Below are 72089 nucleotides of genomic sequence, written 5' to 3' on the forward strand. Positions count from 1 at the left end.
CTAGTTTTGTCTTTCACAGTACTGCGACTGTGTTCTTTAACGTCACTACCACGTGACAATATCACTAAGTTAGTGAAGGTTACCTTTATCTTTTCCATATGTTCGCGGGCCCACGTACATGTAAAAGCACGAACACTCATTGGCTATCAATGCCTTTCTTAAACTGCAGGACATTCAGTTCGTTACTACGAAAGTGACTTAATCCGTGCACTATTATTATGGTAAATCTGAAACAGTAGAAATATACTTCTCTGCAGTTTGTCGATGCCTCTGTCACTGTGTTGGTTGCGAGATCCATCGTCGGCACCACCTCCTTGTCGCATCGTAGCTATATCGGCAGTCTTCCTTTTGCACACACTATGCAATATTCGTGACGCTCGCAGTCACGCAGAGTGGAGGAACTCATCGCACTCACAGAAGCAGCACCGGATAAGTTGTTTGTTCAGGATTGTGCCGTGAACAGTAAGTACGCGTTGCGATCTGTAAAATCGCCTAAGCTATTCGCAGTCTTTCGGGGTGCACGGAAAGATTGCTCACGGAGGAACAGAACTATCCAAGAAATAGTGGTCATCATCGAGCCTGATCACTACGTCGCGCACTGCAAGCTCGTTGTACGGGCTTGTTTACACTGGGCCTCTTCGATGTTTAGCCGCCATGCTCGCCCGATGAATGTATGTGATAACGCCACCACAGCGTTCCCTCGTGGTATAATGCGAAGCGTACTAAATTACAAATTAGTTGAATACACATTCACTGTACATCTTGTAAGCTTTAAAATGCTTTTAAACCACGTTAAACTAACTAATAATATTGTATTAAATGCATTTGTTTTATAACTCGCTTGTGCTTGTAATGCACTCGGTGGAACGACAAACAAGTGAAAGATGGCGCGACCATGCACCGACGGTATGATCACGTGAGCCCCAGTTTGTCGACCACCCAGAAGGCAACGCCCAAGGAATGATAGCCACCCAGAGTGAATCTAGATAAACCAATGAAACTGGAGGCTTCTCGAAAGATAAACTGTGTTTCGGTACCATTTGTGCTTTCATCTTGGGGTGTCGCCAGAGCTCGTGAAGATCCCGAGTTTCGCCAAACTCGGCGCATCCTGCATAGCACCCCAGCTGAGCGTATTGCTTCAGAGACCGTTTTTAGCCTCCGTAAGTGTTCTTCGAACGTGACGGAGAAAGCAATCACTTCGTCGAGATACACCAGACATGTTTGCCATTTGAGGCCTGAGAGTACCATATCCATTAGTCGCTGAAACGTCGCTGGTGCAGAACATAAACCGAAGTGGAGCATCTGAAATTCATAAAGTCCGTCGGGCGTCACAAAAGCGGTCTTCTCACGGTCTCTTTCATCAACTTCTATTTGCCAGTAGCCGCTTTTCAAGTCCATCGACGAAAAGTAACGTGCGTTTCGTAGCATGTCCAGTGAATGGTCGATACGCGGTAGCGAATAAACGTCGTTCTTTGCGATCTGGCTGAGTTTTCGATAGTCGACGAGGAAGCGCAGGCTACCGTCATTCTTTTTCACCAATACGACAGGCGATGCCCAAGGACTCCTAGATGGCCGAATAACCCCGTCCTCAAGCATCGTCTTCACTTGTGTTTGTATGGCCTCGCGCTCTTTCGGTGCTACACGATAAGGATTCTGCCGAATTGGTCTGGTGTCGGCTTCGGTGACAATGCGGTGCTTAGTGAGTGGCCTCTGGCTAACTCGTGACGTGTATGAGAAGCAGCTCCTAAACTCATAGATGAGCTCAAGAAGGCTGTTGCGTTCGACGGGCGATAAGGTGGGACTGATATCAACCATAGGGGCAGATAGCCATGGTAGACGTCGCGTGCTTCAATGAGAGGCAGTCCTGCATTGAGGTAAGTTCGTCGAAGTAAGCCACAGCCGTGCCTTTAACAATGTGTCGACGTTTCCTGGTAAAACTTGTCAGCAGGAGTTCAGCACGTCCGTCGTGTACGTTAAGTACAGCCCTGGCGATGGAAATGCCTTGACTCAGTATCATTGCGTCGATGTGTTCAGCGACGCCAGTCCCGGTGTTCAAGTTGTCGAAGATAACAGGTACGAGGGAACAGCATCGCGGCGGAAGCGTGATGTCGTCGCCGGCGATACGTAAGCGGGGTCACTGGTGTTCGGCAGGGTCAAGGTCGTCTGAGCTCGTAGAAAACGTGACCACGAGGTCACGGACATTAATCACTGCACCGTACTCTCTCAAGAAATCCATCCCCAATATAAGTTCCTTACAACACTCAAAGAGAATGACGAATGTGCTGACGTAGGTTGCACCGGCGGTTATTACACTGGCTGTGCATTTTCCAATCGGCGTCATCAACTGGCCGCCGGCAGTTCTGATGTTGGACCCGGTCCACGGCGTCTTCACTTTTCTCAGCGTGTCGGCCAGCTTTTGACTCATGATCCAAAAATGGGAACCAGCATCGACGAGAGCGGCCACTCGGTGGCCGTCAATGCAAACGACAAGATCGGCGCTCACGGCTTTGGTTACAGGAGGTGTGGTTGAAGTCGTCGGTCTTTTAGAGTCGTCAGCCGTCGGTCAAGGGGGCTCTTGGAAAGCTAGACGGTTTCCAACCTCACCCCCGGAGGTCGCTGCCTCTAGTTTCCCCGGCGCGGGCTATAGGAGACCTGCCCCTAGAGGCGTCAGAAAAATCACGATGGGTCGGTGGATGTAACGAGCCGGAGAAGGGGAACGCGATCGAGACGTCGCTAAACCTTCCGGCCGAAAGGTTGTGGAATTTTCGTCGCAGCTACGTGCAGCATCAGACACAGGGTAATTGTAGTTGGGAAATCTTGAATACCCAGCCGCGCGGTAGTGGCACGCGCGGTAAACATGTCCTGCTTCGCCGCAATGAAAGCATAGCGGCCGGCGGTCAGCGGTGCGCCACAAATCGATCTTTCGAAGCGGGTAGCCGGCAGGGGATTCACCGTAGAAACGAGGCGCAGCAATCGACTGGCGGCGATACGGCATAGTTGGTGGCGGCTGTGACTGTCGAAAATAGGGCGTCGGGGGTGGTGGTGATGGCTGCGTTGTAGTGGTCGACGGTGTCAGCAGCATCGAAGTGGCGGGAGGTGGACGACAGACAGCTTCCGCGTAGGTTAATCGCCACGGCCCCGCCTGCCAGTCGGGCGACGAAAAGCCCTCTCGAACTTCCTCCCGAACGATATCAGCGACAGAAGCCACCGCTGGTGCCATAAGTGAAATCCCGAGCTACCGGATCTCCTCTCGCACAATCTCTCGGATAACTTCACGCTTAGATGTACCGCAGCTTTCAGGTAGAATTGAAGCATTCACCGGTGAGTTCTTGCGATTATATTGGCGGTACCGTTGCTGTAGTGCCCGTTCTATAGCGGTAGCCTCCTTGGTGAATTCGGCCACTGTCGTCGGTGGGCTCCTCACGAGTCCGGCAAACAGTTCCTCCTTCACTTCGCGCAAGAGATAGCATAACTTCTTTTCTTTGGCCATCCCGGGGTCTGCTCTGCGGAAAAGGTTGGCCATATTTTCTGCACACATGGCAACGCTCTCATTTGGTTTTTGAATACGTGATTCGCGCAGGCTCTGCACGTTGTCTCTTCTGTCGCTACTAGTGAATGTGTCTAGCAGCTGGGTGGGGAAGGCATCCCATGTGGTCAAACTTCGCTCCCGGTTGACAAACCACGTCAGCGCACTGTCTTGAAGCACAAAATAGACATTAGCCAGCTTTTGCTGGGAGCCCCAGTCATTATAACTGGCAACACGCTCAAATTGGTCCAGCCAATCTTGGACATCTTCAAATCATCACTATGGAAACTTTCTGGGATCTTAGGATTCTGCAGCGTCACCTGCGGTGGAGTTGCAGTAGCCATGGTGGAAGCCGGTAGACGCATTCCTGCAGGGTCCTGCAAAGGGTTGAACTCGGGCGTGAGGCCTAGCAGGCGGCGACTGTACCGGTGAACAGGAGTATCGACGAATGAAGGTGATTCCGCGTAAGACGTATGGCTCCGCGAAGGGGTGCCGAGAATGATGCAATCCTACCCAGCACCCCCACCAGTGTCACAGCCAAGTAGTAGAGGGGAAAGCCGGTGTAGTGGACGTATAAAAGCACTTGATCCGACTAGTCAACGCGACGTCGTTGTCGTCTCTGTTTTTCTACTCGCGCGCTATTTCAGCGTCGTTTTCATCGCCTGGCACATACCCACGGTGAGCATATAGGATGTGGCAATATGAAAGAAGAACTGTTAGTCCCTTCAGGTACATCCGTTAGCCCCTTCGGGGGTAACCGAAAAGAGAAACTATCAGTTCTTCAGGTGCATCCGTTAGTCTCTTTGGGAGTAATTGAAAGCATTAACTGTTGGTCTCTTCGGGAGTACCTGAAAGGTTAAACTTAGTCCCATGAGGGCTAATAATAGGCGACGAACAGCCCATTCCATGTCACTTAGTCCCCAAAAGGACTAATGGGTGTGGCAAATCAGTTTGTCCCCAAAAGGACTCATCTCCCTACCCCCCTTAGTCCTTTTTTCCCAAGAGTGTATCGTTACGAGGATGTTGGGAGTATAGGCAGACTGTATTTAGAAGCAGAGTCAATGTGGCTAAGATGGCTAACCAGCAACAAGCAGCAGCCAGCGTCTCGCGATCTTCTTCCTTTCTCTTCTTTTATCCTTCCGTACCAGAACCTCCGGGTGTTGAAGTGCCGTCTCGGCGCATGTCACGCGAAGAACTACGAGCGAGGTATGGCTTCAGCCACGAAATGCCCAAGATGCCAACAGGTTTCGGACTTAAGGATGGATCAAACTGCGACGGCGAGATCTCGTAAATGAAGTCGTTAACTTGACTTAGGACTTCATAAGGCCCTGTGTAGCGAGAGAGAAGCTTCTGGGAGATGCGGACCCGACGACACGGTGACCAAAGGAGCACCAAAGCACCTGGGGTGAACTTAACATCGCGATATAACCGGTCGCAGCGCTCATTTTGAATATGCTGCGGGTTTAATAAACGAGATTGGGCGACTTGACGCGCCATGTGAACGCGATCGACGACTGCACGAGCGCACTCAGTTGCAACGTGGCACAGAAGGTAGGATGGTCTCAAACGGCAATGTGAGGTCACCATCATACAAAACATAAAAGGATGAACACCCGGCAGTGTCATTTCGGGACCAGTTATACGCGTAGACGCGTGTCACGTAGACCAGCATGGCGTCGCAGTGGTGGTGATCGTTGGAGACGTATATCGACATCATCTCTGTGAGTGTTTGGTTGAGACGTTCCGCTAGACTGTTCGTTTGCGGGTGGTAGGTGGTGGACAGCTTGTCCGCAGGGGCACAAGAGTGGAGGAGGTCTTTGATAACTCGAGACAAGAACGAGCGGCCGCCATCTGTAAGTAACTGTCGAGGTGCACCATGGTAGAGAATGACGTCGTGGAGGAGAAAACGGCGACGTCAGTTGCGCAACTAGTCGGCCTTTGTTATCGCGTAGCGTGTTGAAGCAGAACGTGGCACAGGGAAACTGCGAACGGCGAGAACGTTTTCTGGATCTGGTTGTACGCCGGATGCGTCAACGAAGTGTCCCAACACTGTAATCTGATGGCACCCGAATTGATATTTCGTGGAGGTCATTTGGAGGCTGGCTTTTGGGAAGACGGCAACAATGGCAGCGAGTCGGGTAAAGTGACCGCCGAACGTGGAGAAAAAACAATAACGTCGTCAAGGTAACAAAGACAGGTGCTCCATTTGTAGCCTCACAGAACAGAGCCCATCATATGTTCAAATGTCGCAGGAGCATTGTATAGGCCAAAGGGCATGACTTCAAACTTATATGAAACATCCGGCGTGATGAAGGCCGTGTTCTCGCGGTCCATTTCATCAACTGAAATCTGCCAGTAGCCGGACCGAAGATCGATGGACGAGAAGTATTTTGCTTCGTGCAGGCAGTCAAAGGTGTCATCGATGCGGGGTAGTTGGTAGACGTCTTTTCGGGTGACCTTGTTTAAATGATGATAATCGACACAAGAACGCCCGGTACCACCTTTTTTTTTCACAAGGACGACAGGCGAAGCCCATGGGCTGGCTGATGGTTCGATGACCTCTTTGCGTAGCATTTTGTCAATTTCTGATTGGATGACTCGACGTCTAGCACGCGATACACGATAGGGACACCGACGAATCGGATTCGTGTCTCCAGTGCTGATCCGGTCGTGAACAACATATGTTTGTCCTAAAGACTTGTCGCCGAAATCAAAGATGCCAAGGTGCGATTCGAGGAGGAGATGTATGTCCGTGGCCTGTGCAGATGTGAGATCAGGTGCAATCATCTTCGGGAAGTCATCCGTTAAGGAACCTGAGCTGTGAGCTGCAATTGGTGCTCAGAAGCCCCTCTCGGCATTCAGACTTTCAATGTCAAATTCGGAAGTATTTGAAACGCTGGCCAAGAACATGTCGACCGGAAGCACTTGAGGGCATAGGCTGGAATTCAGAAGCGGAAGACCGACGTTGTTAGTAATGAAATGCTCCTTCAACATGTCTGGCTTTCACACAGCTTTGATCGAGTGGCGCAACCCTCCCCGTGACGATGTGCCCAATTAAGTCACCTGTCCATAAGCTGATGGGACGCCAGACCCGGGCCCTGCTGCCGGTAGCAAAAACCCACTTGGAACTCTAGGCAGTACCCAGCCGCATAGTGTATGAACGGCTTCATAACATACGTCAGATAGCGCGCTACTACGTGCCGCAGCGATTCCAAGACAGAAGATGACGACGACATGCTCGGCACGCTGACAGTGCGCAAGCAGTGGAAATGGCGGAATCCGGCTCCAGCTGAATCGAGCTCGAGGGTCGCACTTCTAGCGAGAAAGCCGTGAGCGGGATGAATGGCGAAGTGTGGATAGTGGTGGTACGAACGCACGCGGCGAGTAGGTTTAGCCTGGTCGGGAGGGAACGTGACAGTGGAAGCGGCTAAAGCGTCGTAGTCCGAGTAGACAGGCTTCAGATGGTTGAAGGAGACCGTATCCTCCCAATCGTTGACGAGCAATAAAAAGTGTTTAGAGGCACATACCCCTCAGATGTTTAGATACCCTTCAGCATGTACAAGAGAGTGCCAATCCTGCAATACACAAAACACGCTTTGCCACAAAGTCTGGGAACGCTCAAAGAACCCGTGGACAACGCCTATTCAAGCACCAACTGAAGGCCAGTGGGAGGCCACTCTGGCAAGCCTATACCTGAGGACCAGCTACGGCTGGTGAACAGGCCTAGTCTGTCAGGACAGGGCCACGGCTACGTGGAATATGGCGGCCGCCCACCTTCTGGCATTAGCAGCTTGGACTTCACAATAAAGTTCATTCACTCAGTCATTAAATAATTTAGGGTGCTTTCAAGCTTTGCAACATATTTTCTACGATTAAGAGGCGAAAGGCCTGCATTTCATTTAAAAAATACAAATTGTAATAGCTTCGGTTATTTTAGTTCTCCTGTCTGCCCGCTGATTACGCTCAGTAGGTCGGGAAAAAAATGAGATTCCTTGAATTTGCGGTCGACTCGAAACCAATGTTCCTTCATTTTCGCGGCATGATTTGTCCATAGATCAATAGGCTCTGTAAATGTGGAGTCTCTAATTTGAATACTGCCTCAATTTTACTTACACAGGGCTTTTAGTTTTGTGATGACGAAAGCACTCATTATATTGTACTTCATTGCCGACGATATGGTCAGCCATTTTACATCAGCTGCCTATTTAAGGGGACCCTGAAGCGATTTTGGCGGTTATGTACAAATGCAGTAAATCGGTAAAGCAGGTTTCCCTAATCATCATGAGACATATTCAAATGCTCTGAGTATAGCGTGTTATTAGTCATTGAATATCGTTGCCCACCATTTCGTGCGGTCAATCCTACAAAACCCGAAGACAAAATAAAGGACGCATTGATTGGCCAACTGGTAGAGCATTATGTACACTATAGCGATAGCGAAACACGCGAATTGAAAGAAAGACGTGCCATGTCCCCGTCGCTCGGTATTCCCGTGGGTTTCGCTTCCTCTAAACAGTACATAATAAAATAATCCTTTCTTTGCATAAGAATAGAAGAATATCATTCTCTTCCAAGGGCGCAGCTGCTGGTAGCTCGACTTTTGTTGCGTCGAAACGTTTATAACGGTTACGAAAAGTTGGCTGTTATGCTTCTTCAACTGCACAAAGGGTTAGAGTGATAGAGAGTCCACATGGCATTATGTGTCATATTATAGCTTTTACAAAGGAAGCAAGACGATAAGAAACTCGTGGCCTCGTCTTTTACGTAAGTCGTTTTGCACAATCAGCACTGCGCTGCAGAAAATAACTTACATCACTCGATTTCGTCGACTGATCACATGCTGGACACTTGATGTGCTCCCAAAATGACAGTTCAATATATATATAGCTTAAGCGTTTTCAACTGCACATAGGATTCGCATATCTACTGCCGCTTCTGAACCTTACTTTTTTTCGTTCACAATGTTTCTAATGATTGCCTTCTAAGCAGCCAGAGCACGAACGCATTTTCTATATTCCCTATTTCTTGTAGCACAAAACGATTTCTTGATGAGTGTGAAACACTAACATTCAGCCAGTAGAACCGAAACTTCTTTTATTTTATAAATACTGCTTGCTATATTTAGCTTGAGGCAAAGCAAGAATGAGTATGCAGACGCGTACGCACACGAAGGGACACTAGCAAAAAAAGAAACAGTCGCGCAAGCAACGCGTCATGGGAAGCGGATGTTTCTTCGCACAGCGTTCAAGCTAAGCCGTTGGTACTGTGTATAAATCTAGAGCCTCCAACACAAAACCAGAAAAGAAGCTTTCGTTCTACTCAAATTTGTGAAAGGGTTCCTTCCAGCAACGAATGTGATCCGCTCGTGTGGCTATGCCGTTGAATTCACTCATCTCATGTTATTTAGTTATTGTGTTCGAACTAAAGTATAAAGAGAACTGCGTAAAACAACTTGTGCAGCTCCTACACCATGATGAGCGCAGGACGAGTAGGAACACGAGAGCACTATGAACTTTTAATGTTTTGCTACACTACGGTGTTTCTCCAACATCTCAAGTCAGAGAATTAGCTTACTGTGGACTAAAGCAACTTGTGATCCTTTTACTAGCTCCAACACACGCCTATGCACCTCACTTCTGTCAGCAAGCAGACGCCAAGCGCCAGGTATTGCGGTATTTCACGAACACGTCTCAACCTTTTGCAGTTCCTAGGCTATATTTCCATAAGATATTGCAACGCACAGTTTCCAAAGAAGGGCAGGCGTTTTCACGAAACGGGATCGTCTGGCGGTTCCGTCAACGCTTTAAGCTCCACGAAGAGAAGTGTGAAACGCAACCTTGCTAGCAGCTCTGCTGGAGTGTATCCTTCCTAAGCGCCACAAAAGTGCCGCCTTAAAAAATAAGCACCGTATGTTTGAGCAGATGTGAACAAGCTTTCGCTTAAAGGAAAATCAGCATTTTTCTTAGCCGACATTCCACCGACGGCCTATTCAAATCTGGTTTCCGCCTCGAAAAATCATCCGTAGGCAGTCGCATCAGCTCCAGATGTGCGAGTTAACCTATGCGAAAAAGAACCGAAGGAAAAGACTCCGCGTACATTATGCCACGGGCGACGCGAAAGTTCGAGCAGCGAAAGCGAGGGAGTCGAGGAACAGAGCGCCGGTCGACGAACGATCGAGCAGACGACCGCAGATGCTCCACGGTCGAAGAAAATTGATGGCTTTTCTCGCGTTGCTAAGTGTCGATGCAGAGAACAAATGTTTAACTTACACATTTACGCGCAAACCAACATAAACGCAAGCACTTGGTTGACGAGCAGAAGCGCAACACCAACGAAGAAGAGATCGCACAGAGTGTATCTTTACGCGCAGTAATGCACGGAACTGTAGCAATATAAGAACGCGCAGGCTTGCTAAAACACTTTTCGTGCACGTAAAAAAATATTCGCTTTGGCAGTTACCTCCTTTTTTTTACTTTCTTTGTGCACTGCAACTAGCACCAGACACAGCAGTCTACGCCTGGATAGTGCATCTCAAAGCAAAAGGAATTGACCAGCTCAAGCACACATCGGCTTTTTCACAGCGAATCTGCTAATGCACAGCCCTGTTGTAACTGCAGCATCCCCATCACCTCAGCTGAAGTAGTGCTATTTTGTGATCGCCCGCTCTAGTGATCTTGAATTCTCATGGAGCTGACAAATTACAGGAATAGCATCGGCGCTGGCCATTACTCGGAGAAAGGTGAAAGCACTATTTTGCGGCGATTATTTCCCTTCAGCCAGGTTATTTTATGATTCACTGCTTTAGGTGTCCTTTGATAAAATGTCTCACGTACGGGGGACCAAAAAACAAACAAATATATGCAAGGGCTTGCCCGGAATCGCTGCCCGAAATGAAAAACGAAGTAGAACTGCAAGATGTTTTGCTACAGGTTGCGGCTCCGTTTATCAGGAAAAAATTTGTTGTGTGGCAGCATACTCGCCAATGGGGCAAGCTTAGCCGCTGTCAACATATTGCGATATTTAGCTCCTACGTGTCCACTTTTTGAATCATGCTGTTATGACAGAAACACGTGCTGGAGAACAAAAGCGAAACCGGCCGAAGAATTTTGTTAAAGAAAATCACGGAGCTGGGCTCCGAATCCTTCCAGTGCATTTTTGGGGGGTTTCAAGGTATAAACTTTTATTGAAGGCAAAAGAAAAAAATTTGGCAGGTGTTAGACTTTTGTACCCAAAAAAAGCGAAAACCTGCGGCACATTTGGTAATACATGTAGTTATACAATCGGGGCTAGACTTGCAAGGTATAACGAGCCACAATGGACGGTTTGCAAGAATACGGCTTCGAATGCGTGAACACGGCTGTCACTGGCGACCTCTGCACGGTTAGATGCGAAAAGTAGACGAACATTCAACGCAGGGGAGGCGCGAATGTGATCGTGCTCTTTTTGTGATAACGCCGGCTAGTTGTGTCGCATATGGGGGCTCAAATTACTTCAGTGGCAAACGGAGCATCAGTTTATTTCGCTTTTCGTCAGAGAAGACGTATCCGGCGAAGAGAGCAGCATGGATACCAGCCGTGAGGCGAGCGAACCCTAATGGCTCGGCACGCCAACCGAGGGACTACTCCAGAATTTGCTGAGCTCGTTTTATCACAGGTAGGTTAAGCGTTGTTCGCACAACATATTTTGACAAGATAACTAACTTCATCTCACCAGAGGCCACCCGTCGAACTTCAGTAAGCACCCCGACTGTGCTAGGCACGCAGTAGGGGTGCTTACTGTGCCCCGACTGCGCTAAATTGCCTAGCGTGTTCACCTACACACGGTGTCTGGCTCACTGGCAGTGCGGAGGCACAGCCGTTGGATCAACAGATAGGACACATAATGTGCGCCACGGAATATACTCCGACGCTAGTACACTGAAGCGACTGTCGATGCGTAAAAAATAATATCGCCCTCAGGCACTGTGCGTACTGATTGATAAATGGGCCGCTGTAGAGAGCCCGCAACCTTCAGTCGTTCTCACGCATAGTATGTAACCGATGAGCATATCGTTTCTCGTCTTGATTGTCGTTTGTTGCTCGAAGCAGCACTTTCGTCCCACGAAAAGCAATGCGTGAATATTTGTTAGCCGCTTTGCTTCTTTTTCTCATAACTGTGCATCATTTCACTGGTATAGGGCAGTTTGCGCGCCCCTGTGAACTTTCTGCCAACATTTCACAGTATGGACCTGCTGCGTTCGGTGACTGGGATTACATGGTGCGTAAGGTTCCTGAGACACAAGGAGCTCCATATTTCTGCAGTGTGTGCAAAAGGTCATGCTTCTGCGGCGTTTAAATTGCAATGTATATCAACTCCAGAGATGGCGGTCAGAGAAATAATGCACTTTTCTTTTTAGCGAAGAATGCATGATATTTATGTAGTGTGGGGCCGTGAGCTAAATGTTTTTATGCTTGTGGCCTCGCATGTGATATTTTGTGTGACGTCCGTACTGCCTTATTTAATACTTATGAGAGGTGCTACCAGCTGCACATTGTCCAGGAAACACAGCTTCAAGACTCATTCTGCAGGTGCACATTGCCCTAAAACAACTACTTTCAGCTCAAATGAGAATGGTATGTGCGTACCAACATTACGTGTTTCAACAAATGTTAACAAACCTGCTCTGCTATGTATTTGTACCTGATTCCACAGAACGGTATAATTTCAAAATAACGTTTTAGCAGCGAATGTAGATCTCTTGAACAGAAAAGTAATACTACTGGTCTGATGGTGGATTAATATTTTGTTTTTTGCTTGTCGATTGGCAGTGATCCTGCGCTACATCACAGCACTGCAATACTTTCCTGTGTCTTTAGTGACTGAATACACTGGATTTTGGGAAAGTAAATAATTACATGGTGCCCTCCAGTCATGTCTTCAATGAATTATGTTGCCAGCAGTAATAGTTAAGCCATATCAGCAAAAACAATTGCTCAAGCACCACACAAAATGTTGTAGGGCTAGAAACTAAAAAGCAGAGGGAAATGTTGTTCACCTAGTCTCTAAAGGGTCTCTCACCATTTTTTGGCCTTTACAAACAGACAAGCATAGCACAAAGGTCACGCCGTAGCAATCCTGTCAGCCAAGTACCAAGCACCTGCGCAGAGTTACAACATTTGAAATTTCAAATGGAAGCCCACGCGCCCTGCTTCTCGAGGGAGCAATAGTGATAGAGCGAAGATCCTATCCCCAAATGCCGGCACACCGACATCATTGATTATGGCACGTGACCTAGGTCAATCATTCAATGCAAAATGATCAGTGCCAATGGGAGGGCGCCGTACAGCAAAGAGAGGAACAGAAAGAAAAAGGAAGTGGGACTCGCCACGTAAAACTGGCACGGTCCCTTGAAGCGGACCCTAGTATAGGTAGCAGGAGAGAGCGTCTGCGCTGGCAGTGAAGCATGCCTTTTGCAAGCATGGCTGCATGCTCCTCTAAAAATGAAGCGGTTCCAAAAATGTTTGTTGTAAGACACACCCACGAGGTGTCCCAAGTACAAACCTAATTTGCAATGACGTCTATGGGTCTGTTAACAAGATTCCATTTTTAAGATATTGTGCAGGCACTCGCTCTTAGGAGACTACTTGTGATACTTTTCACTCATAATATGCTCGTGTGATTTTCCTGCACCCTTATGAACCAGTTCACAGGAGGGGGGGGGGGCGCATCAGGATTTTAGAAACTTTGCAGCTCAATATTAGTGGTGCAGCCGTGACGTGTTGCTTGAAACGAACGCCGAGGTGCAATACGGTGCTGGCGTTTCGTTTTGTCAGCCTAGACTGCATCGACCCTCTTGCTTAGAGGTCCCGAACCACAGGTATGGTCAGCTTCTGTGGTGTGAACACACTCTGTGTTGCATAGGCGCAGCGCACATCCATAAGGGTTTCAGTGACTGAACTGCTGCTTCGCACCTGCATGTCAGTACCAAGTTGCCAGTCACTAGGCATGATTATAGCAATATCATGGGCCAGTCCTTCACCTTTTGATATGAATGGCATGGCTTATAGGGCTCCTGATATATGAAACTGATGCTCATTAACCTGGAGCCATCTGTTTATTTTAACTGAAGTATATTGTGCTTGCAGAGGACAGCGTCACATCCGCAAACATCGAGGATGCACCACAGTTGGAGGCTCTGTCAACTGGTAAATATTACCACGAATGTATGTGTGCACTTGTGACAAGTTTCTATCAACGAAATTACAATACGCGCATGCTCACATTCTTAAGGCCATCATGTATAAGCACTGCTCTTTCATAAGTTTGGAATGGATGGTTTAACGATTGAGCTACCTTTTTTAAAGGTATTGTATATGTATTAATGACAGCGTATTGCCTCTACATTTGTTTGTAGCTGTAGTAAAGTTGTGGAATATGTGGCAGCTATGATTAACGAATAACGTATTTACTGCTGTTTAGGAGATTATTGCTCAAACATTTTCCCTGGATAATCACATAGATTATCCAGGGTTTATCCAGGGATTATCCAGGGATTATCCAGATTATGCCAGCAGCCAGGATGTCCTACAAGTACACTGCCACGTGCCTCATGCCCCTGAAAAGGTTGTCAATCTCCCTCTCAAAATATGGCTGGGGCTTAGGCCACACCAAACAGTAAGCGCGTGTACTGGAAGAGCCCCAAAGTTGTCGATATTGTCACGTGGTGGTGACGTTGAATAACACAGTAGCAATACTGTGAACGACAAAACAAACTTTTATTGGGCGAACCTGTGCCCACAAAACAGGCTACACTTATAGCACAACGACAGCGGCGAACACGCTCGGCGATCGTCCAAAATCTGATCAGCGGGTCAAGCGCGTCGGCTTTTATAGAGCAGTCGTCGAATGTTCCAGACTAATCGTTTGGACCCGCGTGCCTTCCACAAAGTTCTACACCATTCGCGTTACGCGATGAAATCAGATAAGAAGGTTCGGCGACAACAGACAGCCGGGTAGAAGCATCGATAACTTTCCAGAAACGTCGGATACATGCAGGCGCGTCCCTCACTGTGCGATTACAGTTGTTAAGCGGCGAAACGTGGTCGCCCGATAAAGATAACTACACGTGTCATTACCCCCCTCTTAAAAAGCATGGACCCGATGCTGCTAACAAACGAAAGTAACAAAGAAAAGCACTCGTAGCAAAGAAAACAACAAACTAAGGAAGTTCATCAGCGTCCGTAAAATGGTTTAAGGCGCACCACGTGGACCACTTCAGATCGTGCGCGGCGCCGCTGTGAATGCGAAATGCCGTCTGGCACGACCTCATAGTCCAGAGCGCCAATACGTAGGATGACCTTGTAGGGTCCGAAATAGCGTCGGAGTAGTTTCTCACTGAGTCCTCGTCGGCGTATCGGGGTCCAGACCCAAACACGGTCGCCAGGCTGGTACTCGACGAAGCGTCGTCGGAGGTTGTAGTGTCGGCTGTCGGTCATCTGCTGGCTCTTGATTCGCAGGCGGGCGAGCTGTCGGGCTTCTTCGGCGCGCTGGAGATAGCTAGCGAAGTCAACATTCTCTTCGTCAGTTACGTGCGGCAGCATGGCGTCAAGCGTCGTCGTCGGGTTCCTGCCGTAAACCAGCTTAAACGGCGTGATCTGTGTTGTTTCTTGCACCGCCGTGTTGTACGCAAAGGTTACGTACGGCAGGATCGCGTCCCACGTCTTGTGTTCGACGTCGACGTACATTGCTAGCATGTCGGCGAGGGTCTTTTTCAGGCGCTCCGTGAGACCATTCGTCTGCGGATGGTAGGCAGTTGTCCTCCTGTGGCTTTTCTGGCTGTACTGCATAATGGCTTGGGTGAGCTCTGCTGTAAAAGCCGTTCCTCTGTCGGTGATGAGAACTTCTGGGGCACCATGTCGCAGCAGGATGTTCTCGACGAAAAATTTCGCCACTTCGGCTGCGCTGCCTTTTGGTAGAGCTTTAGTTTCAGCAAAGCGGGTGAGATAGTCCGTCGCCACGACGATCCACTTATTCCCGGATGTTGATATCGGAAACGGCCCCAACAAATCCATCCCAATCTGCTGGAATGGTCGGCGAGGAGGTTCGATCGGCTGTAGTAATCCTGCTGGCCTTGTCGGTGGTGTCTTGCGTCGTTGACAGTCTCGGCATGTCTTGACGTAACGGGCGACGTCGGCGGTCAGACGCGGCCAGTAATACCTTTCCTGTATTCTCGACAGCGTCCGGGAGAATCCGAGGTGCCCAGCGATTGGATCGTCGTGTAGGGCGTGCAGTATTTCTGGACGCAGCACAGACGGTACAACAAGAAGGTAGCTGGCGCGGACTGGTGAGAAGTTCTTCTTCACGAGCAGGTTGTTTTGTAGCGTGAACGACGACAACCCGCGCTTAAATGCCCTAGGGACAACGTCGGTGTTTCCTTCCAAATACTCGACGAGGCCTTTTAGCTCCGGGTCTGCTCGTTGCTGTTTAGTGAAGTCTTCCGCGCTTATTATCCCAAGGAAGGCGTCGTCGTCCTCGTCGTCTTGCGGCGGGGGATCGATGGGGGCGCGCGATAAGCAGTCGGCGTCGGAGTGTTTTCTTCCGGACTTGTATATTACCGTGACGTCATATTCTTGTAGTCTGAGGCTCCACCGCGCCAGCCGTCCTCAAGGGTCCTTTAAGTTAGCTAGCCAACACAATGCATGATGGTCACTGACGACTTTGAATGGCCTGCCATAGAGTGAAGGTCGGAATTTAGCTATAGCCCAAATGATGGCGAGGCATTCCTTTTCAGTCGTAGAATAGTTGCTTTCCGCTTTTGACAGCGACCGGCTGGCATACGATATCACCCTTTCAAGTCCTTCTTTTCTCTGGACTAGGACGGCACCGAGGCCTAGGCTACTGGCGTCAGTGTGGATTTCGGTATCGCCGTCCTCGTCGAAGTGTGCAAGTACCGGCGGCGACTGCATGCGTCGTTTGAGTTCTTGAAATGCCTTGGCCTGCGGCGTTTCCCACTTGAACGCGACATCACATTTGGTTAGATGTGTTAGCGGCTCCGCGATGCGTGAGAAGTCCTTGACAAAGCGCCTATAGTAGGCACACATGCCAAGGAATCTGCGCACTGCCTTCTTGTCGGTTGGCTGCGGGAACTTTGCGATGGCAGCTGTCTTCTGTGGGTCGGGGCGTACTCCTGATTTGCTGATCACGTGGCCTAGGAAAAAAAGCTCATCGTAAGCGAAGCGGCACTTTTCCGGCTTCAGAGTGAGCCCTGATGACTTGATGGCTTCTAACACTGTCGCAAGCCGCCTAAGGTGATCGTCGAAATTTCCGGCGAAGACAACGACGTCATCCAGGTAAACAAGGCACGTCTGCCACTTCAGTCGGGCTAACACCGTGTCCATGACGCACTGAAACGTTGCAGGCGCCGAGCACAGTCCGAATGGCATGACCTTGAACTCGTAGAGGCCGTCTGGCGTGATGAAGGCAGTCTTTTTGCGATCTCTCACGTCGACTTCTATTTGCCAGTAGCCAGACTTGAGGTCCATCGACGAGAAGTATTTAGCGTTGCAGAGCCGATCCAATGCGTCGTCTATCCGTGGAAGGGGGTACACATCCTTCTTCGTGATCTTGTTCAGTCGATGATAATCGACACAGAAGCGTAGGGTTCCGTCCTTTTTCTTTACCAGGACTACAGGTGAGGCCCACGGGCTTTTCGACGGCTGGATGATGTCGTCGCGCAGCATTTCGTCGACTTGTTGCCTAATAGCTTCACGTTCTCGCGTCGAAACTCGGTAAGGGCTCTGGCGGAGTGGTCGAGCGCTCTCTTCGGTTATTATGCGATGCTTTGCAACTGGTGTTTGTCGAATCCTCGATGACGTCGAAAAGCAGTCTTTGTATCGTCGGAGAAGACTTCTGATCTGTTGCCGCTTACTCATAGGAAGACTTGGATTCACGTCGAAGTCTGGTTCGGGGACAATGCTCATCGGGGTAGATGCGGCTGAATCCGAGAGGACAAAGGCATTGCTGGTTTCCACAATTTCCTCGATGTATGCGATTGTCGTGCCCTTGTTGATGTGCTTGAACTCTTGGCTGAAGTTGGTTAGCATAACTTCCACTTGCCCTCCGTGGAGTCGAGCGATCCCTCTTGCGACGCAAATTTCACGGTCGAGTAGTAGATGTTCGTCGCCCTCGATGACGCCTTCTACGTCAGCTGGTGTTGCAGTGCCGACGGAAATAATAATGCTGGCGCGCGGCGGGATGCTCACTTGATCTTCGAGCACACTCAAGGCGTGGTGACTACGACAGCTCTCCGGCGGTATCGCTTGATCTTGTGACAGCGTTATCGATTTCGACTTCAGGTCGATGACTGCGCCATGTTGATTCAGGAAGTACATGCCGAGAATGACGTCTCGTGAACACTGTTGGAGGACAACGAAGGTGGCAGGGTAAGTCCGGTCATGAACGGTAATTCTTGCCGTGCAGATCCCAGTCGGCGTAATCAGGTGTCCTCCAGCGGTGCGAATTTGAGGGCCTTCCCATGCAGTCTTAACTTTCCTCAACTAGGCGGCGATGGGTCCACTCATGACGGAGTAATCGGCTCCTGTGTCTACTAAGGCGGTGACTGCGTGGCCGTCGAGAAGCACGTCGAGGTCGGTGGTTCTTTGTCTTGCGTTACAGTTAGGTCTCGGCGTCGGATCACGGCTGCGTAGTGTTGAACTGAAGCTGGAACGTCGCGTCGTCAAGTCGTCTTTCGTCGGTGTAGTCTTGGCTTCCTGACTTCGTCGAGACGGCGGCGTGTCGTCATTAGGTCGTCGAGATGGTTTCTTCGTCGTCTTCGTCGGCGGCGGAGGATCTTCGTCAGTTCGACGAACAGCAACCGCACCTCCATCGGTTGCTGCTTTTAGTTTTCCGGATACGGGCTCGCTGACCGGCCCCGGGCTGGGCCAGTGTATGGTCGGCGCTGCGGCGACAGGTAGCGGCCTGGTGATGGCGAACGCGACGGTCGTCGAGAGCTCCACTGAGTAGCGGCGAGGTAGTCGGCGATATCGCGAGGGCGTTCACCTCGCTGCGGGCGCAGAGCATTGACGGCGAAACCTCGCAGTCCCATCTCCCGGTATGGGCATCGGCGATACACATGGCCGGCTTCTCCACAGTGATAGCAGAGCGGACGGTGGTCGGGGTCTCGCCAAATGTCCGTCTTCCTCGCGTAGGTGCGCTGGGCGACGGGTGGGCGTGGTGGCGGCAGCGGACGACGGAATTGCGTCGTTGCAGGGCCCTGGCGTGGTCGCGGAGGGGGACCTTGACGGCGTGCGACGGCGGCGTAGGTCATCGCTTCTGGCTGGGGCTGCGGTAATTGAGGTTGCACCTCAGGAACCCCAAGTGATCGCTGAGCCTCATCTTTCATGATGTCAGCGATCGAAGCTACTTGAGGCTGCGACGAAGGCAGGACCTTGCGCAGTTCTTCGCGCACAATGGCCCTGATGGTCTCTTGAAGGTCGTCCGAACCCAGTCCTTGGATGGCATACTGCGGCGTGTGCCCCTGGCGGTTATATTGCCGGGTGCGCATCTCCAGAGTTTTCTCGATCGTCGATGCCTCTGCAGAAAACTCAGCCACAGTCTTCGGTGGGTTACGAATAAGTCCGGCGAAAAGGTCTTGCTTGACGCCGCGCATCAGGAAGCGAACTTTTTTCTCCTCCGACATTTCCGGGTCGGCGTGCCGGAAACGACGGGCCATCTCCTCCGTGAAGATCGCGATCGTCTCGTTTGGCAGCTGCACTCTGGTTTCTAGTAGAGCTTGGGCTCGCTCTTTTCGCACGACGCTTGTAAACGTGTGCAAGAAGCCGCTTCGGAAAAGGTCCCACGTCGTTAAGGTGGCTTCCCGATTCTGGAACCACGTCCTGGTGGCGTCTTCCAATGCGAAATAGACATGCCGCAGCTTGTCGTCGCTGTCCCAACTGTTAAACTTAGCGACCCTCTCATACGTTTCGAGCCAGGTTTCCGGGTCCTCGAATGCTGATCCGCGGAACGTCGGAGGTTCCCTGGGCTGCTGCAGCACGATGGGGGACGCTGGGGCTGCCATTGGGGTTGCCTTGTCCACAATCTTCTTGGTCTTCTCAGGTAGAAGTCCGTGCTCCGGGGGCAGCTGTTGAAGACGGCGGCTTGCTCGATGCTCTGGGACTACGTTGGTGTTCTCTTTGAGGTCCGGGCTTGGATCACGGCTTGTCGGGGGCGTCCGGTACATGAACGAAAAGCACCTCCACCAGATGTCACGTGGTGGTGACGTTGAATAACACAGTAGCAATACTGTGAACGACAAAACAAACTTTTATTGGGCGAACCTGTGCCCACAAAACAGGCTACACTTATAGCACAACGATAGCAGCGAACACGCTCGGCGATCGTCGAAAATCTGATCAGCGGGTCAAGCGCGTCGGCTTTTTAGAGCAGTCGTCGAATGTTCCAGACTAATCGTTTGGACCCGCGTGCCTTCCACAAAGTTCTACACCATTCGCGTTACGCGATGAAATCAGATAACAAGGTTCGGCGACAACAGACAGCCGCGCAGAAGCATCGATAACTTTCCAGAAACGTCGGATACATGCAGGCGCGTCCCTCGCTTTGCGATTACAGTTGTTAAGCGGCGAAACGTGGTCGCCCGATAAAGATAAGTACACGTGTCAATATTGTGACATACTTCTGGGAGGCATCCTGGAGCCCCACCTCCTGGTAAGCATCTCTCAGGTCAAGCTTGGTAAACTTCGGTCCACCAGACAACGCTGACCAGAGATGTTCAATCCGGGGCAGCTGCTACGTCTCGACGGTAGCGACGGTGTTGATGGTAACCTGGAAATCCCCGCAGATCCTGACAGCGCAGTCTCGCTTGAGGATTGGTACGATGGGAGCGGCCCATTCAGACGTCTTGACGGGCACCAGGATGCCTTCTCGCTGTAACCGTTGCAGCTCCTGGGTGACCCCGTCCTTCAGGGCAAACGGCAGTGGGCGAGGTTTGAAAAAACGAGGCCACGCTCCCTCAGGTACATAGAAGCCAGCCGTCGCACCGGCAAATGTACCCACTTCTGGCTGGAACAGGTACTTGAACTCGGTCAGGAGGCTGGGGACGTCCTTCGCCACATGCAGGCTGGCTTCCTGGTGCTCTGGCTGACAAACGTCCAGTGCATGAATCCAGTTTCGGCCCAGCAGCGTTGGCTACGACCTCTTGGTTAAGCAAAGGGGAAGGGTTGCCTCCCTGTCGCCAAAGCAAATGGTGACCTCTGCCTCACCCTGGACCTGGGAGAGCTGACCGGAGTAGCTCCACAGCATCACGCCCGAAGCACGATGGACATGATGGGGAAAGTACGCTTGAAGAGTTTCCCGGCCATTACTGACGCGCTGGCCCCTGTGTCCATCTGCATGGAAATGGGTTGCCCGCAGATTTCGAAGGTCAGCAAGTACGGTGACACAGACGACGGAACAAAGCCTGGGTGCCACATATCGAAAATCGGCGGATCCTGGGCAGCGACGTGAAGCCTCGCCGCGGGAGAGCTCGAGCATATTGCCGCACGCCCCCACCGAGTACCCTTGCCACGGCTACCCTGGCCGCGGGCTTGTGTGGTACCTGGGCATGGACCAGGCTGCTGCTGCTGTTTGGTGTTCATCCTCCCCCTTCGGCATAGCCGTGCCAGGTGCCCAGTTTTCCCGCATGGGAAGCATTGTGCTTGAGAGAACTGGCACTGTGAGGGGGGGGGGGGGTGCGCACCACCACAGCGACCGCAGGTACTGCCCTTTGTCACCAACTTGTTGACCACCGCTTCCGCCGACGGTGAGCCAGTCGCACGGGCAATTTCGCCGGCGTCCTTGGCAGTAGCTTCCATTGCCAGCACTGCCTTCATGGCTTTGTCCAGCGAGGGGTCGGGAAGCTCCAGGAGTCGCGTCTGCATTGCGGGGTTGTTGAGGCCGCAGGCGAAACTGTCCCGGAGCAGCGAGTCCAGCTGGTCCGCGAAAACGCAGGCACTCGAACCGTTGTAGCGCAGCAACAAACTGCCCAAGGGTCTCTTCTTCCTGGCGGCTCCGGTTGTTGAAGCGGAAACACTCCATAAGTGGGGACGGTGCAGGGTTGAAATGCGAGCGCAGTATGGCAAGCAGCTCACCCGGCGTCTTAACATGCCGCGTGGCTGGCTTGAGAAGGTCAAGCAAGGGCCTGAAGACGCGCGTCCCGCAGCTGGCCAGAAAAATGTCCCGCTGTTTGGCCTCGGATGTGTCGTTTGCCCGGAAGAACACGTGGACTTGTTCCTCGTAAACTGGCCAGGCGAACCCATCTCCCTCGAACTGCGCGAGCCTTCCGTATATCGGCATGGCAGCAGCAACGGGGGTGGTGTTTCACCACTCGCTGCGGCGTGGGACGATCCGTGGGTATTCTTCGCCAGCGTCACGATCCGCCCGGGTTCGTGAACGAGGGAGGGCTCGAGGCACCCTTCGTTAGACAGACTCTCCGCAGCGTGGTGGTGACGAACGATGACTGACCGCCGAGCAGCTGTGCTCGCCGGTGTTTATTGGGTGCGGTGACCAATGTTGCCTACCGAGCCTGGCGGACCAATGCCCGAGGGGGCGTCACATGCTTGTTACACAACCACTTTTAAACTGTACCAGCTGTATTCATATGAAGCTTTAGGCAGTTCATTCAGTTTAGCTAAGCCTGCAAAATATTAACCACATTTTTATTACACATCTGAGGGAAAGGCAGGGAGGTTAACCAGACTTAAAACGTCCGGTTCGCTACCCTGCACTAAGGGAAGGGAAAAGTGGAAGACGGAAAGAAGAGCGGGACAAAAATAAAAGCGTGAGAAAAAAAATATGCGAAGGGGCGAAATTGGGCCATTAGAGTCTTTCTAATAGGCCACTGTTACGTAGAAAAGTCAACAAAGCCTTGACCGACTTTTTATGCGACGACAGTTCACGTCGGCATTCCAAAACTGACTGTTCTGAAAGTGGCCTGTCATCAAGGCGTGCCAACGCGGTCGCTAGTGAGAGCCGGTGCGCGCTGTATCTAGGACAGTGGCAAAGCACGTGTTCGATAGTCTCCTCGCCGCCGCAGTGTCTGCAAGCCGCGCTGTCGTCCATACCGACTCGGAAGGCGAAGGATCTTGTTTAGGCGACACCAAGCCACAGTCGGCAAAGTACTGCTGTTTCGAGTCGAAAGAGTCCAGATGGGGGTCGAAGTCGAAGGGATGGGTCCAGTCGGTGTAGACGTGTATGCTTTAAGCTTGGTGTGTTCCATAAAGTTTTGATGGCTTCATTGCAAGCATACGAATTTTGGTTCCAGCGTCTGTTCTTGAAAATTGAATGGAGTCTTGCAAGCCCTCCTCGTGTGCAGATCGTGCTGCTGCGTCGGCATGTTCATTGCCCATTATGCCACAGTGACTTGGAATCCACTGTAACGGGATGTCGTGTCCTTGCTCGACATGGTGATGAAGCAGCAGTATGATTTCTAGAACTAGTTGTTCGTGGGGTCCTCGGCGTAAGGCAGAAACGAAACAATGAAGAGCAGCCTTGGAGTCAGTGAACACGCTCCATTTCTTGGGTAGTTCTGCAGAAATTACACGAAGAGCACAACGAATAGCAGCAAGCTCCGCGACAGTCGATGTAGTCTGGTGAGATAGTCGAATCTTTATGGTGGAAGGTTTTGCAGGAAAGATCACTGATCCTGCAGACCCATTCACCGTGGTTGAAGCGTCAGTATAGAGATGATGATGCTCGTTGTACGTCTCGTACAGCAAGAGCAGTGAAAGCTGCTTGAGGGCTGGAGACGAGAGTTGGGCTTTTGTTCGTATTCCTGGTACGATTAGTCGAACCTTTGCTTGAGCCAAGCACCATGGTGGAAACGAAACTTTCGCTGGAGCTGTATAACCTGATGGAAGGTATGCACGATAAGGCAGGACTGTTTCGCAAAAGGAAGCACGTGGTCGATCTTCTCGCAGTGAGGCTATATGATGGGCAGGGGCTCGAGCAACGTGTCTTATGTGTGCTCTGAGCGCTTCCATGACTATATGGGTATTGGCTGGGAAATCGTGTGCAATGGCAATTGTTTCAGCCGTTGACGAACACCGCGGCAATCCAAGACACACTCTAAGTGCCTGGGCCTGGACGCTTTCGAGTGTACTTCTGCAGGTGTTGGTCAGCACAGGCAAGCTGTATCGCAAATACCCAAGAAAGAGCGTCCTGTACAGTTGCATCACTACATGTACTGAAGTACCCCAGACATTTCCTCCAAGAAACTTAAACACATTAGAGATATCCGTCAGGCGCTTCTTTAGGTAGGCCACACGAAGACTCCAGCAGAGGTCACGATCAATGATTACGCCTAAGAATCGGTGCGTCCTGACATAAGGTATGCTTTGACCGTCGATAGAGACAGCGTATGATCTCATTGGCTTTCGGCTAAATGCGACCAATGCGCATTTTTCTGGCGAGATCTTGAGGCCTTGTTCATTTAAGTACGCCGATGTTGACGTGGCAGCTTTTTGAAGCCTGGCGCGGACTTGCAGCCGTGTCACACCAGATGCCCAGACGCAAATGTCATCGGCATACATTGATATTTTAACTGTGTTCCGAAGTCGTTCCACGAGACCAATGAGTACAAGGTTGAAAAGCGTGGGACTCAGCACACCGCCTTGTGGAACTCCATGGTGCGTATAATATTGCGAGGTTGGGCCAGCTTCAGTGTTAAGAAATAGAGACCGCCTATGTAAATAACTGCGAGTCCAACGATATAATTGACCGCCTAGGCCCACCGATTCCAATGCTTCGAGTATGGCGCCATGAAGAACGTTGTGCTAGGCTCCCTTTATATCAAAGAACATTGCGAGAGATAACCTCTTACACGTCTTTTGGTGTTGAACATAGGTTACCAGATCGATAACGTTGTCGACAGAACATCGGTGACGTCGAAAACCAGCCATGGCGTCCGGGTAGATTTCGTAATGTTCAAGGTACCACTCAAGTCTGGCGAGGATCATTCGTTCCATGACCTTCCCAACTCAAGTTGCCAGCGCAATTGGTCGGTATGAAGTAATCTCTAAGGGAGACTTGCCAGGCTTAAGAAGCGGTAGCAGGCGGCTGATCTTCCAATCTTGGGGAACTTTGCCCTCCTGCCAGGACTCGTTATAGATATTAAGGAGTGCACTTCGTGCCCGTTCACCAAGGTGACATAACATGCGGTAAGATTTGTCATCCGGACCAGGCGACGACGACCGATTACATAAGGTGAGCGCCGCGTCAAGCTCTTGCGTCGTGAAAGGCAGATCCATGCGTGAATCTCGTCAATCTGGAATACGGTTCATTGTATGCGAACCTGTGCGAGTTGGCTGGCCCGCAATCATAGCACAGAAGTCTTCCGCTACATCAATGTCTTGTCGGCGCTGGGATAGTGCTAGGGCCTTAAACGGGAAACACTGTTCCGGAGCAGAACGTAGACCTCGCACAGTTCTCCATATTTGAGATAGCGGTTTGCGGGGATCAGCGACTCACAAAATTTCGACCACCGCTGAGCCTCTAGTTTATCCATACGGCATTGTATCTTCTTTTGCATTCGCCTGGCTGTTCTTAGATCCTGAATTGACTTAGTTCGTCGATATCTTCTTTCGGCACGACGGCGAATCGCACGAAGCCGCTCCAATTCCAGGTCGAATTCTGTGAGGTCTGTGAGGTGTTGTAAGGCTCATGCATTCGAATATCCTTCATAGGCAGCTACATGTAGCAAACTGTAATGTTTATTGCACCAAACCTTGCGGCTCTCTTGTGTAGACTCCAACGTGTCTTCAATGCATTTCTCCAGCTACAAACATTTGCTGCTAAGGATATGTTGCTTTGAAACCTTTAAAGAGTGTCCGTTGACCACAAGTTCACATGTAGGTGGGATGACTACCGCAGCAATTAATTATTGAAGCATCTGTGTACTTCGCATCCAAGATAAAATATTATAAAGGAGGTTTATTGGGGTTCGTAGCGACCGCCGGTTCTACGATGCACCGAGCACAGTCCCCGAGCTCGAGCCTCTGCTGCGCGCTTGATGCTGCCGATGCTTCTGACTGCGCGCACGTTGGTTATATTCCTTACTATGACCTCGCGGAAATAAAGGAGCCATCCTGGCGACTTAGTTTTCTGGAAGGACGGTAGAATGGTGATACGGCTTGAGACGCTGAACGTGAACGACTTTGCGGTTACGACGTCGCATGTCGGAAGGCGGCGTTAGCGGCTCAACCAGGTAATTAACGGGTGATGTTCTCTCGAGAACGCGGTATGAACCGTCGTACTTCGGAAGGAGTTTTGAAGCGAGCCCAGGCGTGCGGTGTGGCACTAACAACCAGACGATAGCGCCCGGGAGAAAAGTGGGAGTCGAGTTCTGGGCATCGTGAACGGCTTTTTGGCGGTTCTGGTCATCCGAGGCGAATCGGCGGGCAAGCTGGCGACATTCCTCTGCTTGTCTGGCGGCTTCCGAGATCGGCAGGCATTCGGATGGGTCCGGCCGGTAGGGCAGAATGGTTTCGATGGTGTGCGAAGGATGACGGCTGTAAAGAAGGTAAAAGGGTGAGAATCCGGTAGTGGCCTGAGTCGCGGTGTTGTAGGCGTAGGTGACAAACGGAAGAACTAAGCCCCAATTAGGGTTATCAGGTGAGACATACATGGCGAGCATGTCACCAAGAGTTCGATTAAAGCGTTCCGTGGTACCGTTAGTCTGTGGGTGATAAGCAGTGCATTTACGATGAACAATAGCGCATTCAGCAAGCAGTTCGACGACTTCAGATAAGAAGGCGCGGCCTCTCTCGCTTAAAAGTTCACGTGGGCCTCCATGACGAAGGAGAAAACGGTGAAGTAGGAAATTGGCGACCTCCTGCGCTGTAGCATTTGGTAGAGCAGCAGTCTCCGAATAACGGGTTAAGTGGACTACCGTAACGATTATCCACCTGTTGGCGGCAGGAGTCAACGGAAGTGGCCCGTAGAGATCTATGCCCACGCGATCAAAGGGTCGGGGTGGGCATTGTAAAGGCTGCAGTTCACCGGCGGAAATGTGCGGTGCTTTCCGGCGTTGGCACTCATGACAAGAGCGGACGAACTTTCGAACGAAATTATACATTCCCCGCCAGTAATAGCGGTGTCGAAGTCTTTCGTAGGTTTTGAAGACTCCCGCATGGCCACACTGAGGGTTGACGTGGAACGAAGACTAGAGCTCTGATCGCAAGAATCTCGGAATGACGAGTGACCAGGTGCGTCCCTCTGGGGCATAGTTGCGTCGATATAGTAGCTGGTCTCGAATCGCAAAATGAGGAACTTGGCGCCGAAGCGTACGTGACGCTGGAACTTTCGACGTATCCGAAAGAAGGTCGAGCAGAGATGCAGTCCAGGGATCATTACGCTGTGCAGCAGCAATAGTGTCAACGTCCAGAGAGGATAATGTGCACTCGCAGGGGGAGTCGTGACTGGCCTTTGGGGGAAGCGGTGATCGGGATAGCGCGTCAGCGTGGGAGTGCTTTCGCCCGGAACGGTACACCACGCGGATGTCGTATTCTTGGATTCGCAATGCCCAGTGGGCAAGGCGGCCCGATGGATCTTTGAGCGTCGACAGCCAACATAGTGCGTGGTGGTCGGTCACTACGTCAAAAAATCTGCCGTATAAATATGGGCGAAACTTGCCAAGCGCCCACACATTGGCTAAACACCCCTTTCCGGAAACGCTGTAGTTGGTCTCCGCCTTGGTTAACGTGCGACTCGCGTATGCGACGACGTATTCTGGGTGGCCAGGTTGACGCTGTGCCAACACAGCGCCAAGGCCTACACCGATTGCATCGGTATGGATTTCGGTTGGCGCTTGTGGGTCAAAACGGCGAAGAATGGGTGGCGTCGTGAGAAGACGGCGCAAGGTTGTAAAGGCGTTGTCACACTCTGGAGACCATGATGAGAGATCTCTAGCGCCACCAAGGAGCTGCGTGAGAGGCGATATAATTGACGTAAAGTTTCGAACGAATCGCCGGAAGTAAGAGCAGAGGCCGATAAAACTGCGTAGCTCTTTCATAGTAGTAGGTTTTGGGAACGCAGTAACAGCACGTAGCTTCTCGGGATCCGGGCGAATGCCCTCTTTTGACACGACATGGCCTAAAATTGTTAGCTGACGAACAGCAAATCGACACTTCAAGTTAAGTTGCAACCTGGCGTTGGTCAAGCAACTGAGCACGTGCTGGAGGCGGAGCAGGTGTGTTGGGAAATCAGGGGTGAACACCACAATGTCGTCAAGATAGCAAAGACATATTTTCCATTCGAGGCCACGCAGAACATTATCCATCATTCTTTCGAACGTAGCAGGTGCGTTGCAAAGTCCGAAAGGCATGACGGTGAATTCATACAAGCCCTCTGGTGTAACAAAGGCAGTTTTCGGGTGATCGGCCTCTGCGATCGGAACCTGCCAGTAGCCTGATCACAAATCCAGCGAAAAAAAGAACTCGGCTCCCTGTAAACAGTCCAGAGCATCATCGATGCGTGGTAATGGGTAGACGTCCTTCGGCGTGATCTTGTTCAACCGTCGAAAGTCAACACCGAAGCGGATGGAACCGTCTTTCTTTGTAACGAGGACTACGGGAGAGGCCCATGGGCTTTGGGAAGGTTGAATGACGCCTCGACGGAGCATGTCATCGACCTGGTCTGCAATGACGCGACGTTCCGTAGTGGACACGCGATATGGTCTTTGTCGCAGGGGTGAGTGAGAGCCAGTGTCGATGTATTGCTCGACCGTGGATGCACGGCCAAGAGAGGTTTGCGCAACGTCGAAAGAAAGGCGAAAGCACTGAAGGATAGCGACAAGTTGAGATCGCTGCGAAGGCGTCAGATCTTCGGCGATGAATGGGCTGAAAACACCAGTCGATGTTGAGTCTGGTACTGAGAGGGCACTCAGTTCATGGGCGGCAGTAGAAGACACTTCGTCGAGGACGGAGACAATTCGTGTTGAATCGACCGACTCGACGTAACCAAAGCATTCGCGGAGGAGCAGTGATAGCGGCGATGAAAGATGATTGTAAATGGGCATCGTGCTCACACCGGCGGTAAGGTCGAAAGCTGCAAAGGGCAAAGGAAGCGCTTTTCCGGTAACAAAGTGATGAGAGGGCATGAAGAAGACCGTCCCATCGGATGTGGTACTACAGAAGACTGGTACGAATGCTGAAGAGCATGGGGGGATACAGGTGTCTTCTTTAACGACAATTTTAGCGGCAGGATGAGCATCGACCGAGGCCAGGTCACCAAGGTGGAAAAGTTCAATCTCAGCCCGAGCGCAATTGATGATGTCATTGTGGCGTGAGAGAAAATCCCATCCTAGAATAACGGCGTGGGAGCACGATGAAAGAACTATTAATTCATTCGTGTACAAAACGTCCTGTATGATCACACGGGCAGTACAAGCAGGGGTAGGGCAAATTGGTTGAGCACTCGCCGTTCGGACCGACAATCCAGACAGAGACGTCGTCACTTTACGAAGCGAACGGCAAAACCTGGCATCAATAACTGAAATAGCGGCACCGGTATCGACTAAGGCGACTGTAGCGACATCTTCGATAAACACATCAATGACATTGGCAGGTAAAGGAGGAGGACTTCGGCATGTCGACACTTGCGCAGTTCTTGCCTCAGGAACTGCGTCGTCTAGTTTCCCTCTTCGTTAGAGACGGGTCGTCGACGCATAGGGGAAAGCGATCGACGACGTGGGGAGGGTGACCGGAGGCGTTCGAAGCGAGGACGGCGATCAGTCTGGGAGCGAGCTGGTGATGGGTCGAAGGGTTCGTAAGGCGCATTTTCATCAGGCGGCACATAGGGCGCTCGGCGATCGTCATCGAACGCCTGCGATCGGCGGCGCCAGAACCTTGCGACATGGCCGGGATACCTACATGCGAAGCATATAGGGCGATTGTCCGGCGTACGCCACGGGTTAGCGACGGCAGTGGTGGTCCAGGGGACGGGAGGGGGGGGGGGGGGCGGTGCACAGGCTGCTGGAAGCGACGCACGGGCACACTGCGAGGGGCCATTGCAGCAACCGTAGCATAAGTGACTGGTGTAGTCATGACATCCTGCTGGTGAACAGCCGGCAACGCTTCCGCGCCCTCTTCATGGATCACGTTACGGATATGAGACGCAAAGTGCTGGCAGACTCCTGAGTGACGGACACCAGAGATAGCTGTCGTGCGACTTCTTCGCGGACGAAATCCTTGATTTGCGTTATCAGGGAGGCTTGTTCTCGGCCGGTGGTAAGGCTGCAGAGTGATGCCGCATTTGGTGTGGGATGCCGCCTTGTCAGAGCTCGCTGCTTACGCAATTCATCATAGCTCTGGCACAAGCTGATGACGTCGCCAACAGTGCGCGTGTCCTTGACCAGAAGCATTTGGAACGCGTCATCGTCGATTCCCTTCGTGACGTGCTTGATCTTTTCCGCTTCCGTCATGGCAGCATTCACGCGCCTGCGCAAATCGAGAACGTCTTCTATGTAGCTGGTGAATGCCTCAGCCGTGTCCTGTGCGCGTGTACGCAGACGCTGCTCGGCTCGGAGTTTCCTGACGGCGGGTCGGTCAAATACTTCTGTAATCGACGTCTTGAGCGCCGACCACGTTCGGATATCCCTTTCATGATTTCTGAACCAGAGACTGGCCACGCCCGCGAGGTAGAATGATACGTAAGCCAGCTTGTCCGAGTCATTCCATTTGTTGTGAACGCTCATCCGTTCGTAGGACGACAGCCACTCTTCAACGTCGTTGTCGTCGGTTCCGCTGCAGATGGGAGGCTACCGCTGGCGAACGATGCCAGCGCAAGGCACGGGTGGCGATTGAAGAGTCTGCTGGTCGGCGTCCGGCATGGCAGAGGGTAGCGTCCGAGAACGGAGTTCCAGGATGGTAGAGTGGAACGTTACCCCGCACCTCCACCACTTATAAAGGAGGTTTATTGGGGTTCGTAGCGACCGCCGGTTCTACGATGCACCGAGCACAGTCCCCGAGCTCGAGCCTCTGCTGCGTGCTTGATGCTGCCGATGCTGCTGACTGCGCGCACGTTCGTCATCTTCCTTACAATATATTTTATCTGCTTCATCATATTTCCTGTGCATGCCGATTTGCTCCATGCTACTGTGAAGGTTACTTGCACATTCTTTCTAAAAAAAATGTATTTCACCAACAGAAGCCATGTTGGAGCCAATCATAGAACCAGGATGTTCCACTTCTGAGCCAGCTCCCTGAGACTTCACACTCATTGGTTCTTTGAAGGAGTTAAGGAGCTTTCTGAGCGTGAGTGGTGAAGTGACACCAGAAGAGCTACTTGAACACTTGCAGGAAAGCAAGAGTCACGACGACATTAAAATGATTGAAAAGTTAACACGAGATCAGGCAAAATCTAGTCTCTGGTATCACCACAGGGTATGCATGATTACAGCTTCTACTGCCTACAGCATATTTACCCGTGTAAAGACGTTGAGGACAAAGATGCGCCCACGTGATTTCATACTCCTGTTAAAAAAAGTGATGCGGCAGAATAATATCCGCACAGCAACAATGTGTCGTGGCAGTGTACTGGAAGGCAATGCAAGCAAATGTTATCAAAGCCAGCGAACCAATCATGAGAATTTCATTGTGAGGCAGTGTGGACTTTTCATTATGGAAGGCTTTCTTTACATGGGTGCAAGTCCAGATGTACTAGTAATGTGCAACTGTTGTCCTAAGAGGGTACTGGAAATCAAATGCCTTCAATCAATCAATGAAAACGTGAGTTTTATTTAAACAAGTCAAGCACTGTGTACAAAAATAGTTGGACCAATAGCCTATGTGGCTAGTAGCTGGTCCAATACACAAAAGTACATATGCAGGTCGACCAAATACATATCGGCTCAATGAGTAAAAACATTTTTTTTACATGAACAAGTACTTCTTTTTAAGCAAGAGCTATTACGTTTGGCTAGACAAGAAGAAGCGTTTACATACAAGGTCAAAATGTCTGGTTACTTTTATTTCCACAGGCACAGTGTTCCATGTTAAAGCGCCAAAGAACTCTATGAATCGTTCACCGTATACATTGCTGCAATAAGGAAGGTTTAAGTTAAAGTTAGTTGCTTGCCTGGTGTTCATGAAAAATTCTTGGAAGAGATTATGGAGAAAAACAAAGAAAAGTCTTTGACTCAACCTAAAGCGTGCAACCACATATTTCTGCCAAGTGCAGGTACAAATGGGCATCACGGAAGTTAAGCATGCAGATTTGTTTGTGTTTGTCAATAAAGAAGATATTTGCATTCCAGTGCTATTTCATGAGGCATATTTCAGAGATGTGGTTGAAAGATCTTCCTATCTCTTTGAGCAGTACATGCTCTCACACGTTCTTTCTACATGAAATGCATTGCTTCAGTTGCAAATGCAATTTTTAATGCATTGCACATAACCAAACTACAGCCTCTCTTTTTAAGCCATAAAATACCTGATATATAAGGTTTAACAATCCAACTTAGCAAAAGGCTTATTAGGGATGGTGTCGGGGGAAGTTTTACATCAATATTAGGTTGTCTACAATGTGACTATGTGATTTTGCTTATTTTTTTTCTCTCTCACTAGGAACAGAACTGAGAAATGTACCGGCGACCTCATGTTCAGCAACAGAATGTCATTGTCAAGTTCACTCGATACATTAAAAAAATTGCATGTGCAATCCGAGAAAGCACTCCTAGAAAGTTTGGAGTCATCTGCAGTTTGAGAGTTTTTACTGATGTACAGTGCAGTCCACTGTTAAAGGGAACACTGAAGTGTGCGGCCCTCGCTTGGCTGGCAACCTAGCTGCATGTGGCTGCGGAAGCAATCTTAGTGCGCTGCACAGGCATGTCGAAAGGGGTGAGAGCTAACTACAAGTTATCTGCTCCAAATCTAGGTGATTGTACTGTTTCTAGAAAGGAGAATCTGGACATGCTGTGCACTAAAGCGTTCCCTTTAACAGTGGACAGTGAGCAAGAAAATGCAAACACGGTAGCATGCTGAAGCCCAAAAAATAGCATTACGTCACTATTCAAACACATTATTGTGTAAACAGCTGAGTCGTGCAGTTGCTAGAGCAATGTTTGATGCAACCCCGAGCCATAACAGACACTCAACTGATAGTCTAGGAATCACAGGCATTGCATTTGTCTATATGGCATTCTGTGCAATTAATTTTTGGTTCACTGCATTTTGCGATGCGACTGTGATGTAGTAGGTATAATTGTGATATCAGAAACTCATCCCGTGGAATAACAGTAGTCACTTGTGGTTTAGAATAAAACGGGAACGTCGCAACACAGGACGAGCGAGGAAACAGAATAGAGTGCTGTCCTGTGTCCTGTGTTGCGCTGTTCCTGTTTTTATTCTAAAAATGAACCAACCAGCTTCATTGAACACACTGCTAACTTGTGGTTTAAGTTCTCCTAACACGGCAAGCTGGGCGAGTTGGTGATGGAACATGTTCCTATGGGTGGGCAGGGCAACCCAGACGAAATACGAGAGGAAGTACACAAAACGAGCCCAGACTAACAACCATTATAAACGTCACTGTAGATGTGTTTACATTTTCTGTATATTATAGTTCCTTGTTTGAAAAAATAAACCAGTTGTTAGTCTGCGCTCGTTTTGTGTACTTCCTCTCGTCTTTCGTCCGGGTTGCCCTGCCCACCCATAGCAACACGTTAAGTTCCATGCCCAGCTTTCTACAAGGGTATACAATCATGCTTATATGTGCATTTCGTGTTAACTCACATGGACTTCCATTGATACAATGATAAGTGCAAAGGCACTATGTTAGATGCTTTCATTCTTTTGCCTACTGCTTATGTGGTCATCTTTGTGGGACATCAGGCTGACATTCTGATAATATGGTAGCCATACAACTGCTGCTCATCACAGTAGGCGTCTGTAGTTCTCAATTAGATTTTTCGTTTTCGGCTGGTCTTTGTTTTGTTATATAGTGGTATGGTAAATGGCATGACTGTGTTGTGAAGACGAACATGTGCCGCATGCAATTAAGTTTTTGGCTGACTGTGTATTGTGAAGCAATTGTGGTAAGAATGCTATAACTGTGATATCAGAAAGTCATCCCAGGAAATTAAAGTAGTCCCTTGTGGTTTGTGTTCAATGCCCCTCTTTCTACGGGGGTACCCAATCATGCTTGTATGTGCATTTCGTATTAACTCACACGGGCATCCATTGATACAAGGATGATAATTGCAAAGGCACCATGTTCGAAAGATGTTTTCGTTTTTTGACTGCTGCTCATGTGATTATGTTTGTGGCATATTTGGTTGTTACTATAATGCTAATATTAGGGCAGCCTGCTGGCCAAATATTATGCCTGCTGTACTGTGGCAAAGTACAGCAGGCATATGTAGTTTTACTTGTTTCGTTTCTGGCTGGTGTTTGTTTTTTAATATATTTGATATGGTAACTGGCATTACTGTGTTGTGAAGACAAACAAGTGCCTCACCCAGTTATATTTTTAGCTAACTGCACATTTTAACACCACTGTGATAGTCTAAATGATTCTATCAAAATGACACTAGACAAACAGTTTTCATGACAGTTCCTTTCTGGTTCGGCAATTGTTTGGCTGGCTTCTGGCATTCAGGCCAATTGCTTCCTGTGATATATAGGGTTTCTGTTTTTGTCGTAGAGAAAGAGTGCAATTTTCAAGAGCACTATATTTTTTGGTTCTGACGTATTGCCACCTATTTTGTCCAACTGTTATACTAAAACAAAGATATGCTGACAAGCATTACTGTGATATGTAATGATGTAACTGCATTATGAAACAGGACAACAGTGAAGAATGCAGGAACCTTGTTTGTCGCATTACGTTTCTCATAAAATGTACAAATTTAAAATGGAATCATTAAAATAAATGCAAGAACCGTGTATTTCTGGCGCTGAGGAAAACTAAAAGTGTTGCTTCTTAACAAGACGCACAAAATCTGTTCCAGTTTGCTTTACTAACCTATTAGTAGTCGGCAGTTTTGAAGTGAAACTAGTTAAAAGGAAGCAATTGGAAAAGTTAAAAGTAAAACTTCATTTGTTACAGCAAGTAATTTTCCTTCCACTCAGACTATCCACAGTGTAAGTGTGCACATTGATAAAAACTCGATACTTCGAGTGGTTCCTTGGATAGATCTTTAATTTTTAGACCAATTTGGTCATCACATTTATTAAATGTCACACTGCCTGGCAGCTCACAAAGCAAATTGGTAAGAGCTAGTAATCACTGCAGAGTTACTTTGGAGAGAGTTAACCTGATAAATACGCACACTGACATTATCAGTTGAAAAGGAACTTGTTGTTACTGAACAATGGCTTTGCAATAAATGCAAGAGAAAGAATGCAATTTTCAAGAGCACTATATTTTTTGGTTCTGATGTATTGCCACCTATTTTGTCCAACTGTTATACTAAAACAAAGATATGATGACAAGCATTACTGTGATATGTAATGATGTAACTGCATTATGAAACAGGACGACAGTGAAGAATGCAGGAACCTTGTTTGTCGCATTACGTTTCTCATAAAATGTACAAATTTAAAATGGAATTATTAAAATAAATGCAAGAGCCGTGTATTTCTGGCGCTGAGGAAAACTAAAAGTGGTGCTTCTTGACAAGACGCACAAAATCTGTTCCAGTTTGCTTTACTAACCTGTTAGTAGTTGGCAGTTTTGAAGTAAAACTAGTTAAAAGGAAGCAATTGCAAAAGTTAAAAGTAATATTCTTGCATGCGTATTATTTTTCGAAGCATACACCATGAGTACTCCATCTAAAAGCCCTCAGCTGACTAAGTATTTTTATAGTAGCTACAAAAATTAGGTGTTCGCACATTGAAAAATATGCCAGAAAGCAAAGGCTCAAAGGCAGTCCATGCTAGGTGGTTCGTACTGTATAGTATACTGTTCTACACATTCAGCAAGGTTGTTGCCCATTTTGTTGACAAGATCACTGCATTATTGTATCTCCAAAACATAAGGAGAGGATGCTACCAGAATGTGCCATACCGTGCAGTCTTTGTCACATGAACAAGTGTGCTGCTTCTTGCCTTTAATGTAACTGCCCAAGGTCTTTTTTACAGGTTTGACAGCGCATGGTCTTGCTCTTCCTTCCGTGTTCTTGGCAGGGAATGAAAATATTTCCAAGCTAGCAGTGGTACCTACTATGCTAAATTCAATTAACAACCTGAAAGCTGGTCACTTTTAGTACTTATAATTTGGGCATATACACTGCTACAACAATACAGTATTACAGACACTTCCGTGTGTGTGTCTGTATAAACCTAAATAACTACCGTCTCCACAAAACTTACGCAGAATGGCTCTCTTAAAAGAAGAAATGCTTTTTGAGTACTCTAAATCATACAAACTAGAAACACTGACACTGCTGGCGCTATTTTGTATATTTTAGGTGTTTGAGGACCACCACATTTGTTACAGCAAGAAATTTTCCTTCCACTCAGATTGTCCACAGTGTAAGTGTGCACATTGATAAAAACTGGACACTTTGAGTGGTTCCTTGGATAGATTTTTAATTTTTAGACCAATTTGGTCATCACATTTACTAAATGTCACACTGCCTTGCAGCTCACAATGCAAATTGGTAAGAGCTAGTAATCACTGCAGAGTTACTTTGGAGAGAGTTAACTTCATAAATACGCACACTTACATTATCAGTTGAAAAGGAACTTGTTGTTACTGAACAATGGCTTTGAGAGAGTCACAGTGCCAGCAATTACTTTCAATATGCTGTCAATATATGGCACAAAGTCAAAATCAAACAGATTTTTTTTAAATGCGGTACAGTTTCGTTCTTTGAATGGCCCTCTCCACATTTTCTCGGGTACTTGCTATGGACTGGTTTTTCCTAGCTTCCTGTGCAGTAAGCTGTTTTTCCATGAGGAATAGGGGTCTGATCATTTCGATGTTTTTTTTTCTTTGCAAAATTCACTGATTAGGAAGCCTTTATCTACCATTACACTGTCAACATGGGGAATACACTTGTCAAGAAGACTGCACTCCTTTGTGATGTATGTGCCAGATGCTCCCTCCATATGCCGGACTTACATAGTTAATTAAGCCTCCTGGTGTCTCAGTCACCAGGACCTTTGCAGTGTACGTGCGCTTATAGTGGCTGTATGTGACGAGACTCGACGCTAGATCTTTGGGAGCTCAATTTCTAGTTCAGTACAGTCAAGCACCATCGTCCTGTCTTTGCATTCTTTGAAAAACATTATGAGACAGTTGACAACTGCGGTCTTCGTTGGCCACAAAATTGCATGCTCAAGAATGCTTGCTAGAATTACAATTCAATCCTTGAAAATGTTCGACACAGTTGTGCGGTGGACACTAAACAACACCGCCAACCGATAAAATCTTAAATCATGATAGAGCTTCATGTATGTGAGGAGCACAGCATCATCGTCACTCAAGGATAAGCTTCCCGTTCCTTGACGCAACCGCATTTCTGTGTAAAGTTCTGTTATAGAGCAACTTGAAAGAGCGTATGCCTGTGAGGACAAGACGACCATGCTCATCGGGCACTTTTGCAATTTGATAAGCTGTTCTCCGGCAAAATGGTTGTTTCTAGTGTCGACTTGAATTCCAATTTTTTTGACAGCTTCTCAGCCTCAGCAGCAGTCTCTGAAAAAAGAAAATACAAATTGAACGTAACAATAACCTAAATTATAGCAGTCTCAAGTATTAATTAGTATTATTACGAACAGCAGTAAAAATGCTGCACTCTTCGCTGGATACCTTCTGAAAGTAGAATACAATCACCTGGACTCACAGCCGGAGTTTCTGGAGAATGGAACTCTAAAATAAAGAGAAACTAACTAAAAAGAGAAAAGTACTATACACCACAGTTAACAACGTGGGTGCCAAATGCAACACAAACTTGGCACATCAAGTTTAGTATTACTTAAGAGTTAAACATACCATGCACTCTACTGGTTCTCTCTTTTCCGCCAGTGGTGCATCAAGTTCTAATATCACGCTTCTCGAGCTTTCGTCTGCGCCTTCTTGGTATTTTTTTTCGAACATCAGTGCTATTGGAAGATGTCTGTGGCAGCTGGTAAGCGCGTGTGGGAATGCCTCTGTCCCCTGAAATGGAAATCCAAGCTTTTCTGCACATTTTATAAATAGATAACATTATTGCCACTTTCGATCGCGATTGAGGCCGATCGGGATCGAAATTATCAATTGCGATTGACTCCCTTCGGCAGCTTGCGCGAGGGGCCAATTGCGATCGATAATTTAGATTCCGATCAGGCTGTTTCGCCGTAGAAAGTGCCCAATGTGGCAAACATTTAACATAGCTAGGAATTGTTTTAATACTTAGACAGTAATGACTCGCGGCTATAGTGAATTAAACAACCGAGGAAGCGCTCTTGCAGGCACAAATGCGCGATCAACATTGCTTCTGCATAATCAAACGCGATAGGAGCTCTGCCGTGAGTCAATGTGTTACCCTGCTCGCTCCAACAACGAGCAATGCCGGCGCGGGCGACAGCACATTTTAACACGACAGCGTTAAGGAGCTCGTGTCGCAGAAAAGCCGGTGTCGTCGGTGTCGGCGTCAGTGGCGTTGGCCGTGAGCGATAAATCCCAGAAGGCACTTCATAAATAAAGAATATCTTGCAAGATGGGCTGGTGGGAATCGAACCAGGGTCTCCGGACTGTGTGACGGAGACGCTACCACTCAGCCACGAGTTCGTTCCTTCAAAACCGGACAAAATCGCCTCTAGTGAATGTGGTGTTGCCTTAGAAACGTGCCGTAGAAAGCTTTACTGCGGTGTATATCGGTAATCATGACCATGTAACTTACAGAAGTCGCAGTTTCACGAGCAACGAAGTACGTTTCCGCTACATTTCTTCTGCGCACACGCAGAGCCATCTTGCGACAAACACAGAAGACCCCCTCCTCGCAATATACGGCGCTGCCCCGATACGTGGCGCGCCACTCGCCCCATGATCGCGTCCGCCTTCATGGCGCGTCGGGGCCCGGCCATCTGTGCCGATCGCGACGTTTGGCTGGCGTAGCGCGTTTGAGTAGGCGGCGCCAACGGGGTGCGATAACGCTATCGCGTTCCACTCTTGAAGGCGAAGCTTAAGCGTCCTCCAATTTTTTTGCCTATTCTTGCTACCACAGATCGTTTTTGTTTGTTTATGCATCGACATATATGTTTAAACGACTTGTTATTGCTAACCGCACACAGAATCAATATCGATACACTTACGCCGTCTTATCGCCGCTCGCACAAGCGGCCGCCTCGTACTGTTTGGACGTACAGGCAGATTCATGGATGGAATGGCTTCCGGTGACAACTTTCGGTACTTGCAACTAGGTAATAAAGTGACAGACACGTTTACTTAGTCCAAAGAACCGAAAAGTACACCCGAAATGGCCTTACCAAGCGTCTTGCATAAGGAATATACAAAATCCTCATCTCTGAAGTCCTTGCTGCAGACGACGGCGTGTTTTTACGGCAGCTTGCCCATTCTAAGCTGTATTAACCGAAATTTCTTAAGCTTCGTCTACTTTGGATAGAAGTGAACACTTACATCATCTTTCTTGCAAGATTTACATTGCAGAACAGAGCAGTTAGTCACCATCGTATCGCACAAAAGCGGGCGCGGACGGTGCAGATCTAGGAGATCGTCAGCGGCGTAGCAGGCAAGTCCTTGCAGTGACGTCACACCGCTGCGATTGCAGCGACTCCAGTGTTCGCTCTCGAGGCTAATAGCATGCAAGTATTTAAAGCGTGCTGTTATCTGAGCAACTTCCGAAACCTGCTAATTAAGGATGAAGACGAAATCAATTGAGCAATTTGTTTGACTAGATTTAAGAGGAAGCTTTAGCTCGGACCAGCTGTAGGGGCTTAGTGTATATGGCGTTGCACTGCTAGGCACAATATCACGGGCTGCTGCGGTGGCCACGTATCGACAAGGGAGAAATGCAAGAAGTGCTCGTGTATCATGCATTTGATGCATGTTAAATAACCTCAAGTGATCAAAATTATACTGAAGTCCCCCACCACAAGCATACCCCTGAATTTAATCTTTTTTTTACCTCGAGATGAAATCTGATTCTGCCTATGCAAATGCATTCAAAACACAGAACTTCCTTCATAAAAAGCTGTTGAACTGATTGTAATAAAAAGCGTTACATTGGACAAAGATTCTAGCAACTGCAGGAAGCATAACTTAAATTGCAGGCTCAATTTATTGTTTTAATTCATAAAATTATCCAACAACTCAGTGCTTTCAACTGCAAATGCAAACAGAATGCTAATGCTGCTGATAATTTATACATACTTCAGGTTGATAGCAAACACTCCCAGTGCACGCATGTGTGTTCTCCAGATGAAGCGATACGCGATTGCATGTGGTGCTTTTTCTTGTCCTTATGTGATTTATCGTGACAGCGGTTGTTCGGGCAGTCCCTTCAGAATGTTGTTTTCACTGGCTCTCACATACATCGGTTATTGTGAACATGCAAGCAACCCCTGTACTTTGTCTTCAGGTTGATAGCAAATACTCCCAGTGGACGCATGTGTGTTCTCCGATGAAGCGATACCCGATTGCATGTGGTGCTTTTTCTTGTCCTTATGTGATTTATCGTGACAGCGGTTGTGCGAGCAGTCCCTTCAGAATGTTGTTTTCACTGGCTCTCACATACATCGGTTATTGTGAGCATGCAAGCAACCCCTGTACTTTGTCTTCAGGTTGATAACAAATACTCCCAGTGGACGCATGTGTCTTCTCCGATGAAGCGATACCCGATTGCATGTGGTGCTTTTTCTTGTCCTTATGTGATTTATCGTGACAGCGGTTGTGCGAGCAGTCCCTTCAGAATGTTGTTTTCACTGGCTCTCACATACATCGGTTATTGTGAACCTGCAAGCAACCCCTGTACTTTGTCTTCAGGTTGATAGCAAATACTCCCAGTGGACGCATGTGAGTTCTCCGATGAAGTGATACCCGATTGCGTGTGGTGCTTTTTCTTGTCCTTATGTGATTTATCGTGACAGCGGTTGTGCGAGCAGTCCCTTCAGAATGTTGTTTTCACTGGCTCTCACATACATCGGTTATTGTGAACATGCAAGCAACCCCTGTACTTTGTCTTCAGGTTGATAGCAAATACTCCCAGTGGACGCATGTGTGTTCTCCGGTGAAGCGATACCCGATTGCATGTGGTGCTTTTTCTTGTCCTTATGTGATTTATCGGGACACCGGTTGTGCGAGCAGTCCCTTGAGAATGTTGTTTTCACTGGCTCTCCCATACATCGGGCACCAACATCAACAACCGTTGGACAAATAAAGTTTATTCCTATCCTATCCCATACATCGGTTATTGTGAACACAAGCAACCCCTGTACTTTGTCTTCAGTCTGTTATACACATGGAGTTCTTTAACATGTTTTACAATATAAGTACATGACTGTTGTTCCATATGCTACTCGTCATTGGAAATAAACTTCAGCTATCTAAATACAATGGCTTATAATTGCATATTATCCTGAAATTGTTGCAATGCATGTCACTGCGTGAGACTATGCATGCACATGTATACATGTATACAAACATGTATCATGTTTGTGACAGGGGCTGACTCAAATATATTCCCTGAACCTGAGGCATTCCAGAACGAGAACTTGATATATAGTGGTAATAAACACATTTCCAGCAATAAGAGTCAAGCACCAATGCATGAATAAGTTCCTTATACAGACACAGTACCCTGAATATATTCTACAAATGCATACCAGAAATGTATCTAGAAAACAATAGCCTTTAAAGACCAAATGACAGAACCTTACACAGGAAAGTGTACCACTCTGCAGGCAAGCAGGTTTGCATAATGACCAGAGTAACAGCCAATGAACTTTCTTTATTGTAAACATGAAACTGGCTCCCATGAGTAGCAAACCAAATAAATACAATATACAATGTACATGTAACCAAGATTACAGTCAAAGAAATTTTCAACATGTATGAACATTAGAGGTGGGCGAATATCAAATTATTCGAATGACCAAATCGGAAGTATTGAGCATCAAATAGTCAAATACATATGCATGTGAGTACAGCAGGAGTACTTATTCTGGTACCATGCTTGTATGTTGACTATATTAAGTACAAATTGTCTTTGGCCCACTTTGAGAGCCTGGTTTCAAACAAGTTCTTCAAACATGAACGACTGTTGTACGATTAGTTCTCCAAAAACGACGAATATGGTTACGAAAACCGCTCAGAAGTTGGCGGATAAAGCAAAAAATATTTGTACGAGAAGTCAAAATGAAAAGAGACTTTTGAGAAAAGGTACATTTATTCTAATCATAGAACAGTTAAACATACATTATTTTTCTACATAACTTCCTTGCACTTCGACGCACTTTTCCCAATGTTTCTCGCGTTTTTTTTATTCCGTTGGGAAAAAAAGCTTGTTTGGTTGCACCAACCACCAATATTCCACCGCATCAATAACTTCTGCACCGGTTGCAAATCTTCCCCTGAGCGATTCCTTCAGTGGTACAAACATATTAAAATCGCTTGGAGACAGGTCTGGGCTGTATGGCGGGTGTTCCAGTAATTCGAATCCCAACTGCTTCATTGTTTTGGATGTCTATTTGGTAGACTGTGGCCGAGCATTATCTTGCTGCACAATGATACCTTTTCGCAATTTTCCACGACGTTTGGATCTGATTGCAGGTTCCAGTTTATTTGGCAACACATCACAGTAATTCTCACTGTTCGCAGTTTCGCTTCTTGGAGCGAAACGAACGGTTACCACACCTTCCATGTCCCAGAATAGTGCTAGCATAATCTTACCAGCTGATCGTTGACGTAACGTCTAAATTTCTTAACTTATGGGACGATGACTGTTTCCAAACCATGCTCGCAGCCTTACTTACCGGTTTCTGATAATGTACCCAAGTTTCATCTATAGTGATCCATCTCTCTCGCGACGATAATGGGCTAAATGTTTACGAGAGATGTCCAACATTCGTGCTTTATGCTGCGCTGACAATTCTTTCAGGACCTATATTGCACACACTTTCTGAAAATTCAGCCTGTCGTGTAACATGGAATACGCTGAACTATGACTGATATGTAAAATATTGCCGTTTCCCTCCACTTAGATTCGCCTGTTTTCCATTACCATACCCTCAACGACTTTAAACTTGTTTCCACTCGTTGCCGTCGATGGTCTTCCCGATCTTTCCTCGTCACATAAAGAAGTTATTCTCTGTTAGAAACAATCTGTTCATTTGGAGATCTTGCTGCGCGTTAAAGAACTGTCACCATACTGTGCTTGCATTCGACGAATAATTTACGCAGGTTTCACACCTTCCGCAAACAAAAAGCGAATCACTGCCCTCAATTCCTCCTTGGTGCAGATCGACAATACAGCTGCCATGTTTAACAGTGTTACACACTAACGACTAACGAGGGAATAAGAGTGACATATTCCATAGAAGTGTTGCAGACGACACTAATTCAGTGCTGGATACAAGTACTGTCACCAAACCCTAGTGTAAGAAATTGCAAAAGACCCTTTGCTTTTTGACTTCCCCTCAAACTTTTCGACCATAAACACATGTAAAAGGGGCTGTTGGAAAGAAAACATCAGTCCTAGTAGCTTACAAATAAAACTCCTACTGCACTGCCAGAAGCACTGACATATTACAACCAATAATCACAGACTGTAATGTAGGCTATGGTGGCACAAACTAAAAAAGAATCTTGCATATTTACTTTGTTTCTGCACTTCTGCAAAAACTTTTGCAGAACAGCAGCAAGACTAAGGGTAGCTTTGGTTAATATTCAAACACTTGAAAAGAAAAAGCTCGCATGAAATAGTCGCATTTTACCGCCCACCTCTTCGGAATATAATTCGGCCAAGTGGTCCAAGAGCGAATCACTGTGCCTTGCACGTGAAAGTGCGCTACTCTACAGACATGCAGTATTCTATAGATGAACAGATTAACAGGAAGTGAACACGTAAAGGCATTATAATCGCTTAAGTGACACAAATACACACCAAGAATAGAAGCACAATATAATAAAACAAACAACTATTTATAGGTAGCATACTCCAACACAACAGTCTGCAAGGGGTGATTGTTATGAATAAACAAAAAAAACAGCATTGCAGTTTCAAGAGCTCTGGTAGGAAGCAAAAGTAATCATTGCACAACACTGAAATACATTTAAGCACACACACATATTGGTGAAGCCATGACAGATCTTACTCTAAAGGGGAGCAAAACATGTCTGACAATCGTACGTAAGTTAGATTGAAGTGCACCTAAGACGTGGGCGCAGAAAGAAAGTCGACAGGAAAGCGCTTGACTTTCAACTGATTTATTGTTTGACAGAAGAACATTTAAAAAGATGTTAGAATATTTTCGTGCATGCGCAGCAAAGCAGGATGAGACATTCACGATAGGAGCGCAAAAATTGTGAACCCTCGAAATTCTTTCGCAATTGCAATATTTAGATATGCATACTCTCTATCATGCAGCGTAATGGTTGTCTAACTGACGCAATCGCTACCCCATTTCGCAATATGGTAACCCACGACTTTTCGCGAGTTACATGACCTTTGTGAAGAAAAATAACGTGCATGTGACAACACTGCGGCTTACACCGACCATTTCTCCAGTTTCTTCAGTGCATGGCTAGATGGGTATAGCCTGTATAATTTAACAATGTTTTGTGTTCTCTAAATCGACCGTTTATGCATCTGCCTGACTGCTCCACATGTACTTCATGCAAGGGAAGGCGGTCAGCTAAACCACCCCCATTCTCCATCAAACAAACGTTTTTCTATGTTTACCAATAATCTGTCCGCGCATTTAGAGTGTAATAGAACCCAGGTATTGTACCGTTTAACGTCAAAACAAGTTTGTTGATTGCAGAGTAGGGGTGGTTTACCTGATTCTCTTCCCTTGTAGCAATAGATATGTGAAGCAGTCAGGCAGATGCTAGCGTTCAACTTAGCGAACACAAAGCATCGTTAAATTGTACAGGCTAGGTAACACAAAGCATCATTAAATTCTACAGGCTATACCCATCTAACCATGCACTGCAGAAACAGGAGAAACGGTGGGCGTAGGCCACAGTTTAGCGACACGTGAATTGTTTTTCGACATAAACATCAAGTAACTTGCGAAATAGTCGAGGCATACCACATTAAATAATGGGCTAGTGATGGCGTCAGCCAGATAGCCATTACACTGCATGATAGAATGTGTGCGCATCCAAATAACCACATTGGGATAGAATTTCGATGGGTCTCAAGTCTGGCACTCCTATCGTGAATGCCCCATATTGCTTTGCTGCGGATGCTGATGATACCGTAACATTTCTAGAAGTTTTTCTTTGAAACAATAAATCAGTTGAGAGTCAGGCAGTGTCCTGTCTACATTGTTTCTGTGTCTGCGTCTTTCGTATTTGAGTCTAGCTCAAATACGGAAGTCTACCAACTAGCAGACCCGATATCTTATTGCGATGTCTCAAAATATTGCGAGTCAGTCCCTTAGCAAAACAGCTGTACAAGAGAGGATCGTGGTGCCTTGCACGCGAAAGTCCGCTACTCTGCAGGCTTGCAGCATTGCATACACGACCAGATGAACAGGAAGTGAACACCCAAAGCCATTATAATCGCTAATGTGACACAAAGACACGCCAAGACTAGAAGCACGAAATAATAGAACAAACAACTATATATAGGTAGCACACTGTCATACAAGGGTTTGCAAGGTTTTTTTTTGCGAATAAACGAAAGAACAACATCGCAGTTTCAAGAGCTATGGTAAAAAGAAAAGTAATCACTGCACAACACTCGAAGACAGTAAACCACACACACACACACACACACACACATATGGGCGTCGTCATGATAATGCTTACCTTAAAGGGCTGCAAAACATGTCCCACAATACTGCGAGTCAGTCCCTCAGGCAAGTAGTGGTACAAGAGAGAATCGCGGTGCCTTGCACGTGAAAGTACACTATTCTGCAAGTATGCAGCACTGTGTAGAAGACCCTATTAACTGGAAGTGCACACACAAAGCCAATATAATCGCTAATGTGACACAAACACACACCAAGACTAGAAGCACGAAATAATAGCACAAATAGCCATATCTAAGGGGCGCACTCTCATACTAGAGTCTGCAAGGGGTGATTGTTATGAATAAACAAAAGAACTGCATCGCACGTTCAACAGCTATGACAAACAGAAAAGAAATCATTGCACAACACTTGAAGACAGCAAACCACACACACACACATGGGTGTCGCCATGATAATGGTTGCCTTAGAGGGGTGCAAAACATGTCCGACAATACTGCGAGTCAGTTTTTCGGGCAAGGAGTGGCACAAGAGAGAATCGCGGTGGCTTGCAGCTGAAAGTGCTCTACTCTGCAGGCTTGCGGCATTGCATACAGGACCAGATGAGCAGGAAGTGAACACACGAAGCCATTATAATCGCTAATGTGACACAAATACACACCAAGACCAGAAGCACCAAATAATAGAACAAACAGCTATATATAAGGGGCGCACTCTCATACAAGAGCCTGCAACGGGTGATTGTTATGAATAAACAAAAGAACAGCATCGCAGTTTCAAGAGGTATCGTAAAAAGAAAAGAAATCATTGCACAACACTTGAGGGCAGTAAACAACACAAACACACACATGGGTGTCGCCATGATAATGCTTACCTTAGTGGGGTGCAAAACATGTCCGACAATACTGCGAGTCAGTCATTCGGGCAAGTAGTCGTACAAGAGAGAATCGCGGTGGCTTGCACGTGAAAGTGCACTGCTCTGCAGCTATGCAGCAGTGTGTAGAGGACCATATTAACAGGAAGTGAACACACAAAGCCATTAACATCCTAATAACTCATCTAGGTAGGATGAGTTATTTTCTTCATCTAACGGCAACATAACATCCAAGGTTGTGGTTACAACCTTGGTTGCGGTACAAAACATGTCCGGCAATACTGCGAGTCAGTCTTTCTGGCAAGTAGTGGTACAAGAGAGAATTCGCGGTGGCTTGCACATGAAAGTGCTCTAGTCTGCAGGCTTCCTGCATTGGATACAGGACCAGATGAGCAGGAAGTGTACACACAAAGCCATTATAATCGCTAATGTGACACAAATACAAACCAAGACTAGAAGCACGAAATGATGGAACAAACAGCTATATATAGGTAGCACACTCTCATACAAGAGTCTGCAAGGGGTGATTTTTATGAATAAACAAAAGAACAGCATCACAGTTTCGAGAGCAATGGCAAAAAGCAAAAGCAATCATTGCACAACACTGGAAGACAGTAAACCACAAACAAACTCACATTGGTGTCGCCATGATAATGCTTACCTTAAAGGGGTGCAAAACATGTCCGACAATGCTGCGAGTCAGTCTTTCGGGCAAGTAGTGGTACAAGAGAGAATCGCGGTGCCTTGCACGTGAAAGAGCACTACTCTGCAGCTTTGCAGCACTGTGGAGATGACCAAATTACCAGGAAGTGAACACACAAAGCCATTATAATCGCTAATGTGACGCAAGCACACCAAGACTAGAAGCACGAAATAATAGAACCAACAATTATCAATAGTTAACATACTCTGACACATCAGTCTACAAGGTGTGATTGTTATGAAAAACCAAAGAACAGCATCGCAGTTTCAAGAGCTATGATAAAAAGCAAAAGCAATGATGCCGCAACACTGAAAGTCATTATTGCTGCAGACACAGACATTGGTGTAACAATACAAGTGCTGAATTTCAAGGTGTGCAAAACATGTCCGACAGTACTGCGAGTCAGCCCCTCAGGCAAGCAGTGGTACAAGAGAGAACCGCGGTGTCTTGCACGTGAAAGTGCTGTGCTCTGCAGGCTTCCAGCATTGCATACAGGACCCGATGAGCAGGAAATAAACACACAAAGCCATTATAAGCGCTAATGTGACAAAAATACACACCAAGACTAGAAGCACGAAATAATAGAACAAACAAATATGTATCGGTAGCACACTCTTATACAAGAGTATACAAGGGGTGATTGTTATGAATAAACAAAAGAACAGCATTGCAGTTTCCAGAGCTATGGCAAAAAGCAAAAGTAATCATTGGACAACATTGAAAGGCATTATAACCACACACACACATTGGTGTTGCCATGTCAATCCTTACTTTAAAGGGGTGAAAACATGTCCGAATGTACTGCGGGTCATTCATTCAGGCAAGTAGTGGTACAAGACAAAATCGCGGTGCCTTGCACGTGAAAGAGCACTACTCTACAGGTATGCAGCACTGCGTAGATGCCCATATTAACAGGAAGTGAATACACAAAGACATTATAATCGCCAATGTTACACCACAAATACACACCAAGACTAGAAGCACGAAATAATAGAACAAACAACTATCTATAGGTAACGTACAGGGGCGTAGCCAGGGGGGGGCGCTTATGGGGCTCCAGCCCCCCCCCCCCCCCCCCCCCCCGAAATTTTTTCGTGCTGTCATGTGCATGGCGCCTACCAAAACAACTCCCGGCGCCGGAAATCATGCTCGATTTTGTCTAGAATGTCCTTAATTCACGCTCGAAAAGACATTTTAGCGCGAACATTGTGAAATCGGGCTGGATTTCGCGGCAACGCCCATGCATCGGGAGTCACATATCGTAACGCAGAGGAGCCCCAACGAGCACAAAATTTCAAGGGCGTTTTGATGGCGAGCGGGCTCGTCTCGGCATCTCGCGGAGGCCGCGGAATCTACGGAGCGCTTGGATTTCAATTCTGAAACTTCGTGGGTATAAAGTTCTCATAACATTTTGATGCGAAAGGTTTATTGACGTTTTCAAAGTCGGGCTTTAGATTTTCAACTCCGGAACTTTGTGGGTTTAATGCTGTTGTAAACATTTGACGCCAAAGGTGCGTCGACTTTTATAAAGTCGTACATCGGGCCATACAACGAGGCAAGCCAAATCAACATATTATCAGACAAGTTGTCAAAGCATGAAGCGAGGTCCGATGAGACAAACCGTTGTGGTGGTTCATTTGTGCGGTCAGGTCCAAGAAAAGAATATGAACATTTTTTTTCACCTGCGCCAAAGCATCCATGTCAAGACACTAAAGCCACCATTGTAACTAAGTTCTGATTTATTTTTCTACCTAGACTTTTATTCGCGAGGATATATTGAGCCTCTTTCTCCTCTTTCGTTCGTTTTTTTCTTTTCTTTTTTTTTTTTTTTTTTTGTTCTCGCAACGCGCGTGCTGCCGATCTCCAGCTAGAGCGCATGCGTTTTTCTCGTGCTGCATCGACAACCGCGCGGCGCACTGGGATGCGCGTTTATTTTAAAGCGCAGCTCTTTGGCGTCCGTTCCTGGGTTTCGCGTCGTCGTCGGCGTTGTCGTCGGCCTCGTAACCAGCTCCGCCCCCCTTTCATCCCCCCAGCGCTAGCAGCGACCGACTGATACCGCTGGATGCCGCTGACGCCGCTAGAGAGTCAAGATAACGTGACTGCATAGAACACCGTCGCCGCCATGCAGAAAGAGGAGGAAAGGGTCCCCCCCCCCTGTTCTTGTGTGGCGGATAGGGTGCTCTTCAGTTGCCGACGCGCCGGTTATTTCACGTAGGCCCCGGCACGTCGACGAATACGTGACCACCTTCCCACGGCTAGACCTGGTTCTTAGCGCTGCGGAAGCGAGGGTATCTTATTGTTTGTGTCGGCATCGGCGGCGTTGTCCCTGAAACCAACTCCGCAGCTGGGGTTGACTCACTATCGGCGTCAGCGGCATCAGTCAGTCGCTGCTATCTCTTCCCTCCTCCCTTTATCGTGTTGTCCGCTTGCTGCGCGCGCTTCTGCCCCCATCGTTTGCCGCTGGGTGTACACGCCGCCCCCCTCCCCCCTCTTCCTGCGAGTCTCCGGTTGTCAAAGCGCCGGCTCGTTCTTAATTCCTTTCTTCGCTCCTCCTCCAATGCAACCCCTGTGCGGTGGCAATCAGAGAGCCAGATCGGTGGCGGCGGATCTGTATATGTGCACCGCCCGAGCCGAAATTGCCGCTGCCGTTCGCCCTGTGCGGTGGCAATCAGAGAGCCAGATCGGTGGCGGTGGATCTGTATATGTGCACCGCCCGAGCCGAAATTGCCGCTGCCGTTCGCCACTGCGAAATTATCTGCCAGTTCTTTCTGAGCCATGAGCGAGACGACCGATGGGACTTTAATGTTGACATAAAGACAAACAGCAATTTCCTAACACTTATGCGGGAGAACATCCCGTTCCTCTCGCTCGTAACGCGTCCCACGGCTGTGACAACCTCGCGAGGCACTTGTATAGATCTCGTCTTTGAGAATCAAGCATTGGTGTACCAAGTCGAACATATATCAGTCTATTTCTCCGACCACAAAGCTTCCTTCATGACTGTCAAGAACTGTTAGTGGAGTCTTTGTTAAAGGAATACGTGTGAAAAATAAAAAAAAAATTCTGTGATAGCGCATACATGTGTTGCTCGATTTCTTTGCCTCAATCTATCGAAAAGGTGAAACAGCTTATTTGCTGCGCTCAAATTTCGCATTAGGAAGTAACGTAATCGTCGGTAATTTTTCTCTTGCCGACTGCTTTCTCACCTGGCAGAGTTTTGGACGCTTTCTGGCTAGCAGACGAGAAAGAGAAACAATGCATATTCGCTCGCCGCCAGCACTGCGGGGACTCGACAGATTGCAACGCGTTCGCTTGAGCGCAACCTCTCCGGAAAATTTTGTCTCGCTGGTGTAGGATACCGAGCAGTATGCGTTTGGTTTTCTGTGTACCAAGCGTCACACGTTTTCTTCGATATTCCTTCGGTAGCCACACTAGGTGCCCAAAGTAGGCATTCGATTGTAGCCAACATGCTTTCCTTGGCGTTATTCTATTTCGCCGCCCCCCGCCCCACAAAAGAAAAAAAGAAGACATTGTTTCGGCGCAGCGAATTGTCGCATGGTGAAAGTTCGATTTTGTTACTTCTTTTGCGGAAAGTAATGGGCCACCGGACGCTTCAGTTGCCGGATACTATTATATTATTGCAATAGGAGCTATATGAAGACTCCAGGCGCATTCCTGCCGTTGCCCTCATGTTCCGTATAAATAAACGCCAAGGGCGATAACATCGTTACCGCGCGCCGCATGCTCTATGTGCGAGTGAAAGCGTGGGGGGAGTGGGAGAGGGGGAGCCGATCATGGTGTGTGCGCAAGGGAGAAAAGCGGGGAGGACGCGCGCCGCCTTCCGTCGCACGCGATACATTTTGGGAGTGGAGGGAGGTGGGGTGCTGTGATCTGTGAATCTGTGGTTGCGCAACCTGTTTATTTGCCTTGTTTGACGCATTATATATAGTGACTTTTTTTTAGGAGTGTAGATTTATTGGTGACTTATGCATATATTTAAATATCCTGTTGCGAGCTTTTGTGCATAAGCGCAGTGAACTTCGTTTCCAGTGACGATTTTTTGCCGTGTATCAAGCTGTATCTTCGCATTTCTAATGTACGAAGGCGAGTCAAATGAAAGCGAGACAACCCGCCCCGCGCAATAATGGTTCGGTTCATTATTTTCGAGGCATGCGCGTACACCATACGCATCTCATTTAGAAGTGACATGCGGAGGTGAGGTTAAATGTTCTTTAATACTCTCATACACTGGGTTGAACATGGTTGCGTGACATAATGGACACTCCAAAAAATGAACAGCTTGGTGTCGTCATGTTTTTGACAAATGAAGATGTTTCCCAAAAAGAAATTATTCGCCGTATGGCTGCCGTATGCGTTGAACATTGCGTTTCATTGGCCACTGTGAAGCGTTGTAGCAAACTGTTCAAAGAAGGACAAGAAAGTTACAAAGATGATCCATGGCCGGGCCAAAGCCACCGTGCAACCACCCCCAACACGATTAAAAAGGCAGTGGTTGCTCAGTGGCTATGGTGTTGGGCTGCTGAGCACGAGGTCGCGGGATCGAATCCCGGTCAAGGCGGCTGCATTTCTATGGAGGCGAAATGCGAAAACACTCGTGTACTTAGATTTAAGTGCAAGTCAAAGAACCCCAGATGTGGGTGACGACTTTTTGTCTGCAATTATGACCGGGCATGACTATTGGCGCCGCTACTACTAGCCTGAAACACTACGGCAAATCTTACAGTGGAAATATTTGAATTCACCACTCCCAAGGAAAACAAAGGCCGTCATTTCTGCCGGAAAATTGTTAACTTCTTTTTAGATCGTTACGGGCGATTATTGATCAAATTTTCTAAACCTGGAGAGGCTCTAAATCGTTTCAGATATTGTGAAAGGTTGGATCGGCTGCGTGTCGCAATCAAGAACAAACGACGTGCAAATTTAGCATTGGGAATATCTTGCTTCACGACATTGCCCGTTCCCACGTCGTTGATGTGGTTAATACAAAACTGGCAAAGTTCAAGTGGAAAACGCTGCAACATCCCTCATGCAGCCCAGACCTGTTGCCTTGCGTCTTCCACATTTGGTAAAATTCGATAAAACTGCTCAAGGGAACAAGATTCGTGTCCGAAGCTGACGTGCAGTCATTTACAGATTTTTGAGGCAGCAACCCAAGGAGTTTTATGAGACGGGAATTACAGACTTATATATATATATATATATATATATATATATATATATATATACATATATATATATATATATATATATAAGTAATCATTACACAACATTGAAAGGCATTATAGCCACACACACACATTGGTGTTGCGATGACAATGCTTACTTTAAAGGAATGAAAATATGTCCGACAGTACCGCGAGTCAGTCATTCAGGCAAGTAGGTGTACAAAAGAATATCTCGGTGCCTTCCACGTGAAAGTACACTACCCTGCAAGTATAGAGCGCTGTGTAGAGGGCCATATTAACAGGAAGGGAACAAACAGTCATTATAATCACTAAGGTGAGACAAATACACACCAAGACTAGAAGCACGAAATAGTAGAACAAACAACTATATATAGGGGGCGCACTCTCACGCAAGAGTCTGCAAGGGGTGATTATCAGGAATAAACAAAAGAACAGCATCGCAGTTTCAAGAGCTATGGTAAAAAGCAAATATAATCATTGCACAACACTAGAAGACACTAACCACACACAAACACATGGGTATTGGCATGATATTCCTTAGCTTAAAGCGGTGCAAAACATGTCAGACAGTACTGCGAGTCAGTCGCTCAGGCAAGTAGTGGTACAAGAGAGAATCGCGGTGCCTTGCACGTGAAAGTGCACTACTCTGCAGGTGTGCAGCACTGTGTAGAGGACCGTATTAACAGGAAGTAAACATACAGGTGGTGCCAAAAAACGTGCACTCGCCAAGAATGGGGTATCATAAACTTTCGTTGAAGGTGGCAAAAGCATAGGTGCAGCGTCATGAAAAAAGGAAGCAAAGATATTATTAAAAATTGTGCAACATTGATCACTTTGAACAGGGGTGTTAGACTGGGACAATTGTATTGTGGCTGGTGTATTACCATGAACAACATTCCAGAATTTACGTGGGTTCACATGTAAGTATGATGGTAATGTAATTTTGAAAAAGGTTAGCTTAGCTTGGGAAATGGCGCTACAATATTCATCCGTGATGCGGTGATATTCGGACCAACGAATCCGGCTGTCAGAGTTTTTTGCGGAACGAAATAGCCTTTTTATCTTGTTCCAGAGATGGCGCAAGAATAACAAATGAACAGCAACGCAGTTTCAAGAGCTATGGTAAAAAGCAAAAGTAATCATTCCACAACACTGAAAGCCATTATTGCTGCACACACAGACATTGGTGTAACAACGCAAGTGCTTAAATTAAAAGTGTGCGAAACATGTCCGACAATACTGCGAGTCAGTCGTTCGGGCAAGTAGTGGTACAAGAGAGAATCGCGGTGCCTTGGACGTGAAAGTGCTCTTCTCTGCGGGCTTGCAGAATCGCATACAGGACCAGATGAGCAGGAAGGGAACACACAAAGCCATTATAATCGCTAATGCGACACAAATACACACCAAGACTAGAAGCATGAAATAATAGAACAAACAACTATATATAGGTAGCACACAATCATACAAGAGTCTGCAAGTGGGGATTGTTGTGAATAAACCAAAGACCAGCATTGCAGTTTCAAGAGCTATGGCAAAAAGCAAAAGTAATCATTGGACAACCTTGAAAGGCATTATAGCCACACACACACACATTGGTGTTGCCATGACAATCCTTAATTTAAAGGGGTGAAAACACTTTCGAATGTACTTACGAGTCAGTCATTCAGGCAAGTAGGCGTACAAGAGACAGTCGCGGTGCCTTGCACGTGAAAGTGCACTACTCTGCAGGTATGCAGCACTGTGTAGAGGACCATATTAACAGGAAGTGAACACACAAAGCCATTATAATCGCTAATATGACACAAATACACACCAAGACTAGAAGCACGAAATAATAGAACAAACAACTATCTATAGGTAGCATACTCCGATACAACAGTCTACAAGGTGTGATTGTTATGGATAAACAAAAGAACCCCGCAGCGGCGTCTGCTTCAGCAGGCGTTTGGTGTGTTGCGACACCACGTACCCGAGCACACGAGGGTTGGCCCCTCCCGCGTGTAGCCGTGCGCGGCTTAGCCGTGTCTGGGGAAAAGGGGATCCTCGGGGTTGAGCCGATGCTGGGTGTTTGGACTTTTAAGGCCCCCCGGCGGAGGCAACACACCTCTTCGGCCTCGGCTTCACATAGACGGCACCTCCAGACTGACCCACCTGGAGGAAATCGGCAGTCACGTTTTCCTGTCTCTCTCTTCCTACAACCTTCGTCTTTCCCTTACTTTCCACCTTTCCTTTCTCCTTCTCTCTTCTATTTGCTTCCTTCTTCTTGGTGGCAAGGGTTAACCCTGTGTGGCTATCCAACCTTGGGTACACCATATTTGGTTATAGTGGCGGCGTACGACTGGCGTCGTGCAGACTTGTATGCAAGCTCTGCACGTCCCCTCGTTGGGCTCCGCGGTGGGCGGTCGGCGCTGTTGCCGAATGCTTATATATTTTCATGGAAACTTCTTTCCCCGAAATTCCTGATCGCCCTCAGAAGCGAGGGCGCACCGAAGTTGTCTTTACACTTTTTGGCAATCGTACACAGAACTTTGCCCGCTTTCATTGCATCCACTCTGATAAGCCCTAGATGACGGTGAGAATGATCTCACCTTTCGTTGTCTCGAAATCTCTGACGGAAGTTTTCGGTCCCCGATAAAAAGCATCGAAAATGGCTAGCGGTGATCTTCTCCTAGAGCTCCGCGATCAGAAACAGTATGAAAAACTGTCCAAACTTGTATCTTTTGGGGGTGTTCCAGTCACAGTGACCCCACACCGCACCATGAATACTACCCGTGGCGTTGTATCGGATGCTGATCTGCTAGAATTGCCTGAAGCTGAACTTTCAGAGGGTTGCAATGATCACAACGTGATCAATGTTAAGAGAATTAAAATAAGACGTGACAGAAAAGAAATCAATACCATGCACCTAATATTTACATTTGGCTCAAGCAACCTACCCGGCACTATCGAGACAGGGTATGTGAAAATCTGAGTGAGACCATACATCCCAAATCCCCTACGATGCTTTATGTGCCAGCGATTCCGCCACAGCTCACAGAACTGCCGAGGCCGCCAGACCTGTGCGAAATACAGTGCCTATGAACGCCTATCTGAAACATGTAAAAACTCTCTCCACTGTGTGAACTGTGATGGGGAGCACGCTGCGTACTCGCGGTCCTACCCATCCTGGTAAAAGAAAAGGAAATTGTGACAATTAAAGTAAAGGAAAATATAAGTTTCAAGGAGGCACGCAAGCGGGTATCCCACCTGCCCAAGAAATCTTTTGCCGATGTGACGCGTCAAGGGGCAGCGACAAAAAGGCTTCCGGTGGCTTTTCCACCCACAGGCAGTGAGTCCGCAGTTACGCCATCTGCCCCCAAGGTGGTTGCAGCTGACGCTGCTCCGCCAACCCAGCAGAAGGAACCATCGAGCCCGAAGATGGGCGCAGCCGAGGCTGCCCCGACCTCCCCGGCTCCTTCCAGCGCTGGCAACAGCCGGCGCAGCCAAATCCCTCAGGGAGCCCCATCGACCTCCGGGCCGGTGGGCGCAGGGGTCTTGCCTTCCGAGGCAGGGCTCCCTCGGAAAACTTCTCGCTCGCAAGAGCGCGTGTCCGGCGCCTCAGAAGAGGCAATTGACATTACACCTATCCTCTAGGCGCGCCAAGCGCCTGAGGAGCGGCGAGGCTCTCTCGAACGCTTCAAAAAGGGCAAAGCTCCGGTTACAGGGCCTGGAAAGAGCTCTGTAATCTAAGGCAACACTCCCGTTTCCGTACACACAGCACCTATTTTCTTTTAACATGGATACACAAATCATTCAATGGAATGTGAGAGGTCTTCTTAGGAACCTTGATGATGTGCAAGAGATTATCCACAAACACAATCCAAAAGTGCTGTGTCTACCGGAAACACATCTAAAATCACAACACACACACTTTCTCCGACAGCATATTACTTTTCGCAAAGATCGCGATGATGCAATCGCATCATCGGGTGGTGTTGCAATTGTTATTCAAAAAAGCATAGCGTGTCAACGTTTACAGCTACGAACGGCCCTCGAAGCAGTGGCGGTTTGTGTTGTTCTGCTAAACAAACTTATCACTATTTGCTCGCTTTATATACGCCCACACTACAACCTAAGCAAACATGAATTTCACTCCTTCATAGATGAATTGCCAGAACCTTATGTTGTTCTTGGGGATTTCAATGCGCACAACTGCCTGTGGGGTGACTCTCGAATAGATGCGCGAGGTCGTCTTGTTGAACAGTTCCTTTTCTCTTCTGGTGCTTGTCTTCTGAATAACAAGGAACCCACATATTATTCTCTTGCAAGCAGAACATATTCTTCAATTGACCTCAGCATAGTTTGAATGGGAACTTGAATGGCAATTTGATTGGGAAGTTACCAGCAATCCTTACGGGAGCGACCACTTCCCCATACTGCTAAGAACATCAAAAGAAAACGAATTCCCACCAGAGGCTCTAGGTGGAAGGTTGATACAGCCGACTGGGAAAAATTTCGAAATCTCACTGGTATCTCATCGCATGAAATGTATTCTTTAGGAATTCATGCTGCTGTGCAGTATTTTACAGCCTTCATTATAGATGCCGCATCTAAATGCATATCTGAAGCAAGTGGCTTGGCATGCAGACGACGTGTCCCGTGGTGGAACGACGAATGTAGGACCGCCCGTAAGAAACAGAACAAAGCGGGGGGAGGGGGGAGGGGGGGTTGCTACGTGCTTCTCCAACGGCAGAGAATCTTATCAACGTTAAAAAAGTAAATTCCCAAGGCAGGCGAACCCGCCGACAGGCCAGAAGCGAAAGCTGGCAGAAGTTTTTATCGGGCATCAACTGGTACGCAGATGAGGCCAAAGTCTGGAACAGGGTTATTAGGATAAGAGGGTGACATGCACATTCACTCCCTTTTGTAAACACTCAAGGCGATACCCTGCAATACCAGGCAGACTCACTTGGGGAGCACTTTGAGAGCGTGTCGAGCTCAACCCATTATTCTCAGTCCTTTCTCAAATATAAACAAACAGAATAATGTAAGCCAATAATTAGAAAATCCAGACAGAATGAACCCTATAACCGGCCTTTCAGTATTGCCGAGTTGAGAGCTGCTTGAACACATGCAAAAGCCCTGCACCGGGACCTGACAGAGTCATGTATGACATGATCAGAAACTTACATACTGACACACAACTTACACTGCTTACACTTTTCAGCACTCTGTGGGCTGCGGGATACCTCCCATCTACATGGAAAGAGGCGATTGTGGTTCCTGTCCTGAAGCAGGGAAACGACCCATCCTTGGCAGCAAGTTATCGTCCGATAGCTCTTACAAGTTGTCTGTGTAAGCTTTTTGAAATAATGATTAATCACAGACTCATACACTTCCTTGAACTCAAGAATATACTCGATCCCTATCAGAGTGGCTTCAGAAAATGGCGGTCAACAACCGATCATCTTGTGCGCATTGAAGGATATATTCGCGATGCCGTTGTACACAAACAGTATTTCCTCTCGATATTCCTCGATATGGAGAAGGCATATGATACAACATGGCGTTACGGGATCTTGCGAGACTTGTCGGGAATGGGCATCTGTGGAAATATGTTGAAAATAATTGAAAGCTATTTGTCCAATCGTACCTTCCGCGTAAAAGTCGGCAATGCACTGTCACGTCCCTTTACGCAGAAAACTGGTGTACCCCAGGGAGGCGTGCTCAGCTGCACTCTCTTTATCGTTAAGATGAACACACTACGTGCTTCACTACCACCTGCCATTTTTTATTCCGTATACGTTGACGACATACAAATAGGCTTCAAATCCTGCAACCTCATAGTATGCGAAAGACAGGTACAGCAAGGCTTAAACAAGGTGTCCAAATGGGCAGACCAAAATGGATTTAAAGTCAACCCCCACAAAGTTTCTTGTGTTCTCTTCACAAGAAAGAGAGGCCTGGTCCCAGATCCTTGCGTAGAACTGGGTGGACAATAAGTTCCCGTACACAAAGATCACAAATTTCTTGGTGTTATACTTGACTCCAGGCTTACTTTCATTCCTCACATAAGACATCTGAAAGAAAAATGTCTTAGCACAATGAACTTACTTAACATCCTATCCCACACAACGTGGCGTAGCGACAGACAGTGTCTATTGAATAATTACAGGAACCTGGTTCGATCACGGTTATATTAAAGTGCCGTAGTATATCACTCTGCCGCACCGAGCGCGCTTAAGATGTTAGACCCCGTTCACCATCTGGGTATCCGTCTGGCCACTGGCGCATTTAGGACAAGCCCTGTTGAAAGTCTATATGTAGAGTCAGATGAGTGACCACTCAGCTTAACGTATTTCTTAACGTTTTCTCAAGGTTCGCTCTAATAAGGAACATCCGTGTTTCACAACCGTTAACGACTTGACATGTGAAACACTTTTTCATGACAGACCCTCTAATAGACTTCCTTTCTCACTGCGTGCAAGAGAACTTAGCACTGAAATGGATGTCCCAGTTCTCGAACATCACTTAATGCCTCCAGCTAAGCAAGTACCACCCTGGGAATGGCAGGTGATAGATTGTGATGTATCCTTTGTGGAGGTCACAAAGCGTGCTCCTTACCTCGAAATTGCTATGCATTTCCGTGAACTTCAATCGAAATACTGCTGTTCCGAATTCTACACAGATGCATCAAAATCACATTCTGGTGTATCTTATGCTGCTGTTGGTCCTTCTTTTCCAAATCTGATGTATTGAACCCCTTAACGAGTATCTTCACTGCAGAAACCTATGCTGTACTGTCTGCAGTAAAACAAATAAATAAATTAAAACTCGACAGAGAAATAGTATTTACAGACTCGTTAAGCCTTGTAAAAGCGCTGAACTCTTTACAAAAGTTTACATATCCGGTTTTCATTGAACTTTACTCACTCTTATGCAGTATTTATTTATCATATAGACATGTAATAATATGTTGGGTACCTGGCCATAGAGGCATCGAGGGCAATGCACTAGCTGACAACATGGCCACATCACTCACACCACTAACCACGTTTTCTACGGCTGCTGTTCCTGTCAGAGATCTGAAGCCTTTCTTGGCAACGCATGTGGGACGCAGAGATAAATAACAAATTGCATGTGATAAAGCCACAGTTAGGTTTTTGGCCCTCTGCTAACGAAATCACGGCAAACAGATGTCCTATTCTGTCGTCTCAGAATAGGACACACATTTGGGACCATTTTCTACTAACTGGAAATGAACCTCCAACCTGTGGCAGATGTGGCGAGAGGCTGACTGTGCTTCTTGTCCTCTTGGAGTGTCGGGAGGCCGAAGCTGAAAGAAAGAAATATTTTCCTCTGGCATACCGGTATTACATCCCTCTACACCCGGCAATGTTTCTTAGACAGGAACCACTATTTAACACGAAAGCAGTCCTCGGTTTCTTAAATGATGGTATTTTACATGTTACAAGCCCATTAAATTCGTAGAGCATCCTCGTTCCAGAGGATGCCCCTGCGATAACTGTTTTGCATAGCACATGCTTCCGGGCCCTTGTGTTTCAAGGGCTCTAAGGAGGCAGTAGTGCTCTAGCAAATTTTAGAACCAGATATATTCTATACATCGTATAATTCTTTTCAAATGCATCCTAATCTTCATAGTACATGTCACATGTCACGGCCATAATCTTATTATACAGATTTTGCGTAATTTAGAGCAACTATTTTAAGGCCCCTTTACAGCCACGTCACACCACTTTCATAGAACACATAACTACACTGCGAACCCATTACAAACGGCATGGCACTCTTCGGCCATACATGGCCCTTGCGCCATTAAACACCAAACATTCATAAACAAAAGAATGGCATCGCAGTTTCAAGAGCTATGGTAAAACACAAAAGTAATCATTCCACAACACTGAAAGCTATTATTGCTGCACACACAGACATTGGTGTAACAATGCAAGTACTTAATTTAAAAGTGTACAAAACATGTCCGACAGTACTGCGAGTCAGTCATTCGGGCAAGTAGTGGTACAAGAGATAATCGCGGTGCCTTGCACGTGAAAGTGCTCTACTCTGCAGGCTTGCAGCATTGCATACTGCACCAGAAGAACAGGAAGTGAATACACAAAGCCATTAACATCCTAATAACTCATCTAGGTAGGATGAGTTATTATTTTCTTCATCTAACGGCAACATAACATCCAAGGTTGTGGTTACTGCTCAGCCGAATACAAGTTCAAACGGGGCGACTCGTGTTGTTTCTTGAACGGCGGTATTATATGCGAAGGTCATTTACGGCAAAATTTCGTCTTACAGCCCACGTTCAACTTCGACATGCACTGAAAGCATGTCAGCCAGTGTTCTGTTCTATCGTTCAGTTAAACCGTTTGTCTGCGGGTGGTACGCCGTAGATCTCCTATGATCAGTATGTGTCATTTACAACAAGTATATCATTAGGTCCGCAGTAAAGGCTGTTCCACAATCGGTAATAACAACTGTGGGAGCGCCATGCCTGAGCGCGATATTGTTGACAAAAAATGTTGCAACTTCTACAGCCGTTGCCCTGTACACGGAATCAGTTTCTGCGTAACGGGTCAGATAGTCCGTGGCGACAACTATCCACTTTTTGCCTAAAGATGATGTTGAGAAGAGTCCAAGGAGGTCCATACCAACTTGTTGGAATGAGGCCTTTGGTGGCTCTATTGGCTGGAGGAGGCCTGCCGGTTTTACGGATGGAGTCTTGCGCCTTTGACACTCGCGATAAGTCTGGACATAGTGCTGCACTGATGCTAATAACTTAGGCTAATTGTATTTCAGACGAATCCTGGCGAATGTACGGCTCACACGTCCATGTGTCCAGATATCGGTTCATGATGACATGCATGCAAAATTTCGTCTCGTATAGCTGTGGGTACAAGTAAATAACTTCGTCTCGCTGTTCTCGAAGTTTCTCTCGTAGACACTTCCTCGCCTACTGAACGAGGGTAGCCCTCTAGAGAAAATACACGGGAGTTGAACGTCGAGTCTCTCCAGGCGCTGTATAAGTGGAAGCAGTTCCGAGTCATCTCGTAGTTGTTGAGCGACTTGTGACGCGTCAACAATGCCAAGGAACGGGAAATCCTCTTCCTCTGACACAGTTGTCTCGACGGGTGCGCGTGACAAGCAGTCGGCATCGCTGTGTTTCCTCCCGGATCGGTATACGACAGTATTGTCATACTCTTGAAGCCTAAGGCTCTACCTTGTTAGTCGTCCGGATGGATCCTTGGGATTCACCAGCCAGCAAAGCGAATGGTGATCGCTGACTGCTCTGAATGGTCTACCATAGAGGTAGGGCCGAAATTTACATATTGCCCAAATGACTGCAAGGCACTCTTTCTCGGTTGCGGAGTAGTTTGCCTCTGCTTTCGAGAACTTACGGCTGGCATAAGCAATTACTTTCTCCTGGCCGTTATTCCACTGCACTAGTATGGCACCGAGGCCGACGTTACTCGCATCGGTATGAACTTCAGTGTCGGCTGTCTCATCAAAATGGGCAAGGATTGGAGAAGCTTGCAGGCGTTTCCTTAACTCGTCAAAGGCGTCTTGTTGTTCGCTTTTCCACATGAAAGGTTGATCATCTCTTGTCAGTATTGTAAGGGGCTCAGCAATGTTTGAAAAGTTTTCCAGAAATCTTCTGTAGTATGCGCATAAACCCAAGAAACGTCGCACTGACTTTTTTTCTGTGGGTGTCGGGAACCTCGCAACAGCTGCTGTCTTTTCGGGATCTGGTCGGACGCCTTCAGCACAGATGACGTGTCCGAGAAACCGAAGTTCATCGAAGCCGAATTGACATTTTTCCGGCTTAATTGTCAAGTCTGCTGCGCGAATAGTTTCTAATACTAGTCACAGGCGCCCTAGATGTTGGTGAAAAGTTGAAATAATATCGCGTCAACACAACAAAATAAAACAGCTCACGAATCTCTCGGATGCCTTACTCAACGTACCACATCATCCAAATACACCAAGCACGACTGCCATTTCAATCCTGTGAGCACAGTGTCCATCATTCGCTGGAACGTTACAGGCACGGAACAGAGGCCGAGTGGAAGCGCTTTGAATTCGTAGAGGCGATCAGGTGTTGCGAATGCTGTCTTTTCACGGTGCCGCTCATCTACCTATATTTGCCAATATCAACTCTTGAGATCCAGGGAGGAGAAAAACTTTGCACATCGGAGCCGATCTAACGTATCGTCGATACGCGGAAGGGGGTACACATCCCGCTTGGTTACGCTGTTCAGTTTACGGTAGTCGACGCAGAATCGAAGTGTGTTATCTTTTTTCTTAACGAGCACTACCGGAGACGCCCAAGGACTGCTGGAAGGCTGAATAACGTCATCTAAAAGCATCTCCTTTACTTGCTTCTTGATGATCTCCTTTTCTTTTGGTGAAACTCGATACGGGTGCTGGCATACCGGTCTTGCGGCGTGCTCTGTTATGATTCTGTGCTTTGCAAGAGACGTGCGCCGTACCTTCGAGGACGTGGAGAAGCAGTCAGAAAAATCATTTATCAGGGCATATATCTGTTTCTTTTTGGCTTCCGGGAGTCTCGGGTTGACGATTTATTTGTCAATACAGCATTCAAATACATAAATTCTGACCTGCCTAAGCATGTTGTGCTTGCTGGCTGGTCAGGCAGCGGGTGGAGAATCTTCTAAAAGAATGACTTCATATACATGCATTTCATGTCATTCACGACATTGCCGATACATCTGACAGCACAAAATAACATATACAAAACAAGTAAAGCTATACACAAGGCAATGAATTTACGCACCAATCTCTTAAACGAGTCATCATCTTTCTCTTGTTGCTTGCAAGACATTGATCATCAGGAATTTCATTAAACATAGCGGGTACATAGTAATTGCGCATCTTTTTACCATATTTACTATAGACCCGTGGTTTAACAAAATCTTCTGTTTTCCTCATTATAACATCTTTTTTTACAGGAGTTTTTTATTTATTTGAATAATAATACCACGTCAACACAACAAAATGAAACAGCTCACGAATCTCTAGGATGCCTTACTCAACGTATTTCTCTTTCATGTCAAGCGAGTGTAATTTGGTACCGTAAGATATACTGTTCACGATTCGTTTTAGTATGACATTTAATGCTTGCTTTTTATATTCCGAACAGTTTTCATATAATGTAATACCATATTTTAAAACAGGTTCCACTAATGCTGTGTAGATTACTCGTCTGAGGTGAAGCGGAGATTTCCCCCGAAGGTGATACAACATGGCCGCAATGGTCCTAATTTTTCTGGAGAGGTAAACGATGCGCTCGTTCCAAGTGAGATGTTGGCCGAAATAGATACCCAGATATTCAACTGTTCGCTCTATTTGCATGGCTTCGCAATGACATGGGTAAAAACGGGATGAGTGCAAGTACGGTGGTTGGATTAAGGCAACTGTTTTGTGAGGGTTTTTAAAACATGTCAGTTTTTGTTTTGTGAAGGTTTAATAAAATAAAATTTTGCGAGAACCAATCAATTACTTCAGTTATATCTGCCTGAAACGTTTTACCGTCGGTACAATAGTCAGTGACTTCAATTGCGAGCGTTGTATCGTCAGCGTATTGAAAGATCTTTGACTTAGTCTGCAATAGACCCAAATCAGACACACAAACGTTAAATAGCAGTGGGCCGAATGTACTTCCTTAAGGTACGCCGAAAGTAACATTCTTCAAATGTCCGTGCGTATTATCAATCTTTAGACACTGCAACCTGTTCGTAAAATAACTGTTAAAAAACGTTTTAAAATGACCGCGGAAACCAAGTGAGCTTAATTTTTCGAGTAGTAACGCATGGTCTATCGTGTTAAAGGCCTTCTTTAATCCATGAATAGGGCTAACACAACGTGATCATTTTCTATTGCATTGTAAACATAATTAGAAAATTAGCAGTTTCTACACAAATATTCTTAGCAGTTTCTACACGAATATTCCACTCAAGAAATGAGTCAAAGGAGGCCATTACGCTAGTTTACCGAGGTCTCTTTCTGAGTTGATACTAATTACCGATGCACCTTCACTTTTCCGGACAAGGATTTTCCCAATTGATCTGTCGACGCTGCAGGCCCGGGGTTCCTGGCAGAGCAGTTGACATTGTCGTTAGGCTGCATAATTCGGTCGCTGCACAGAACTCGTGGAAATAGGCGATAGCTATTCCTTGTGCGATGTGTTGGAATTCATTTCCGAAATTCGTGCGACATTGGCACGCCCACTGCTTAAGCGTACAAGACCCCGAGCCACGCAAATACCTTTGTTGAAAAAAAGCTCTATGTTTCCATCCGCTAGACCTTCGCAGTCGTAAAATGTTTCATTCTCCACAAGAACCATTATACTGCAGCTTGGCGGCACAGTTACGTCATCATCAACGACACGCAGGACAGCAAGACGTCGTTCCTCCGATTCTTCCACAGGCATATCTTGTTTTGTTGAGAAAGACACACTGGACCTCCGTAGGTTAATTATGGCGCCGTTAGCTTGTAGAAAATCCAATCCCAATATAAGTTGCCGTGAATATTCTGGCAGTACAATAAAGTCAGAAACGTAAGTGAAGCTTTTTATCGTAAGTCTTGTGGTGCATCGGTCAAGGGGTGTAATAAGATGACCGCCTGCCGCGCGTATCTGCAGTCCCGTCCACTGCGTCACAACTTTTTCTCAGGTGCTTCGCCATCTTGAAGCTTATTACCGAATAATCAGTGCCGGTGTCGACTAAGGCATTCAGCTCGCATCCGTATATTATCAACCACAAATCTGATGCAATCGTTTCGTTCCTGCACGTGTTTACTGGAATTATCTCGTCATCACACTGGAACCGTGTTGAAGGATCTTCTTAACTGGTTATCAGCGACCTCACCTCTATAGGTTGCTTGGTTCACTTTTCCTGGTGTGGGTTTGGTGAATGACGCCTAGGCAATCTTGGAGACGCGCGTGGGCTTGGCGATCGGTAGCGCATGGGCGACGGTGACCGTGGTTCATGTTGGCGAGGACTAATGGGGCTTTGGCGCGTGGACAAGTATTCTTCGATCTCTTCCGGCCGTTCACCGCTTCGGGGGCATGGTGCACTTAAGAGAAAACCCTTTAATCTAGCTTGACGGTACGGGCAGAGCCTATACAGGTGATTCGCTTCTGCGCAGTGAAAACACAGAGGCCTGCGCTCGTGGTCACGCCAAACGGCACTTTTCCGGGGCATCTGTCCCACAACATGAGGTGCACTACGTGCTGAAGGCAGATAGGCAGCTGGTGGTTCCAGCAGACGAGGTGCAATGCGTACTGTCGGTGGGCTGGAAACGGTTGTCGCAGCTGCTACACTGCTGTGAACCGCGGGTTGCCTGAGTACGTTGGCGTACGTTGGGGTGCGCCGCATCGGCTGTGGCTCACGCCTGGATCCCGTATGACGTTCCTCAGTTCGTCCCGGACAACGAAGATGATAGATAGTGCAGTTGGAGCCTGAGGTGTCTGCCACTTGTTGAGCTCTTCCCTGATCACTGACCGAACGAGCTCCCGCAGGGCTTCAAGGTCGTTCAAGGCCTCCAGAGAAGACATGGGCAGGTGCACAGCTTGCCTCACGGTTGTATGGCCGAGCCCGCTGTTCCAGCGCCTTTTCGATGGTCATTGCTTCGTATCTGAACTCGGCGACCGTGCGCGGTGGGTTGCGGACGAGAACTGCGAAGAGTTCCTCTTCACTCCCCGCATGAAATGGCGCAGCTTCTGATCTTCCCTCATGTTTGGATCAGCACGCTTGAACAGGCGGAAAATGTCCCCGACGTACATCGCCAGCTTGAAGTGCAATTTCCGCCTCTTCTTTACGATCCGTGCTGGAGTATGTTGCTAGTAGTTGTCGCCTAAATTTTTCCCAAGAGGACAAAGAGGGTTCGTGGTTTTCATACCAACTTCTTGCGAAGTCCTCCAAGGCGAACTATAGGTTACGGAGCTTCTGTCTCTCATCCCATTCATTAAAGTTCGCCACTCTTTCGAACACTGGTATATCCAGCTTTTCTGGACACGTGCCAACTAATGCCCCGAGCGGCCCCGGCACGAAGCTAGCGCGTTTTCAATGGAACGAGCGAGTTTTTCGCGAATAACAAAAGCTGGAGGTTGAATATTGAAAAAGACAAGTGACGGACAAGCTCTAGAAAACAATCCACGGGAGCCAAATGCAATGATCACGCTGTGGCAAGCAAGAATTTTGTTCCGAGAGCGCTTAAAGATTCAGCCATGGAAGCCTACGGAAACGACGGAAATTTGTACTCGATTTTCGAGACATAACGATAGCTGTCATAAAACTACGGTGTCTATCGTAAAAGTCACTACAGCGTATGTAGTCCGCCGACACAGCTTTCGATTGATGCCTATCTTGACCCTCTAACGTGGCGTAACATTGTTCCCAAAAGCGATCGCGTCGCTCGCTCTCTCTCTCTCTCTCTCTGTCTGTGTGAGTGCGTGTGTGTGTGTGTGTGTGTGTGTGTGTGTGTGTGTGTGTGTGTGTGTGTGTGTGTGTGTGTGTGTGTGTGTGTGTGTGTGTGTGTGTGTGTGTGTGTGTGTGCACGCGGATGTTTTTGCGAGGCAGCAGGGAAGGAGAAGGAGTGCATATGTGTGTACACGCCTTTAGCGTGCGTGCGTGTGTACTTGCATTTGCGCGTGCGCGCGGTAGAGCACTTCCCCGCATACGCCTACACTCCGGGCGTATCCAGATTTCTGGACACAAGGTTTTAGTTCGCGTGAGTGCCACCACGTGGCGTACTGACCTTAAACTTTTCAAACCTCCCGCGGTGACGCGTGATGACGTCAACCAAAAAAATATAAAAAAAATTAGAGCTATCCCTCCGCATTGAACTTCGCCACAATGCTTGTCCCGCCAGCGTTATCAGTGTTCTTGATAAATCGTATTCGTTCGTCGCCTGGAAATTACTCGTCATCCTAAGAGCGTTTAGTCGCGACGAGCAATGGTTGATTCTGGACCTTTGATACGGTTCTTTTTTTTTCCTTCTTTTTCTTTTCTTTTTCTCTTTCATTTTGTTTTTTCATTCTACAGAGTAAAGAAGCTAGCCTAACCGTCAGAAGCACTTCGGGGCAGCCTTTCTTCAGTCGGCACACATTGTTAACATCCGAACATCGCACAGCGTCTACTAGACACGCCGTCATGGACGGATTTTGATTTTGCCCTATCGAATTCGTTAAGGTGCACACAATTATTTCACTAGCGACTTTGCAATGCGCACTCATGGGCTACCGTCGCAGCTGCAAATCTACATGTGCTTAAATATTAAGACATATACCGGGATATGTTGGTTTTTCACCTTGACACAAAAGTCACGACATATAAGTTGAGCAAACTGTCCCTGCGTCGTCGCAGGGTGTGAGACTGGGCTAGTTGGTATTCCATGCTAAAGTGACTAGCGCAAGAGTGGACACGGGACACTAAAGAGGCGACAAGGATAAGCGCAAACTTCCAACTGGGCGCTTGTCCTTGTAGCGTCTTTAGTGTCCCCTGTTCACTCTTGCGCTAGTCACTTCAGTCTGTGTCATCGTCCGTTAGCATGCTATGGCCGCAGCTGCTCGCAATATTACGTCGCATTTGCTGGCCACCAGGCCAGCTACACCCTCGGGTACGACATATACAGCACTTGCAGTTTGTTTCCAAAGTAGTCTCCTATGGCGGTTATCCACGTGCGTGAAGCAAGAACGCTACTTAAAATTATTGTGCAGTAATATATGCGGGATTTGTGTGTTCTCCACATTCTCTACCATGATGCCGTACCGCCTTTATTATATAGCCGCAATGTAGACTAGCAGCTATCGAACGCCATAAAGGCTATCCACATACTCAAAGACCTCGCGGTAAACTCCTGACACTTGATTGTATTCAAGAGTTGTGCGATTGCCCAGAACATCGTTAACGAATGTTACATAACACGTTATGAGGCTTTACTTGCCAAAACCATGATTTCATTATGAGGCACGCCGTAGTGGAGGATTCTGGAATAATTTAGACCACTTGGGATTTTTAACGTGCGGCTAACCCTAACTACGCGGGTTTTCGCATTTCACGCCCATTGAAATACGGCTGCCGTGGTTGGAATTCGATCCCGAGACCTCGTGATTAGCAGCCGAACCCAATAAAAGCCAAGCAACTACGGAGGGGAAGGAATGTTGGCAATTCGAGGAAGGTGACAGCCGGCACGTGAGACAATTTGTTCCCATCATCATTGCGCGAGAATGGGTACCATCTGTCCAAGAATGACACCGTAGAATGCACGGTATTCAATGTGATGAAGTCTGCGTGCAATATTTCAGACCCGAATCATACTGTAACGACTGACGACCAGGCATGTCGCTAATGCGTGCAGTCGCTTGACAGCTCCCGAGCGCTGGCGTCGGCCACAGGACCTACTTGACCTTCGTTCAACACCTGCCGACATTCTCGCCTTATTTCGCACCATTGCGTTTCAGCTGAACTGCTTCAACAGCCAATTTATTTGTGCCAAAATCTGGCCCCCTGTCAACGTTATGGTTTCTTATTTTTAAGTCATCTTTTATATTTAGGCTAATGCTGTCCTGAAATTTCCAGCGGTCTTACCTTTCCCAAGATGCCCGCATTTTCGTCGGCCTCTGTTCATATTTCCGAGGATTTTTCATAGACGTGGAAACCATTACGTGGCCCCCTGACCAAGCTGCTCACAAAGTCATTTTATATCGCAGAGGTCTTGTGCAAGCTTCTGCCTTCTTGCCGTTCATCAACCTCCTGATTTCCCTGTCAACTGTTTTACATTTTGACGACTCCAATCCCAAGGAAGTTGGCAACGATATAATGTTCATGGGATTAAAGCCATTTAAATAAATTCTACTGTGAATACGACAGCCGCTTTTGGTCACTGTGAATGTAAATATTGCGTTTATGAGCGCCATTTCTAAGCATTTAAATTGACAGTCAAAAAATTATGCAGATCCCAAGTATGTGCGAATCGATGTAAGCAAAACTTTCTGTGCTTGTTGTTATTGTCATACGTAATCTCCACAGAGTAGACAGGCACTCTCTAATGAAATACTGTGAATGTTTGCCTGATTACGCCTGCCATTGTGATGCAAATACACGGAACTTCAACTAATTTTCTCAGAAATGAACGCTGAATGAAATGCTGACGTCATCGTAAACAAGATCAACAAGCGCCGTAGTGCTCGATGTTATGATGTCCCTATTCGTAAGCTTATATTCGTGATTTATATTTTTCTTTTTCTTTTTTTTTTTGGGGGGGGGGGGTGGCCGATGGGCTCTTGTAACCTAGAAATGTCCCTCGGACGTCTCTGATGTGCTCGTTTTTATTCTCAAGTACCCAATGAAAACTCTCATCGCTACAACTTCATGATGTCCTGGTGGCAGGCCACCATGGCGTGTCGCGCAAGTATGACCACGCTGATTCATTTGGGTTGATATATACTATTTTGTGCGTCATACTACGCCACATTACCCGCCGTGGTTGCTCAGTGGCTATGGTGTTGGGCTGCTGAGCACGAGGTCGCGGGATCGAATCCCGGCCACGGCGGCCGCATTTCGATGGGGGCGAAATGCGAAAACACCCGTGTGCTTAGATTTAGGTGCACGTTAAAGAACCCCAGGTGGTCAAAATTTCCGGCGTCCTCCACTACGGCGTGCCTCATAATCAGAAGGTGGTTTTGGCACGTAAAACCCCAAATATTATTATTATTACGCCACATTGATTTTTCAAACTATGCTAGAGCTCGAAAGGGGCGGCCAACTCACTACGTCGCTTTCCTCCGTTTAGTTCCGCAGAGTGTGTGTTTATCGCTGTGGTTACCAAATACGTCCAGCGGTATGGTACCACTCAAGCCTTTCTGGCGGCTGAGCAACTGAAGTCGCAAGCTTTATTCCACATGGCGTCGACGTTCAATATGGCTATCCTCAATTACTTTTCGCGGACTTCGCTCACCGCGTTCTCTCCAGTGTCATCTCTTGCACTACTCGCTCCTGCTAGACACAACACAAACACGTAACGACCTTAATGAAGTATCAATTACACACTAGTTGACACGCTGTCGATGTATATTTCCGCTGAGCACCGGGATTGGAGCGTGGTCCTGTCTATGGTGACATTATCCGTTTACAGCCTCGCTCAACAACACCGCTCGTTACTCATCACGTTCTTTTTCTTTTTTGTTGACAAGAGCATAGTGTATTTCCTATGAATGTGCTTTCGGCTTTAGGTGTGACTTTGCACGCCCGCTTATTCTGTTACATTGACGGCGACCATTGTCGTCAGGCTGCCGCCTCATTCTGAGCTTCGCAGTCACCGGAGAGCACAGAAAGCTGTCTCCACAAACAAACCACCGGGATTCGAGCCCATCTCCCAAATGCACCATGTTGCATTTGGGAGATGGGCACGCTAACCAATACGCTACCACCTGCCTCCACCAATTTCTGTTTATCTGCCTTCCCACTTCACGTTCTTGCCGCAGACGCAGGCAGAACGGATGTAGAAACGAAAAAAAAGTAAACATTGCTTGAGCCGCCAGCTGACACATGACCTTAACTTTGGCAGGTTATTCTCATTGGAGGTATTGTGGACTTGCGGCTGCGTGCAGATTGTGGGTCGCCTTAGCTTTATTGTGAATTTGCTTTCACCTACTCTTTTCAGCGAGAACTGAAATTCCGGACAAAAATGAGACCAACCGTTCAATATTTTTTTCTTGTTTTCAAGGTTTAAACTAAAAACGCTCATTTACACAAATAGTGATTTTTTTTTTAGAAATGGCATAAGGATGCTATATTTCGAGGTCATGTCATTGTGTCAATACGGACCGGCACCACGTATCGACGAAAGGGCATCACAGTGCCGATGCACGCGGCAAGTTACTGAATGAAGAAAACAGGAAACGACTGTTTTTCAGTTCTCGCAACATATTGTACACAGAACACAAGGCACCCACCACCATGACATTTTATTTTTGACAACAGCAACACACAATGGCGGACTGATATACTTCCTAAAGGGGTTTCATTTTATTTTTTCATCGCAGAACCGGAAGCACAGGTTGCGTCGCACGTATACCGCAGCCACGTACTGTGGCCGCGCTCCTTTTTCTGTAACAATGTGGCCCCCGGCGGCTTCACGCGCTCCCGTAGGTGGCGGATTGGATTGTCACTCCAGAAGTTTAAATACATAATCTCTTTGCATAGAAACGACGGCATGAATGTTAACATATTGTTGACTTGGATATGTTTGGCACGAGGCTCAAGACCCTGTCTTCTAACGCGTTCTTATGTTTGCGTTCGCGTCTCTGTCTTAAAGGGACGCTCACAGTAACATGCTGCAATGGTGCTTGCGTTGAGCGTATGTTAGGCGAAAAACGCGGTTCTAAAATGTCTGTTCACTAACTTGTGCAGTAAACCCATGTTTATAGTATTCGCGCAGTATAGTAGTAGTATAGTAAGAGTCACGAGTATGGGCATCCGTAACCGCAAGCGTCACTTTATGGTCGTAACTTGTCGGGATAGCGTAGTTGTAATCCACAGACCCTGCCACTAAGGAATACGAAGGCTAGGCATGGCTGATGAATAAGTAACTGCGAAGATTGGTTTTCAGTAAAGGTTTGTTACCAAGAACGGCGGGAGCTTATACTGCCGCAAAGGACGGATGCTGGGCGGTGACTCCGATAATTTACTCGGCACATCACACATCTACACTGGAATTCAACTGGTTTCGCCAACTCTTGCTTATATTCTCTCGCCCCTAAGCTGCGACTTCGCCTGCCACCCGGGCCCCAGTTTTTCCTCTTTCTCCCCCGCTTCTTTCCCAATCTGCTGAGACGTGCTTCCACTGATGCTTGCTCCTC

At 47.4% G+C, this 72089-nt stretch overlaps 1 long non-coding RNA gene and 1 pseudogene across 1 annotated transcript; one reads left to right on the top strand and one right to left on the bottom strand.

The window, feature by feature from the left end:
- Positions 1 to 10991: 10991 nt before the first annotated feature.
- LOC129386711 (uncharacterized) lies at positions 10992 to 32216 on the top strand. The gene is made up of 3 exons (XR_008614012.2): positions 10992 to 11179; positions 13651 to 13710; positions 32119 to 32216. It is a non-coding gene; the product is annotated as an uncharacterized lncRNA (long non-coding RNA).
- Positions 32217 to 36225: 4009 nt separating this feature from the next.
- On the bottom strand, positions 36226 to 37369 carry LOC126538451 (uncharacterized; annotated as a pseudogene).
- Positions 37370 to 72089: the final 34720 nt, after the last annotated feature.

The sequence above is a fragment of the Dermacentor andersoni genome, chromosome 4, assembly GCF_023375885.2.
Source record: "Dermacentor andersoni chromosome 4, qqDerAnde1_hic_scaffold, whole genome shotgun sequence".
Taxonomy (NCBI): domain Eukaryota; kingdom Metazoa; phylum Arthropoda; class Arachnida; order Ixodida; family Ixodidae; genus Dermacentor; species Dermacentor andersoni.